This window comes from Megalops cyprinoides, chromosome 12, assembly GCF_013368585.1.
Source record: "Megalops cyprinoides isolate fMegCyp1 chromosome 12, fMegCyp1.pri, whole genome shotgun sequence".
Classification (NCBI taxonomy): domain Eukaryota; kingdom Metazoa; phylum Chordata; class Actinopteri; order Elopiformes; family Megalopidae; genus Megalops; species Megalops cyprinoides.
In genome coordinates, this window is record NC_050594.1 from 37,355,012 (window position 1) to 37,427,100 (window position 72,089).

At 40.4% G+C, this 72,089-nt stretch overlaps 2 protein-coding genes and 1 pseudogene across 2 annotated transcripts; 1 reads left to right on the plus strand and 2 right to left on the minus strand.

The window, feature by feature from the left end:
* Positions 1-7,836: 7,836 nt before the first annotated feature.
* Positions 7,837-9,073, plus strand: LOC118786462 (annotated as a pseudogene).
* Positions 9,074-19,475: 10,402 nt separating this feature from the next.
* On the minus strand, positions 19,476-31,126 carry nenf (neudesin neurotrophic factor). The gene is made up of 4 exons (XM_036542360.1): positions 30,644-31,126; positions 24,728-24,788; positions 24,484-24,587; positions 19,476-20,657 (listed from the first exon to the last, which is right to left on the minus strand). Exons 1-4 carry the CDS (start codon positions 30,788-30,790, stop codon positions 20,481-20,483), a joined length of 489 nt encoding a protein of 162 aa, XP_036398253.1. The 5' UTR covers positions 30,791-31,126; the 3' UTR covers positions 19,476-20,480.
* Positions 31,127-49,259: 18,133 nt separating this feature from the next.
* On the minus strand, positions 49,260-62,919 carry LOC118786463 (solute carrier family 22 member 6). The gene is made up of 10 exons (XM_036541520.1): positions 62,822-62,919; positions 61,922-62,020; positions 61,543-61,697; positions 61,268-61,436; positions 59,818-59,920; positions 59,072-59,202; positions 57,018-57,235; positions 56,036-56,144; positions 53,324-53,563; positions 49,260-49,509 (listed from the first exon to the last, which is right to left on the minus strand). Exons 1-10 carry the CDS (start codon positions 62,917-62,919, stop codon positions 49,260-49,262), a joined length of 1,572 nt encoding a protein of 523 aa, XP_036397413.1.
* Between the last annotated feature and the right edge of the window lie 9,170 nt (positions 62,920-72,089).

Sequence of the window (72,089 nt, forward strand, 5' to 3'; positions counted from 1 at the left end):
GTTTTTGTATTAGTCTGTAGGTTAGAGTCAGTAAAACGGAGATGTGGTCTGATTGTCCGAGGTGGGGGCGGGGTGCGGCCTTGTATGCACTGTGGATGCATATGCGTGTATGCGTAGGAGAGAGTTTGATATTGGGGAGGACACAACTTGCTATGACTTTTATGTCTGTATACGTAATCCCAGTCCTTAAAGGAGCATATATCTTGATTGAAGAATAAAACAATAACAGGATGGCTTGAAATAAGAAGGTATGAGCATGTAAACACAGCTTAAGTGCTTTCAAGAAAAGGGGCACACCTCTGTTACTACTAAGCTCATCTGGACATAGGAGATGCACATCTGGGGCAGAGTTTGCCCAACATGAAGGTGTGTCACCCAACATTAGGATGTGTCTCATTAGGCCTATATGTATAAGAAAAGTTATTTTCTTCGTGAACATGTCACACTTTGATGTAATGAATGGTGCATGCCATCCAATCAGAAGACTGCCAAATATGGACTACACACAGCAGACAGGTTTTTCCTCACTGTATAACCAGGGAAAACAGGTGCAATGTTGATGAAAATCTGTGGCCTTGAACAACAGGAAAGCATGGAAGTACAGTACATACTGTGTGTACGTTTTTTTGTTTAGCATAATTAAAACATTTATTCGTCTTCAGTTTCTAAAACTTAAAATGTTGACTGAATACTGTGGGGAAGTTTTCTTCACAAAGTTGCTCACATAATTCTCCCTCTTGTATTACTAGCTAGCTAGCTGATACTAACTTTACCTCAGCAATAGGCCTATGTCAGTGACGAAACAGCTGGCTAGCTAACAGTAGCTTGTTCATTAACCAGCAGCGAAATAAGTAACGTTACATATGAAAATTTACAACATACTCAAACAGAACACTGTTCAGTAGTAGACTATAAAGAATTTGATACCGAAAATAGCGTGCGGCAGGTAGCCCAGAATACTTCCTACGTCCTTGATTTGCAAAGGCGGTTACCTCATGAACTCAATGCTTTTTAGAACAGTGCTTTTTAAATGACTGTTGTAGCTAGCGGTGTCATCCCAGTTAATCTGCTGTGTCAACAAGTGGGAGCCCTGAGTTATCTTCAAAAATAAAAACCTGTTTAATGGGTTTACTGTGCTTGCGGTCGTCATTTAACATGAATTCAACGTATCCTACATTTATTTAACATACACTAGTTTACACAGTACAGAAACTAGCTAGCTAATAGCCTAGGCTACAATCGCTGTTGCCAGATTATTCAAAAGATGACTAACGTGAAACTGGTTGCTAAATAAATCCACACACACCTATCACTAACATCTATCATACTTAGTCTTTACTCCAAAAAATGATGTAATGTCTTTTTTTTTCTTTTCCTGGGGGGCGGGTCCATGTTTAAGGCTTAGGTTGGGTACAACTTGATTGAGCTTGCGTGTCTTTTTTTTTTTTTTTTTTTAGTAGTGATCCAGTTAGTAAAAGTGGCGCACTCACGTGATCACATGAACGTGATCAGGGAGAATGATATTCCATTTCCAAATTAAACTTTTATTCTAAATTTGCCGGTTGTTGTGATACAACTACAAATAATGTTTTCACTCATTTAGAGAAATTAATTTATTGGGGAACTAGTTGGGGAGACAAAAATAGCCCACACAAAAATAAAGTAAGTATAATAAAAAAAAGTATAGCAGGCTTGGGCTACATCCGCCATTGACTGTGACGATGCAAAAGGAATTAGAGCGCTTCTGTGACATTATTATAGGAATTAAAAATATTATTAAATATTATTTTGCTCATCTACCCGAAATATTATTTTATATGTACATTTTTATCTAGCATATTTTAGGTGCGCACAATGTCTCGCAGTTCTTGTTTATCACAACTGCAATTTTACGTACGCTACGATTTATTTAACTTTTAACGTGAATAAAGTCCTTATTAATAAATACTGACAAATCAACAAAGTAGGCTACAAGACAAAACAGAAATGTGATGCATAAGCCTGTGCATCACATTTGTAGCGTACTATGTCTACATTAACAATAAATAAAAATACAACATCACTGACCAGACCTAAGTATATTAAAATGTTTGGGCTCGGTTGGTTGTAAACTTGTAAAATGAATGTTTTTGCTTCGGATATAAGCGTGGCTCTTTTTTCCTCAGTGCTTTTTTTTAGTTTTAGCAAATGACATGTACTTAGGCTATTATACGCGTTAAAATGTGGGGTTCTTGGGTTCTGTTACCTTCCTAAAGGCGAAGTATACTTTGCGGCTGCATGATTGTTTGAATAGCATGGTGCAGTTTCACGTAATGAATATTACGATTTAATAATTATTCATTTCATTGACATTTGGTTTCACACGTGCTGTTTTGCAGCAGAGCAGGCTAATAATGGACATGATGTTTGGAACAATGTAGAGTATTTTTTAAATTGCAATAAAACTATTTACAGATTCGTGTATGCTGCCCGACCAGATATAGAAATGAACGAATCAGTGAGTCAAAGATTCGAATCATTTTATTGAACTGAACGAAAGGAACCGAATCACAGTTTTAAACACCACTAGTTAACATATTGTAGCCTGTTGTGTGGTGGGCGGAGCGTTTCCCAGCATGCCTTGCTTCTATTCAGTACATAGTTTACCCACCGTGACTGTGTCTGCCTTCCCTTTCTGTGTAGTCCCCTCCTTCCAAACCAATGTTTTCCGTGTATTTGTTTAATAACCGGCCGGCTAGATGGACTTAGTCACTGACAGCGTTGTTTTTTGTACTGCAAGGGCTTAGATTGCTCCAGTATAAATGTGGCTTTTGACTGTTTTAATTCAAGTGTCATTATTCATTTTTACAAATCTAGACAAAAGTTGCATCGATATTTATTGTTCATTTTTACAAATCTATACAAATGTAGAGTCCACAAAGGTGTGCCACTGTTCTTACATTCATGCACTTTTGCAGTTGTGTAGCTGAACTGAAGTGTTTAGCTGCAGTGGATGCTTGCATGCATGCTTTACGGGCAGTATCATTTATTATGCTTTTGTCACTTTGTGTTTTCTAAGATACTGGCTAAATGTGAAATTTAGTACTGTGAATGACATGAATACATGGGTCATATAGTTGTTATGTAGTTGAACTGGACTGGGATCTAACTGCATAGGAGAAGCATTAATAATGGGATACACGCAGGCGCGGCCTGGCCATCGGGAAGTTCGGGAATTTTCCCGGTGGGCCGGTCTTGTGAGGGCCGGTCTTTTTTTCCCAACACTGGTATTATATAACCTATATACAGATATTCAATAGGTCATCTTAGCTGCAGCGACGCGGCTGGTGCAAATCGTAATAGCAGGTAGCAGTTGCCATCACAACTGAAAGTATCTAGCACTCGTTGCCGAAACATGGATAGTAGGGATGTGCATCTCCTTCACTGAGGCCGACGCGATACACATGTGGATGCATTGCCAACGATCCGATACATTAAAGATAGAAGAATACATATGAAGTAACTACTAATGCGATACGATATGATTCACCCCTATTGCGATGCAGTGCGACTCGACACGTTTTTATTCAACATAATGCGATTCAACGCGATACGATGCGATGCGATGCAAAAGAATATGATGCTATGCAATTCAATATGGCACACAGTTTGATTTTATTTCTTTGGTTAGTCGTGCTGCCTGTGTAGCTGCTTTATAGCGGCACGGAATATTGCATGCGACGAAAATTGGCCGCTGACAGCAGTGGAGATGAGAGAGTGCGCTTGAGAAACAGTTTAGAGAGGAGGAATCAATCTAAAGTTAAAATTATTGGTCACACTTCTAAATAATAAAGGCATAGGGCCTCTACTAATAATTATATATAAATAAATCGGATTTTACCAATGCAAAGATGTTAGAAACGATGCATCCCGAGTTCATCCCAAATTGTAGGCTATTCGGTGCACACTTTTTTAATCGGGGCAATCGCATCGTGAATTTTTATGCCGGTGCACCGATGCGAATCGGTGAATCTTACCATCCATAATGGATAGAAAGAGAAAACCCGCGGCCTGCGGTGCACAGAAGGTGCGCCAAAAAAGAAAAAGGCTTCCTGGCCGACGCCGCAAAGTGGGCTAAGAAAGCGGATTTATTTAAGCAGTCTGCAGGTGATGATGAGGACAGTGGCGAAGAGGCAGAAACATCAAAGAGGAGTGAGCACGTTGACCATAGCCAAAAAAAATACTCCTTAACTGGAAATACAGGCACAAACTCTCAATGTCACAATGGCTTAATCTGTCAATAGACTATATCTCAATGGAATGAATCTCAGCTAAAAACAATAAACAATCCAAACAATTCAGTGATACCTGGGAACCCACCCTTGTAAGCCTCACCTTGCAGACAAATTGACCCCTCAGCATTCCTTTCTTTCCCTCCTTCCTAACTTAACTTTTTTTTTCTCCATTACCAGTACTCATTGGCTATTATTATTATTATTATATTATTATTATTATTAATAATATTGGTATTTCTCTTCTTAGTATTGTTGTTACGGTTATCGCTTATTACTTATTACTCACAATCACTACTATTATTATTATTGATGTTGATGATAACGATGATGAAGATTATTATTACTCTTACTGTTATTATTACTATTATTACTATCATCATGTATGATTATGTACTGTTACAACTAGTATTATTGTTATCATTATTATTGCTGTTGTTATTATTATCATTTATCATTATTATCATTAATATTATGGTTGATGACTGAAGATTATGTCAGGGCTCCGCCCCCTTAAGCCGCGGTGTTTTTGTTTTCCCTGTCCTTGTGCTTTTGTTTTCCTTGTGTTCCCTCTCCGCCCCGCTCCCCGCCTGGTCCCCGCCCACCTGATTTCCTCATTGCCTGCACCTGCCTGCCTGCTCACCTGCTTCCCATCTCCTCGTTACCCCAGCCCTATATCTTCCCTGCGTGTCTCTGTCTTGTTGCTAGTTCGTTTCAGTGTGTTTCACCTGTCTCGTCCCCGTGGTTTATTTCTCGAAGAGTTGTTGCTACACTGCCGATCCTGCCTGTTTCCTGACCACGATTCCTGCCTGCCGTTTTGGATCTTATCGCTGCCTCTCACCTGCCTGATTCCTGACCCTGTTCTCCCTGACTCCCGATTTGGGATTTGCCCCCGGATTGCTTCTCTGTGTTTCGAACCCTGCCTGTCCCTGGATTTACGAACTGCCTGTCCCTTTCTATTATCGCCTGGAACCGGAACATCCTGCGGTCCGCGTTTGCGTCCCGATCACCGGCGCTAACAGATTATTAGACCCAGTGATGTTTTGTGTTGTATGTTGTGTTTATGTTTGTATGTTTATCAATAATTTTGTGTTATACTTGTTTATCTGTCAATAAAAAAAAAACAAAACAAAGAGGAGTGAGCAAGGAGCAGGTGCTTTGTCATGCTTACATGATACTATGTGTTGTGAACTAAATGAATTAACTAAAGAACATTTTTGTTTACGCTAAATGTGTTTACAAATGGTCATCAACTTTGACTATAAATGGATAAAATAAACATGTAAATGTGATCATTTTACTTTAGACTACTCATCAATTCTTTTTCACATTATAGCCTATAAGGCATATAACATTTGATAGCCAGCTCAGCAATAAAAATGATTTGTGAAATACTTACTCTACAGTCTAAACAAACAGGTGAACAGGGCTCTGAACAAGAAAGGGAAAGGATGGGGGAGGAGAGATCAGGAACCTGCACAGATCCAATTAGAGGCAAACTATTGAATGTTATTGTGTGACTGTGAAGTACATTAGAGCACAAAACATCATTCATATGATCAGGTTGGTCTTCATACAAGTTATTTATTGTCGCATTACAAGAAATACAATGAATGGCAATAGTGTTCTTTATGTGAATTAGTTTGCTGTAAATATAGTGTGCTTTGTGTGAATATGTAGCGTGAATATAGCGTGCTCCTGTGGAGTCTGCTGGTTCTAATTTAGTTCTGTGTTTAAACACTGTTTACTGTTTTGCAGTATTTTAAATAATTCTGATAATAAAAGCAGGCTATTAAGTCAAATTAGGTGTGAGGTGATCATTACATTAATTCAACTTTTTTGCTTTCTGTACACAAAAACATGGGGAGGAAAACCTTGGAAAATTAGTTTCAAAGTTTTACATATTAGCCTAACACAAACAATAGCCTACAAATTAACAGATTGTGTTTTTTTAATTAATGATTCGTTGATCGACAAACCTGTTGTGTCAGTTCGAATTTGGTGTATCAAATTAGGGCTGCTTGATGTAGCGGAGCTGAAGTGATTAGCTCGTGTGAGTCCTGCGTAAAGCCTTAAGTAGCGGGTAGCAGGTAGCCGAGTGGTTGCAGCGGCTACGTCACTCCCCCTGAGACCTGGTTAAGTAGCGTTGTCGCCGACAGGCTAACGGCAATTTGCCTTTAGCTCAACTGGCAACGACGCTGGCTGTAAGGGGTTGGCAGCGAGCAGTAAGAACCTCGGTTCGAAACTCGCTCGCTCGTCGACCCACGTAACATCACATTAAAAACACAACGCAAGATACCACCCGTTACATTGACAGCAAATTCCCGGGCTGCTTTTTGTTGCCAGTCCACCCCTGGATACATGCTATATACCATGCATATACATGCATATAATGTTTGCCTTCTCACCATTTGTCACCTAATATTAGGCTGCCCCCAACCAAAGATCCTAGTTGACTAGTCGTCGTTAGTTAAAGCCATTAGTCAACTAGTCGTCGCACGTTTATGACATTAATTTAATTATTTAAATATATATTTTTGGGGCATCAGAAATGGTTTGGCTTCCAGGCCTGAGTTGAGAATGTTATAAGTAAGATTGTTAACACTGTGCTACATTACAGAGAAATACAAAATACTAACCCTAACCCTAACCCTAACCCGAATGAGCCTTTAAAATATAAATTTTACAAGCGTATGCATGAAGCAAGCCGCCTGTTAATGACAATGCTAACGGAAAATGCGGTAATGATTCTGAATGTGTCGGAACAACCACCAAGGAGACTGAACATTTTGTTAATTTATTTAAACACAGTATAACATAATACAGCTTATCAACTTGTAACACCAACACAATAACTTGATACATGATAAACATGATAAATACAAAACAGAACATGAAGTTAAACATGCAGTAAGCGAGGTAATATGGCAGATTTACGTAAAAAGTCGCGATCGCGCGAATCGAGCTGAGTTTTGACAATTTGGGGGCGGAAACCAAGGCAGGCACTGACCCTCTTATGATTGGTCACTTTCAACGCAATCACACCCACACGACCTCCTTGAACCTTGATTGTCAGCTTCCATTAACTGAACGACAGGCAGACTGTTTGGGCAGAGGCTTGTTATTACAAACAACTGAGTCCGGACAACAAGACACACTGGGCACGCTTCCGATGGCCTTTCAGCCAGCCATCCCACTGCTCTCGCCCTTCGCTGACACCATTTGTAGCGAAGGGCGAGAGCAGTCACCCCACCCAGCCTCGAACCTGTTTCTACGGGGTACCAACCATACAACTTTGACCACGACGCCAAAGAGCCAGGCTCGGTGGTATGGCAGTCAGAGCGCATACTCAACCGTAGTGATGGCACTCCGTCACAGGCCCTGTTTCAGAAAGCGGGTTTAGTTAAAATTTGGTTTCACAAAGCCAGTTCAGCTTAACTCGGAGTCAGTTACTATGGCAACATACTCTGTGATGCTAACCTGCTCACTGGCAGGGTTTCTTCAACTAACCCTGAATTTCACTTCCTCTCTAGCTGAAGCCTGCAGACTCAAGGAGGTGTCAGACATGGTGTGTCCTTTTCTCGAAGCGCCAGTTGATATAGAAGCACAAATACTTAGCAGAAATCTCTGTCAGGAGAGGGTGATCAGACCCCGCTTGGATGTTTCATCGTTCCCTGATGATTATCTGTTAGAGTGTTACATTTTTTCTGCACAGTCCATCATTTATCTTAACAATCTTCTCAGCCCTCACATCGTTCATATGACACATCGTGGACATGCTCTCAGTTCGGAGCAAATTCTTTGTGTTGCGTTTTTTTGCCGATGGGAGTTTCCTATACAACATCGGTGACGCTGAGCATATTTCTAAAGCAACCGTCTGTCGGGCTGTCAGAAATGTGACTCTTGCACTGAAACGTTTACTATACACCTTTGTGGTGTACCCAAGTCACAGACCCACAAGACTCATCAAAGAATTCCACAGAATTGCGGGTATCAGTCTAAGCAATTAATAATTTATTCAGTATGAAGCTTTGAGACTTGAAGCACTAATCAGTTAATATGATATATTGTAGGGTTTCCAAGTGTGATTGGCCACATAGATGGCACTCATATTCCTATCACAGCTCCTTCAGTAAATGAATGAGATTATGTGAATAGGAAGTCATTCCACAGCATTAATGTGCAGGTAGACCTAAATAGTAGCCTTTTGCATTCCAAATGAAAGATACTTTACAATACAGCTACAGCAGCTAATTACTCTTCTGCACTGTGGAGATCATATGTGATACAGCCCACATCATCAGCAATGTGGAAGCAAAGTGGCCTGCGTCTGTGTATGACTCGCGAATATTTTGTGAGTGTACATTGAGCGCTAGATTTGCCCGTGGTATATACATATAGCCATATCCTATTATAATCAATATTTTGTTTCCTCCTATTGCAACTGATAATTTAAACTGTATCCTCATATTATCATAGGAGAGTTTGATGGTTACCTGCTTGGTGACAGAGGGTACCCCTACCAGCCCTATTTTCTGACCCCTTACCCTGATCCTGGGCCCGACCCGCAGTAGCGTTATAACTTGGCTCACTGCAGGACATGAGCCAGGGTAGAGATGACCACTGGGATTGTCAAGGCCCAGTTCCAGTGCCTTCGTAGGCTCAGGGTCACCCCAGAAAGGGCATGTGACATTATTGTGGCATGTGCGATTCTCCACAACATTGCCACAATTAGAGAACAATGTCCCATTCAACCAGTGAACAATCCTGATATTGATCCTGACCACCCCGTTGACGCATGAGATGGAAGAGCATTGAGAGACACAATATGCTAACATCATTTCTGATTGACCCATCACGTCCCCAGTGTCAAATAAAGACAATATGCCTCCCTTTTTATGAAGTCCTCTTTATTTCCTGCAAGTACAAATATGTAGTACAGTAGTAAATATTTTTTATGTTGTTCAAACAAGTAAAATCATCCACCTGTGGGCACCTCACCCACCTTTAACTGATATTCCAGCAGTTGTATTTCCATTTTTGTCTTTTGCATCTGCAGCCTTATGTGGTCCATTTCTAAATTAGATTTTTCAATTTGTTTCTCTAAGTGCACCCTGTACAGCTGTTTCACAGGGAGCTATAGGAACACAAAAAAATGACATTGAATTTCACAGTGGTTCACTGAGGTACGTTGTGCTGTGGAGGTGGATGGACCCTCTTCCTCATTGAAATTTACAACATCGCTCTGTTAGAGGAAAAGAAGGTCAAGTTTTATTACGGTGCAACACTATCATCAACTGTTAGATGTTATTTTTAAGGTGTAAACCTCAATAGGCCTCTCTGTATCTTCCCTCTCCATGGCAGCTGACAAGGTTTCCTCATCACCCTCCTGTAATGAAAACAAACAATTTTTGTGTTCTACTCTAACCCATTATGAAAAATCTGTGGAGTATTAAAAGTACTTACAACTGCATGGAGGTCTGTTATGGCAGAAGGCTCCACCAGACAGATTACACCATCGGTAACTGGTAGAAGATATAGAAGAGTAGACAGTTAAATTATAACTTTACCCAGAAAAGTGCCCCACCTAATTTGAATTTTGTTTTTACAACAGTGTGCAGGCCACATCACGGGTTTTCAAATATATAACTCTGAGTCACCATAAAATAGATTATTGTCTGAAGGACAACTAAGAATCTGGAAAAGTAACAGCAGTCAATTACAAAGAATTGTACCACTACCAGAAATGTGTGTGCCAAGCTGTGTCTAGTATGGATGGGTGGGCGTCACTGATCCCACACTGGCAAACGGATGAGTATACATGTTTAATTAATATTCATTCATTTGAATGACTAACCTCTTACGTAGGCCCTTGTGTCCTGGAGGGTGGCTGGGTCAGATGAGCTTCCTCCAGGGATGCCTTCAGCAATAGGTCGCCCACTGTTTTGACTGAGCGCCATCTCTTCAGCCTTTGTGAGTGGTGGTGGTGGTGGCGGACCCCCAACCTGTTTTTCGGCCCTCAGCCTTTTTTCTATTGGCTATGATGGAGGTCAAATTTGAACACATCCAGTAAACACAAATTTGGAGACTTGTATGTATAAAGGCATTTAGGTGTTGCTTTCAAATAGACAATATGAAATACTGGCAGTGCTGGGATGGCTGAACAATTTACTTTTTTATGCTTAGAAAATTGCACTAGCTACTTACATATATGGCATAACCACTGAATGATGTTTAATTAGGTAGGGTAGGCTGAACAACATCACAATTGCTTGTAATGAATTTATACCTTACCTGTTTGAACTATATTTTTGTATTTCATCTTCAGTTGCCAAGTACATTTTGTACCTGTTGGGCTGCACCTGCATATATATTAAACATGCGCATACACACACACACACACATATATATAAAATAAAACTGTTGAGTAAGTGGAACATGTGGAATAAAACTTTTCTTTTTTTTCAATTATTACTCACACATTGACTCGGTCAGCAATTTTCTGCCACGACAGCTCACGTTCTTTTGCTGCTGCTACTGTATTGCTTTTTTCCCTTAAATATATGCTCATATTCTGTATACGCATTCATTAGTATTTCTAACTCCAGTGGGGAGAAGTAGGAGAATCGAGCCATTTTTTCTCCCGTTGCCATGCTGATTCATGTTATCTGCGTTCCATTGATGAGGGTTTTTTATCTCCTCGTGCACGTGCTTTACTCAGGGTTAACTTAACTCAGAGTTGATTGAACTAAATGTTATTACCTGTTCTGAAACCGAAAAAAAGTTTGACAGCTCAGGGTTATTCAACCGAGAGTTCAGGTTTGAACTCAGAGTTTGTTAAACCTGCTTTCTGAAACACCCCCCAGGTGTCGCCGCCATTGTTCTGTCCACTGTGTCTTCAACTCCGAACTTGTTGTCAGGATTCAGTTGCTTGAAATTTCTCAGTTGTTTGAAATTGGGCTGAAGACACACCTCTTCAGACTCTACCTGGACTGACACCCTTGCCATTTGACCTTGTAAATCTAAGATTCTTGGCTCATACTTGTAACACTGTCTCTTACTTTGTATTTGTAACACGTTTTGCCTGGGTAGTATAGCAGCACTTTATTGTCCCAGTGACTGTATTTGATGTATGTAACCTCAGATCAGATTAGTTCTGTCTCGCAACACTGACCCGAGTATGGAATAAAGTGAGTGTGCATGTGAGGTCTCGGGGTGGGTTGCTGTTGTGGTAAGTTACAGGATTTTATGTTTTTGTCTGTAAGAATTTAAAATTATAGCGAGTGGTGTTACACTGAAATCTGTGGGCCGTCAAAACGTAAGCCAGTGTAGCTATATTGTTATGATTGTAGAAAAATGTATCTACTATAAACTATAGTAGATATATAAACTATCAGGGATTGTTTAAAATGTACTTCTGTCTGTCATACTTTGGTAGTGCACTGGATATTTGACCAACTTTTGTGTTTAACGATATGCTGTACAATGTTGGGGAGTGTTTAGTAATAGCATGATAGCACACATTTGCTCGACGTAGGCTGTAGATCTTGAGGGTATTTCAGAAAGCGGGTTTAACAAACTCTGAGTTCAAACCTGAACTCTGGGTTGACTAATCCTGAGCTGTCAAACTTAGAGTTTTCAGTTTCAGAATAGGTGACAACATTTAGTACAATCAACTCTGAGTTGAGTTAAGTTAACCCTGAGTAAAGTATGTGCACGAGGAGATTTAAAGCCCTCCTCCGAGTTAAGCTGAACTGGCTTTGTGAAACCGAAAAACCAATTTCCTTCAACTCTGACTCAACTAACTCTGAGTTTTCACTAAACCCGCTTTCTGAAACACCCCCTTTGTCTTGCTTTCAGAGGACGAATATTAGTCAACATGCGCTAACGTTTCACCACTCCTCTCCTCCCCAGTTGAGTATCTCCTTTTCTCCACAGGTGGTCAAACGCCGGTGTATTTCAGTTAGAGCGATTCCGAGTAAGTAGGGTAAAGAAGTGCAAGCACCTACACAGCCTACATGCAAGTCTTTTTCCATTGGTCTTTGAATATGTAGCCTATAGCCTATACATTGATCTAACTTATTTTTGTATTTTTCCAGGAACTAGGATCCGGTCCCTGAAGACATTAGTGTTAATATTTCTCTCTCTCTCTCTATGTATTTATTTATTTATTCATCCATTCATGTATTTATTGGGGTGTATAAGTATTGATGATATCTATAACAACTTGTAGCCTATCTGTCTCAATTGGTTAAGACATATTTATCAATGAATGATAAATTGGTTATCAGCAATAATTTCCTCTTGTTATGGCATAGCCCTATGTTGGTACAGACCTTACAGCTCACGAATAGGCATGTCTTGAAAAATTAGCCATTGCACATGATAACATGAAATGACCTGTTCATTATTGATTTGCATAGTCTACAATATTGTCTATCCATCAAATGGAAAACAAACAAAAAAAGTCAGCAATTGGTTATAAGCCTACGTTTTGCTAACCAGAAACAAGCTGGCTGGTTGGATTGTGACGTAATGCAGATTAGTCGATGTCCAACGTTGAAACGTTTAGCTAGTTACCCCCACGGCCAAAATGACGTTCACCCAAAATCAGTAATCAACGTTATGCCAACGTTTGTCAAGAAGTTATTCCAACGTTGGGCCAACGTATGCTTGTGTAAGGGGTGAATGTGGGTCAGCGAGCGAGTGAGTTTCGCACCTGAGTTCCCAGTGCCAACCCCTTACGACCAGCATCGCTGCCAGTTGAGCTAAACGCAACAACGCTAGTTAACCAGGTTTCAGGGAGTGATGTAGCCGCTGCAACTGCTCGGATACCTGCTACCCGCTACCCCACAGGCTTTACGCAGGGATCACACAAGCTACTCACTTCAGCTTTGCCACTCTTGCTATCTGGGGAGCGTCTGGCTGACCCCTTGCAGCCCTCTACTCGCTCCTTTTGAAACACTTCGGCTGCATCTGAATACTCAGTATGCACTAACTTAGGTTAAGAACGTACTACCCCATCGTTACCGTAGTACGTACTATTGAGTATGCGAGCGAATAGTAAGGACACAATTCGGACGTACTCCGCCGCCATCTTACTTGTCCTTTGACCTGGATGTTTACATGTTTTAAAAATCAGTCTGGTTTACTTAGCTGACTGTCAACCTGAGGTAAAACGAAAAGCTAACGTTACGTAACAAGCCAATTGATTTGTTAGCTTAACCAAGTTGACTACACTGCCACCTTCTTTATCTTTTTTCCCGGGGAATTCTTCTTCGTTTATTCGGGCTCCAGCTGACTTATGGGATAGCGTAGTGTAGTACGTTTGCATACTTAGGATGTAGTATGTACTTCGGACAGTAGTCATCCGGGTACCGTTCGACTACTATTAAATGCCTACTAAATATTCGGACTCCCTACGGATTGTAACGTACTGCTCTTTGCGTACTGTATAGTATGAAAGTATGAGTATTCGGATGCAGCCTTCCTCTCCTTCCTACAGCTACTTCCTACCTGAGTTTTATTGCTAAGACTGAACATGAAAGAAATGCCTCCTCCTTTGCATAATGAGGACGAAATGCATGAAAAAAATGAAAAAGATGAAGAAATGCATGCGGAAATGTAAAAAGAAACGCATAAAGAAACGTATAAAGAAGAAGAAATGTGAAAAGAAATGTATATTCTTTTTCGAGTCATGGATTTATTTATTTCTTTATTTTTGATTTTGGCAGCTTTCGTCCTCCATACTTCTCATCGACTAACGTTTGGTCGACTATTAGGGGGCAGCCCTCCCTAATATGCTGATGTCACTTTGTATCTTACAAGTTTGCTTCTAAAGGCATGCCCTAAGGGACTAACTGCTATTTTCACATGTATTACCCCAAAATTTGTGTTTTTAATTGATCTATAGGTTACCTCAATACATATGATCTCAATGTTCTGTCACCTCAGCACTCAGTTTATTTGCATGAATTCACTCTCAGTTCTTCTATCAGTCATTTTATTATACATCATAATACTGGAAATGAATTAATGAAATGGTACATAATTTAACTATATATATATATATATATATTACATATATTAAATTACATATTTTACCACAAATTTTGTTTCTTTGTGTTGTGTTTGTGTTCTGTAATGTTTCAACAATATTTACAAATAGTATCTCATAACTGCTGTTTGTAGTGACCGCAATGAAATCCACAGTGGTTTGGGAACTCTGAGGAAAGGCAATGGTGTTAGTCATTTCACAGCTATAAAAAACTGTATAAAACAAGAAAAAAGTACTTCATACAGTGGCATGCAAATGTTTGGGCACCCCTGGTCAAAATTTCTGTTACTGTAAATAGCTAAGCGAGTAAAAGATGACCAGATTTCCAAAAGACATAAAGTTACAGATGACACATTTCTTTAATATTTTAAGCAAGATTACTTTTTTACATTCTTTTTCTACATTCTTTTTACATTCTTCCTTGCAAAAGGCTTCTAGTTCTGTGAGATTCTTGGGCTGTCTTGCATGCACTGATCTTTTGAGGTCTATCCACAGATTTTCCATGATTTTTAGGTCGATTTTTGTTGTAGAAGCCATCCTCTTTTCATCTTCAGCTTTTTTTACAGACGGTGTGATGTTTGCTTCCAGAATTTGCTGGTATTTAATTGAATCCATTCTTCCCTCTACCAGTGAAATGTTCCCCATGCCACTGGCTGCAACACGTCCAAAGCATGATCAATCCACCCCCGTGCTTAACAGTTAGAGAGGTGTTCTTTTCATGAAATTCTGCACCCTTTTTCCTCCAACCATACTTTAGCTTACTGCGGCCAAAAAGTTCTATTTTAACTTCATCAGTCCAGGACTTGTTTCCAAAATGCATCAGGCTTGTTTAGATGTTCCTTTGCAAACTTCTGACACTGAATTTTGTGGTGAGGTCACAGGAAAGGTTTTCTTCTGATGACTCTTCCATGAAGGTCATTTTTGTGCAGGTGTCGCTGCACAGTAGAACAGTGCACAACCACTCCGGAGTCTGCTAAATCTTCCTGAAGGTCTTTTGCAGCCAAAAGTGGTTTTGATTTGCCTTTCTATCAATCCTACAAGCAGTTCTCTCTGAAAGTTTTCTCAGTCTTCCAGACCTCAACTTGACCTCCACTGTTCCTGTTAACTGCCATGTCTTAATTACATTACGAACTCAGGAAACGGCTACCTGAAAACGCTTCGCTATCTTCTCATAGCCTTCTCCTGCTTTGTGGGCATCAATTATTTTAATTTTCAGAGTGCTAGGAAGCTGCTTAGAGGAGCCCATGGCTGCTGATTGTTGGGACAAGATTTGAGGAGTCAGAGTATTTATAAAGCTTTGAAATTGACCTGGCCTTTCCTAGCGATGATTGTGAACAAGCCATAGCCCTAACAAGCTAATTAAGGTCTGAGACCTTGGCAAAAAGTTATCTGAGAGCTCAAATCTCTTGGGGTGCCCAAACATTTGCATGGTGCTCCTTTCCTTTTTTCTGCTCTAAAATTGTACATAATACACTAATCTTGCTTAAAATGTTGAAAAGAATGTTTCATCTTTAACTTTATGCCTTTTGGAGATCAGTTCATCTTCTACTCACTTAACTATTCACAGTAACAGAAATTTTGACCAGGGGTACCCAAACCTTTGCATGGCACTGTATATAGGGTAAAGTGGGGGAAAATGCCCCCTTTGTAAAAATAATTTTTTGTTAAAAACTAATTAAATGTAAACTCTGGACAATTTTCAGATTTGGTTTATACTTCATCTCATTGTCACTCAAAACTAGGATAACAATTCTACACACATTTACCTTTTGTTTCACAGCAAAGTTACATATCCCTTAAGGGGGGGGGGGGGCATTTCCCCCACTCTAACCTTTATTTTTGTTTAGGTTTAGGCTTGTTAGGTTGTTTAGGTTTGTTTAGTCATTTGGAATGTAGTTCAGTCAGGGGGTCACAGTATTCTAGAATTCTGTGACAGAAGAGTTAAGAAGGCTCAGATTGTCAGATGTCAGATTGTTATAAAATATTAGAGAGCACAAAAGGATGTAATTTGGATTTGTGAATGCACACTGCCTATCCAGCCACTAACTATAATGGTGAACTAAAATACACTATTTATGAACCATATGACTTTTGTCTGTCAATGAAACTAAGTTTAAAATATAAACAAATAGATAAATATTTGTTTTTTAAATAAATAGAGGAAATTATCCAATTTTAATATTTAATTTTCTGATTTTTTTTATATTTAATCAGGGAAATTAATAAATATGGAGAGCACTGCAAACATGTGTACACTACTGCTAACAAGCCTACAGTGAAGCATGGGAGAAACTCAAGAAAGGCATCAGGGATGCAAATACAAATAGCATATTTAGGATCAATTTGACAATAACAACCCCCGCAGCATGAGGTCATGAGACCTGAACATATCTCACCCACTTTTCAGTCCATTCATAGTCAAAACATCACTGCTGGACAAATAGCCTCCGATGCAGATCTTAAACATGCAATGGAGTGATTTTAAATACATTTGTCCAGTTTCAAAAAATCTGCATTTAAAACCAAGTAGGCCTAATTTACACTGGATCTAAATATGATTATTAGGCTCCAGTTCTGATGTTAGTACAATCAACTTCACATACACTACTGATATAAAAAGGTGGCCACAACCGTGCTAGACAGTCCTGCTAGAGGCAAGCAGTACCATGGTTAACTCAGTGATTATGCTGATGAGCTGGTTGTCGTGTGTGAGATATGTGAACCTCAAAAAGGAGCTGCATGTGGTAGCAGTGCTGTGAACAATTACTAACCACCATCCTGCTTATCAAATCAGCTCAGTCATTACTTTACATTACATACATAGTGAGGTAGGGGCAGATCCTTCAGATGTTGTACAAAAAGAATCTGCATGCCCAACTCACCACTTCGCCCTGAGAGGAGAAGGAAAGCTGATTAACCATTCAATGATCAACCATTACCCAAAGGCTTTTGACAGTAGTAGTGCTACTGGTGAAAAAGCTTGTAGAGTCTAGGCTGAGGGAGAGGTCTTGGAACAGGGAGGGCCTGGAAGGGATGTAAATCATCTCAGTCTTAGCCAGGTTAAGGTTCAGCATCATCCACTGTGAAATATCAGTTGAGACTTGTGTGTCAGATGTCAGAAAAGAGTGGAAAAGTTGAGTGTCATAATTCAATTCAATTCAATTCAATTCAATTCAATTCAATTCAATTCAATTCCATTCCATTCCATTCCATTCCATTCCATTCCATTCCATTCAATTCAATTCAATTCAATTCAATTCAGTTTTATATTTTATATTTATATTGCGCTTTTTACAACATGAGTTGTCACAAAGCAGCTTTACATTGGTATTCCAGGCCTGATACCTCCTCAGAGCAAGCCAAAGGCGACAGTGGCAAGGAAAAACTCCCTGACTAATAGGAAGAAACCTTGAACAGAACCCGGGTCAGAGGGGGAGCCCATCTGCTTCTGCCTGGCACTGGGTGGACAAATTGAGTAGGAAAGAATTTCCTCAGAAATTCTTAACAGTACTTAAGAATGGTGAAACATGAAGGTAGTAAGACACAGCAATATACGTTGTGTAAAATCATAATGAGTCTTGTCAATCTTAAATCTTATATATAAATCTCTGAAGTTATACAGCAGAATATGCATAGCATGTAGTCCTCAAGGGTCCAGTTCTTGGTACATGGAGGGCTCCACAGGAAAGACAGCGAGGAAGTTGAGCTGGAGGTCCTGAAATGGTGCTTGAGTTACAGGCAGTCCAGGCAGTAGCCCGGAGCTAGGTGAGGAAAACAAAATTGAAAAACATTGATAAGTGATGAGAATAAGAATGGCAGGAATGTACAGCAGAGAGGCAGGAGAGGGGGGCAGGGAAAAAGATGCCAGTGTGCAACAAGGAAAAACCCCGGCAGACTTACATTATGGCAGTATACCTAGGGGACGAGAGGCAAGGGACTGGCGTAATTATGAGGATGACCCTAAAGCAGTCAACACCAGATCACGGCACATGTCCGTGCCATGATAAAGCGACAGCAATGACCACTTAGTCCACCAGAGACTCTATGATCTATGCCAGCACCAGGCCATGTCCCTCAACTGAAGGATTTACTGTATAGATATGTTTTGAGCCTAGACTTAAAGGTCAAGAGAGAGTCTGCTCCCAGAACCTCAGTGGGTAAGCTGTTCCACAGGAGAGGGGCTTGATAGGAAAAGGCTCTACCATCACAGAAGTGATATCAAGTCATGGGAGGAGGTGACAGAGCCAAGAGATTGCATGTAAAGAGAGAAATGGAGGGGCTGAGTACAGAGTCTTGAGGGACACCTGTAGGCAGGCTGTGGTGTCTAGACAAACTGTTCCAGTACACCCTGAAAGAGCATCCAGAGAAGTAGGATTGAAACCAAAGAAGAGTGATGTCAGCGATCCCCACTGTAGCCAGGGTAGACAGAAGTAGGGTGTAGTCCACTCTACCGAAGATTGCAGAAAGGTCCAGAAGAATTAAGACTGAGGAATGGGCGGGTGATCTGGCTGGTTGAGGAGTTTCATTAATGCAGAAGAGGGCAGTCACTGTGGAATGACCAGCCCTGAAGTTAGACTGAAAGCAGTCATGAAGCTTGTTCTGCTGCACAGTTGTAAATCTGTGGTTTATAAGTGATTACTAGAACCTCAGAGAGGCAAAAATATTAAAAAAAAAACTTGTCTGGCTCCAAAGAACAAATCTAAAAAAATGTAGATCATTCTAGATTCTGACTTTCAACACTGTTGTGATAAGTAGCACTGATTTATGAGCTCAATCAAAATCTGAGATCCTCCTAATTTACTCTATGTTGCACACAGTCTAAAAAGAAGTGGAGAGGCATCATTCTGCTTTTACACCCCTAGGCGTTGCAACATCCTGCCCAGAAGCTGTGAGAGAGAGGAGCACCCTGCCCAAACACGAGAGGCACCACGCACACAGAATTTTCAAATCAAATTGAAAACACACATTTTTTAGAAGTGCTTCTCGGTGACCTTTTCTTATTTCCTGTTATATACATCACCTTTTTTGTCATCATTGTAGTATGTGCAGCCTCTGGGCTTTGTTTCAGCCAAGTTGTGAAAGAAACAGAGACAAGGGATTGCTCTCAGAACATTTATTCCTTTTTGACACAGGCTAACTGTGGGTTGTGTGAGTTGCTGAAAGTAAGTTGCTAAAATTGTAAAAAGCTAATGCAGCTACTTGGTTAAATGAAAATAGACCTACTTTAATAGACTAAGTTGAACAGGAGTGCCCTTTCACAACACAAGGTGCTGACTGACTGATATATAAAAATGTTACACACATATACATGGTCCAGATTTTGTGCCTCTATGTAAGTTGCTCTGGATAAGATTACAATAATGTAAATGTTATGGAATGCAATGTGCTGACAATAAATTCAGCAGCAGTTCTACACACATTGATAAATGGTGCCTCTGGAAATATTTATTTTTTGCAACATAAAACACTTCTTCACATTATTCTATCCACACTCACAAGCAGAAAACATGAAAAAGGTTTGTGTTTACAAGTCCTTACAGATGACAGGGGTGTTGAGTGGTCTTGTGTTCTCCCAACTTTTATGGCATCCACCTTGCGGGTAGCATCTCACAGCCAAAACGCAGGTGTTTTACAAATGCAGAATGAGAGCAAATACAAAGTAATTACAACAGTGTCAAACCTCAACACAGTAGCATAAGCCATTACAGTATTCAAATTACCACTCCAAGACCATTTTCGCAAAAATAAGTGTAGGAAAACGGATACTGTCAATTTTTTTTTTATTGAGAAGTAACTAACAAGATCATAAGGTACTGTGAGAGTGGATCTAGAGGAATCTGAGATATGCAGTGGATTTCTGACTGACATGCAATCAGGGGTGACCTTGCAGTAGTGTCACAAATAAGAGCTTTAGATGAGTGATTAACATTGAAACTGGTTTGAAAAGCAGAATCATTTCACTCTCAGGCATGCAAGTGCCTACAGACAGGATGACTCTACAGCTGTCTGTAAACAGTGAAGAACCAAATTACAGTCAGAAACTGTGGTCACTCAGCTGGGGATTAAAGCACATTCTAATGCCATCAGGTCCAAAAGTGACTATAATAAATGAATACAATCATACTTTTTTTCCCTACAAGTAAAAGAAACTCTCAGAATTCATCCCTGGTGCTGAAATTAGGCTGGTCCTCAGGCTGAAAGTCCTTTTTGGGCCTCCCATCCTCATTAAGCATGTGTCTTGATGTGTAGCCCACGATTGGGTACTTGGCTTTGTATGTTCCACTGAACACACTCTCAAGTGACTGCAGCTCTGCATCAGTTAGTCCCATCTGCCAGAGAGGGGGGAGGGAGAGGAGCTGTATTAATATGCTATTCCTTGTATGGCATCAAGTTCAAGTGACAGTAAGCATGGAGTTTACATTATATATATTATATAATTGTAGGTTATGTACCTTGCCAAAGAATAGAGCAGCAGTGCCCCAGCAGAGAATCGATCCAGCAACCTTTCAGTTAGTAATTTCTGCTCCTTAACCACTATGCTACACTGCTGCCCCTATATTATTGTGCTGACAGAACAAATTGACAAACATTAGCTACCTGTTAACACCCAATATCAACAATCACTAAGGATTCATAGCAATGGAGTTCACATTGCACAGCTCTGCCTGCTTGCTCAATTGCTTGCTCTTGCTCGATTGCTTGATTGCTCTAGCCCGGACGAGTTCCTGCTGTGTTTGTGGAGTGGTCTCTGTGCTATTACATTCAATAGGATAAAAATAAAAATTGGGGCTATTTACCTAGCTATTAAATAGGGAATTTTCCACTTTTTCCCCTCCATCTAAGCATTGGCCACCAAGCTAGCCTGTTAGCAAACGTAGCTAATTCAGGACATTGTAGCTGACGCGAGGTTTTTTTGTGGTTTTTTGCCCTCTCAGGAGCAAGTCCTTAAATATTTAAGTAGCATACTTTAGCCAGCTAGTCAGGTAGTTTAGCTAGCTAGCCTGTTCGCTTGTTTACTTTTTTGCCGTTCTTCAGCGTCAGCTTTTAGGATATCCTGATTCTGGTTGTGTTAGTGCGTCTGCTTTCACTGAACTGCAAGTGTAGTTTTATTGTATCTATGCTTAGCTGGCATTTCTTGTTCTTGATTTCTGCCTTTGGCTGTTCTGGGCCACCTCGGTGCTTCTAGCACTTTTTAGCTGGTAATTCTGTCTCGGCAGTAAATCTTTATTTAGGAAAAGTGTGTTTAGTTAGGGGAGAAAAATGCGGCCAAAACTGTGCGAGAGTTGCCGGATGATCGGACTTCTGGAGGGAGACCTCCAGCATGAGTTCACCTGCGACCATTGCCGACTCCTTGAGCACTTGGAGAACAAGATTCTTGATCTCGAGGCCCAACTAGCTGGACTCCACAGTAATCTGGAATTGTTAGAGCTCCAGGAGCTGATTAATACCCAGGTGGCCTCATCCTCCAAGAAAAGGGAGTTAGTGATAGTGGGGGACTCAATCATTAGAGGGGTAGATAGCATAGTGTGTTCGCGCAACAAAGTCTCGCATGGTCTGTTGCCTGCCTGGTGCCCAAGTTGGAGACCTCCTGGAGAGTGCGGACAAGCTCCTGGCCAGAGCAGGGGAGGATCCAGTGGTCATGGTCCATGTTGGAGCCAATGACATAGGAAGGCGTAGGTTCGGGGTTCTGCAAGAAAAATTTATGGAGCTAGTGGGGAAGATTAGGAGCAGAACCTCCACGGTAGTCTTCTCTGGAATTCTACTAGTACCATGTGCAAGCAAGGGAAGCAAACCTTTATATGGAGGTTTAACATGTGGCTACAAACCTGGTATAGGAAAGAGGGGTACAGGTTTATGGGCTACTGGGACTCCTTTTGGAACAGGGGTGACCTGTACAAGCGTGACGGGTTACACCTGAACCGGAGGGGTACAGCTGCACTGGGACAGCGTATGCTTAGGGTAGCAGAGGGTTATTTAATCTAGGGCAGTGTTTCTCAACCCTCTCCTGGAGAACCCCCAACACAGCTGATTCAAATGATCAGTTTGTTATTAAGGAGCTTCAGGAGTTCATAACGAGTTGATCATTTGAATCAGCTGTGTTGGAGCAGGGAGAGATCTAAAACATGCAGGGCAAGGGGTCCTCCAGGAGAGGGTTGAAAAACACTGATCTAGGGTTTGTGGGGGAGGGGTTATACAGTGAGAGGGATAGACAGACTGCCAAAATAGAATACACCATGGCTAAATATTTTATTAGTAGTGAGGGAACCATGACTGTAAATCAGTCAGAGCAGCACTGTAATAGAGGTAGTTTTGAGCAGCTAGGGGGTAGAGGGGAAGGACAGGTAATGCACAGGTAGTACCCTGAAATTCCTGGTTAAATGCTAGAGCATAAAAAAATAAAATTTTTAGATCTAGAAACTGTTATGAGTAATAGTAATTATGATGTTGTTGGGATCACAGAGACGTGGCTTGGTGCAGGGAATGGGGATGAGTATAACGTAGAGGGACACAAGCTGCTAAGAAAAGAAGAGGAGGAGGTGTAGCTCTCTATGTAAAGGATAATCTTAATATTCAGGAAATTCCAGGAATGGAGCCCCTTGGTGTTAGTGAAGACATATGGATTAAAATATTGGGGGAAAATGAAAAGGGTCTGAATGTTGGAGTATGTTAAAGGCCACCAGCCTCAGACAGCAGTGTCTACAGTATGCTCTTTGATAATATTAAGCTAGCATGTCAGGAGGGTGAGACAATAGTAATGGGGGACTTCAATTACCCTTCAATTAATTGAAAAGCTGTGTCAGGTCAAGGTAAATGTGAGGAAGAGTTTTTGGATGTTGTAAATGACTGTTTTTTGATACAGTCTGTTACTCAGACTACGAGAGAGAACACAATTCTAAATCTGGTTCTGTGTAATAATCCTGATAGAATCGGCGGTATTGAGGTAGGGGAACCACTCGGAACAAGTGACCATAGTGCATCGACTCAAGACCGTTTTGGGAGGAAAAAACTGCAGGCTTGTAGATTTCTCTACTCAAGCTCAAATCTCTTCTTTACAATACTAATCAAGTTTGTAAGGTGGCAATTGTGTATAACATTTACAAGGGTATACTGTGTAATTAGGCTTTTTTTTGGCCGTTAGCCAAATGAGTCAAAAAACATAAAACAGCCTAATGTGTGTAGTGCTTTCCCTGTGAGAGATGCTTTTGGACTATAAAAAACTCATCGATACACATCTGCGTTTCTCAATTCAACAATGCCTGAACCAAGCTCATGTAAGATACCTAGCTAAACAGCTAACTAGAAATAAAACCAGGTTGGAGAGCTAAATAAAATGACTTGCTTCATCACAGCGCGAACCAGCACACTAAATAATTCCCAGCTGCTTCTCTCTTTGGGAGACAACAAGCTGTAAGCACTTGCTAGATAGATTGCTTATTGTTCCTGTTAGAGGCTTGGTTGAGTTGAAGACACTTCAAGTCAACTTCAAAGCTAACAACACAAAGAAACTGACACAATCCTCTTCTTTTAATGAAATAGATTTGACACAGTAAGATATGCAGGAAAAAAATTGTAGCTAGCAACTTCTTGTTCACTTGCTGACAAGGCTTTGAACAGCGCGTTCCATCAGTGGAGCACTGTCTCTCTCACTGAAGAGCGCGTGAGTTAAGAGTGATGTACAGCAGAGAGATATGCTGGCTACTCCAATCAAAGTGTTTCATGTATTGATTGGCAACAGAACACTCAATAACAAACTCGCTAGATTAAGCAGTTGCAATGAGAATTTCACACATAAGAATCATAAGGTCAAATGAATACTGTTTTTTCTGATGAAGATACGTATTGTCATGTTTTATGGAGGACAGGAGGAGATTATATTTTATTGTCTGGGCAACTGTTAATGTCAAACCCTGCAAATATTGTACTGACAATGGTAACCTTAGTAGGACTATGTATATTTTGTCTCTGTTGTTTGTCTCTATTTTGTCTCTGAAGATGGAGTGCATCTGGAAAGTATGTAGCGGCAAGTTGTTTGTAGGTATAGGAGTTACCTGCAGTGGCTAAGGAGCTGAGCCTGTGACCCAAACACTGAAAGTACTCCCCAATACAAAGAGGTCAAAGGAGGGCATGTTTTTCCTACGTATCTCCCTTACTTACAGTATCATGTGTCAGGTCTTCTGGATCCAGGGACATTTTAGCCACAGCCCTTGTACTGTCTTTCCCCACGAGGACATTATACGGGGCATTCTTTCCATAGAACTCTAAAAAGTAATCCATGCTGTTAAGAATAATATCATATAATGCATACATGCAAGTACAAGTACAAAAATGCATTAACACAAGTAATGGTCAGGAAAAGCCCTTGAGTGGACAGATAACACCAACAAGAGATCCCAATTACCTTTCCCTTTTGTGACATCAAACACCACTCCTTTCACTGCCATGTAAATAGGCTGCCCCTCCTGAAAAACAGTGAGGTTACACTTTAGAACAGTAGTTATTGGGTCACATGATGCAGGTAAACAATTTAGCCTTTACTAAAATCTGCAGGTGCAGGCTGACCAACAATGGATGTACTGTTGGGGAATCTGGAAGATTTAAATAATCATGGTCAGAAGAAAAATATCAGAATAATAACACTGCAGGTGGCCATGGAAGGGACTGTAACAGTTAAGCTCATGGAAGGGAGCATCAGGGGGACTCTCAATTTCCCTTTTCAACAGCCAAGAGGCTTAAGATCCTTTGATCTTAATGTTTTCATTTGGGGGATGATGGGAATTAGGAAAAACATTTATTCATCATTTTAATTCACTTCTCCTCCCACAAATCCCAAGCATGTTGCCTCCATCAAAATCTGTGATGTCAAGCACCACTTGCCCAGATAGCACTCTTGACTTGAGCCAGAAGAAGATGCTTAATGCTTTGTTTTACACGGGCAGTCTGTGGGTGCCTGATGGATCTGCAGGAGTATGTGCTGTGCAAAGAGAAGTAAAAACGGCCAACCTACCTATCCCTTTCCCTGACAGAACTAAGCCAATTTGTTCTGCTATTCTGGGCTCTTCATCATCATCGGTTGATGGGGTGTCGGGATTGAACCTCGGCTGTAAAGCACTGCACTGCATTCAAAGCAAAAGCCTTGGCCACAGAGCTACTCAGGGGCCTTTAAGTTCTATTACCTATACAACAAAAACATCTACACCTATATTCTGCACTCTAGATTTCCTAGCATATTAAAGAAAGTAGCTAAATTCTGGGAATGATTTTAATGGTGTAAATGTAATGGTGTAAATTAGGGGTGGAATGAATAATCAACATAGTCGACTAAAATCGATGACCAAATTAGTTGCCAACAAATTTAATTGTCGATTAGTTGGTGACGTCATTGCGTGTTTTTTGTGCTGACTCGGAATACTCAGACATGTAGCCTAAGCTACGTTGCTTTACTGGAGTGAACAATAGAGATGGCAACACTGTCACGACTGAAGACCTCAAAGGCGTGGCAGCATTTCACTCTTAACCCTTTCGCACATAACTTATTTTTATGCTATGTAGCGTGCGTATTACATGGTTTGTTATGTTTCCATCAGCGTTATTAAGCTTCTCATACTTTCCAGTTAGCATTTGCTATATTTTTTAATGTTAAATCGCTGTTTCCTCAAAGCTAAAATTAGCTAGAATTTTTCTAATCTAGTTTTCTAATTGCACCGGTTTTAGCATGTACGCGCTAAACGGCTAATCACACCAGTGTGACCGTACGCGAGAAAGGGTTAACTCTGCCAAGAAGGTTGTGAACTGCACCATTTGCAAACCTGACCTTGCCTGGCATGGGAGCACATCAGTTATGCTCGAGCATCTGTAGAGGTGGCACGCTGGCTCTCTGGATGATGAAGACTTGTCTCGTTAAGGTAGTTAGCTAGCTAGCATAGCTAATGTTAATGTTAAAAGCCATGTTACTTCACATTATGACCTGTAACGTTGTCTATTTTGAAATACATTTTCTCTTGATCAATAAATTATTAATGACATTGAACATACAGTGTAGCACATAATAACCTATTATTCACAACAATTCTGTTCATATTCCAAATGTGCCCTAACTTTACAATGTTAAACCAGAGCCCATCTGGCATTTAGAAATTCTCTGTTTAAACATCGCATCATTGTCATAGCGACATTTATGATTGGAGATAGTGATGCTGCCGAGTGCACAAGTTTAGAGAACACCAGAGAATTTGATATAAACTTCTACAACTCGTGTCTATGCGTGCAGGCCCAATGCGGGTTGCATTCGAATTAGTTCAAATGAGTTATGGGTTTGTTTGTTCTCGTAATGCTACCATGGATGGCTTTCTTCAAACGAAGCAGACTTGTACTCCCCAGCAAGCAACTGCCCTCACTGAATTAGTCCTAGTAACCATTCATTAAAAGACGTATTTTTGAATGAAGTTCGCATCTTTATTGTCTTTATTGTCAGTTTGCATATGCCTAAAACAACCTCAAGCTAAATTTAAGTCTATAGACAAATAAGAGCTATTGAATAATTGTGCAATTCATAATGCAAATAGTCAATTATTTGTTTCAACAATCGATAGATTACTTGACTATCAAAATAGTTGCAGCCCTAGTGTAGATGTAATGTTTTTGCTGTGTGCAACAGTCAGGGCAATGACCACAAAACATCTACCACAGAGGGCATTGGAGTGGGCTGGGGTTTGCCGAGTTGTGAGTGTAATAAAGTTGTGCCTATGTACAGGTAAATCAGGATTTATCCACTTTACCTTTAAGCCTGTGTTTGCCCTATCACCTTGGGGAAGTTCAATTCCAGCAACAATTTACAATAAACATTGTAACAAGACAGAGAGGAAGACTAGAGGAAGACAAAAGAGAGAAAGACCACACACACAATCATAATGAAGAAAATTTACTGTTTGTGGTCCCCCCAAATGTTCAAATGAAACCTAGGTCCTTGCATAAACTTGTTCAGACTACTCATCTAGCATTAGGACAAACCACAAAATGTTATGGCCTTCATGTGCACAAATATAATGTTAACAATGCAAACTATCTGGATGTCCATTACATGGACACGTATTGACTATGTGGACCAATTGTGTCAGTGTTGTTGATGTAAATTCATGGAGAGCAAAAGTGGCAGCTGACAATGCAACAATCACTTTCACAGCAACGGATAGGGAATAAGGCTCTGCGAAATATGTTACTCATCAAGAACAAATTATCCAGTGTGGATCGGTCGAGTGGGGTTTCCTTCCCTCACCATGCTCAGACCCTGGGATTGGTCAGGTGCTTGGAATTTGCGTAGATGACGTCAGTTTAGATGCACCTATCCTCCAATGAGGGCTTACTGTGTGAGGATTACAGTCATCTTGCTTCAGCGTTCCTGCATGAACGCAGAGATTTTCACAGTGGGACTAGCCAAATCTACATTTTAAAGTATTACAATACTATCTTAGGCCCTGTTCACACCTGGTATTAACATGTGTCTTGGGTGATCTGATCACAAGTGGACAGCGCTAAGTACAGGTGTGAACACACCAAAAGATGCATTTAGGACGCATTGAGATACGTTTTCTCAGACCACATTCGGAGGTGGTCTGGGCCGCATACGGCCACATTCTTTTAGCAGTGTGAACGCAAATGCGTCCTGGGCCACATTGAAGGACCATCTACTCAACTGACGTCCTCTGCTTAAGGTGCTTTCAGATAGGACACAGTCTACGCTGCGCTCACCGTGGAGGTTGGGCGCAGTGCGGGGGGGGGGGGAAGAGAGTGCAAACGCGCAAATCGTGGGCGCCAGTTACTAGGCAACCAAAAAGATTTCCAGGAAGTGGTTAGCAGGTAGTAGCAGAGGCTAGTTTTTCGAGCAGCAGTTTTGGAAGTACCATGTATCCTGTTAAGCCTAGGTTGTTGGAAATTTCTTTCCAAATCACGGCTTTTCTGTTTATGTCCCGGTATGTTTTTCAATACTAGTTTTTAAACTAGTATTGTAGATTTCAGGGTACTTGGACACCACCAAAATCAGCTTCTCCTCCATTTTTCTGCACACCTATCTGCACAGAGCAGTCAGGTTCTCTGCAATTGGACGCGCCGAGTTGACATCACAGAATGCTGCGCCCAAGTTCAACATTTTTTAACCTCGGCGCAATGCACAGGGACGGTAAGCGCGGCCTTGCGCTGTGCTCAGCGGAGAGCTCATACGTTCTTGCGCCATGCAAACACATAGAAATGAATGGGTTCTTTAGCGCAGCGCTGCACCCACCGCGTCCTATCTGAAAGCACCTTTAACCGGAACTACGTACTCATTCGCGCGCCAACGGTGCAATTAGAATACGAGATTGGAAAAATTCTAGCTAATTTTAGCTTTGAGGTAACAGTGAATTCACGTTTAAAAAATATAGCAAATGCTAACTGAAAACTATGTGAAGCTAAATAACGCTAGTGAAAACATAAACCATGTGCGCTACATAGCATGAAAAATAAGTTAAGTATGAAAGGGTTTTAAAGTGCGATAACAGGCAACAACAACTAGAGTTCGCAAGCTACCTCAAATGCTTCCAAGCCCCAAAGGTGTAATGCAATATATTACATACAGACTATTGTGAGAGTCAAGATTTACGATATCATGAATATCATAGGGACTTTCTAAAACACTTAACGTGGCTTAATGTTCCAAAACTGCGATCAATGATCACCAAATTTCTCTCGGACATCTCTTGTCAGAAACACTTCCTCCTGTCAAAAAAATCAAAACCGAAATCCTTGGAGTATGGTCGTTATCTCACGTTTTCCTCTCCATTGATGCCCATTATAAGGAAAAAGCTTAACGTGGCTTAATGTCCCAAAACAGCGATCAATGATCACCAAATTTGTCTGACATCTCACATGTCATAAACACTATCTCCTCTCAAAAAAGCGTCCATACTCATAGGATTTCGGTTTTCATTTTTGAATGTCCCTTCTTCCATAACAAGTGCACTTCATAGATGTATTCACAACACTTCAAAACACTAACCAGCAAACACCCTTTGATATTAAACTACATTATGAAACATTTTCATTGCAGTGAATAACATAAGAAACTTTGGAAGCATAATATGGTTAGCCTATTTTATTCAACCATACTTGAAAGGTGCCAGACAAATACGGTAAAGTTCAAAATGTTCTAATCTAGCGTTGCTGCTTTTTCCAACGACAAACAGAATTTAACAAAAGGCTGCAGCTGAGTTAACTGTATTTAATTTCAGTGATGAACGGAATCTAGCTTGCTAGTCAACTAGGTTTTCATTTACAGATACAACACGCATTATTTCATAGTGACAGTCATAACATTCGTTCAAGCAGACCTTTGAATGATGCATCAACTTACATTTGCAAACGGAAATGATGTACGTGTTTATTTGCATATAGAGTGAAGAAGTGAGATCCGATCACAAGTGGTCACTCGAGATGCATGTGGGGACACATTTTAATGCCAGGTGTTAGACGTATTTAGAGCTGTCCACCTGTGATCGGATCACCCAAGACGCATGTTAATAACAGGTGTGAACAGGGCCTTAATTCTAAAACAGGGTTGCATAAAGAGGAAAAGCATAAATAAATATTGTACTTTTGTTATCTTAATTTGTATTTTTCTTTTGTCACCATTTGTGCACTTTATATTTTGTCTTTTCTTTTTTGTAATTCCCTGATCATCTTTTGCATGTAATATTATTAGCTTGCTTTTATTAATTCAACTTGGATTTGCTTGTGAATATTTTTTTAGTGTGAAGCGTATGAAAGGTGGTACAAATAAAGCTTTGAATATAATAACTTTGTAATAATAGTATAACCTACTATTATTATTATAAATGTGCTATGGGTAGGCAAGTAAATAATTTCACTATAAAAAATAGAGCTATGCCTCAGGCTGAACGTTAAAAATTGGTTTATTTGGGTGTAATGCTGACATGATATTAAAGTAATAGTTTCCGAGTGTGTTTTGATTCTTGTCCCGCGGGAGTAGTCGCATCTTGTTCGTAAAACAGCTAAAAGCATACACACAGGGTATGCTTTTAGCCACACTACAGCCACACGTAACAAAACGCATTCTGCCAGAAAGAAGTTGTGCCGATAAGTAACAGTACTCACCGAAAGAGACGTGATTCCATGTCTCGAAAAAGTCCTCAATAAGTAACAGTACTTACCGAAAAAGACACGATTCCATGTCTAAAATACCAACAGCTGGTGAGCTAGACATACAACATAAACATAAATGAAATGGAAACAGGAACTAACGAAAGATTCTTTCACTTGTACATACCTCCTGTCCATTGTACTTTTCTAACTCTTCCTCAGTGAATAATCGAACTGGTTTGACGACCGATTTATGTTTTAATTTAACATCATCTGCAAAACAATTCAAATCGCAAAAAAAGAGCAGTACCGAACAGATCTGTAGTGCCGGCATTGTGGTCCTTTGATACCTCGTTGGCCCGGCACATAAGTTTTACCGTTTACAGAGCAAGTGCTTTGCAAGTGCTGTGCACCTATGCTAAACGGATATGCTAACAGTAGATTATATATATATATATATAACTGATGTGGGCCTATCTGGCGGCAGCTACTTTACAGCGGTGAAGAAACAGGAAACGCCAACTTCCTGGTCAGACAAGTTTTTCCATAGAGTGACATCAACTCCTAAACTGGAGTATCTTAACATTTCATGTACTGCAACATGATAAAGACCAATTCCAGGGAGCCGCACTCGGAGCGAGTGGAATTGAAGTGCATTCCCGGATAGCAAGCATACGTCGAGTCGAATGACGTCTCTTCTAGCAAAACAGTCAATTGGTCCGGGACTGAGGCGACTCCATTACAGCGTCTCCAGTGGGGAAAGATGTCTGGTCGATAGACTATCATTGAAAAAATGCATGAAAGTAATTCTCGCATGATTATGCTCAAGCCGCCCTGTGAAAGATAATGGGCACGGAACATATTCTTTTGATTTGATGTTTTTTGTGGGGTCTTTGGAAAAATCTTTTTAAAATTATCTGTCACTCGCAATTGTCACTAAAAATGTCTTTCAACCCTTAAACCCCGTATTACTCATGAAGTCGTCATCACATAGGTATGGAACACATATCATAAGAAAGAGCGGAACCGGAGCTTTGTAATGATGCTAGTCACATATTTGTACATACCGAAATAGTCACGTTATGAAGACAGATCAAACTTTTACAAAGTAATATCTTTACTAATTTCTTCACCCATTTTCACAGTCCTGCTTCTCGGTTGAATAAGTCATTAAGTCCTTATATCGCTTCACAACATACCGCATATCAAAATAAACAGCAGAACTAACCCTTTCTGATAATACTTGTTTCTCTGTGCAACAAAGCGTCGCCGAGTAATTCGGTTTCAAAATCACAGCAAATTTCTGCATTGTCTCCAACATAGGGCTGACATTAACGATGTAAGCCTTGGTGATGTGTGTGCAAAACGTGTATAGCCTAGTTCAGTGTTTCTCAACCCTCTCCTGGACAACCCCCTGCCCTGCATGTTTTATATCTCTCCCTGTCCAACACAACTGATTCAAATGATCAGTTTGTTATTAAGCAGCTTCAGGAGTTCATAACGAGTTGATCATTTGAATCAGCTGTGTTGGAGCAGGGAGAGATCTAAAACATGCAGGGCAGGGGATACTACAGGAGAGGGTTGAGAAACACTGGCCTAGTTGATTGCCTTGGCTTGCATCCATGACACGGATCCATAAGTTTTGTATGTTTGTCTGACGTTACCCAAGTTGCCAGATCGTCAATGAAACACAATTTACACACACAATCCACACACTACATACAATTATTTATTTATTTCATATCTACAACCTAGGGCCAGCCCAAGCCTTTATGGGGTCCTAAGCAAAATTTGATTTGGGGGCCCCTCCACCACCTCGGTGCTGCCAATACTATTGATTATTGTTAACATATATTGCATTTTTGTATGATTACCATTGACATAATATAATTATGGCTGTCAAGCGATTAAAAAATTAATCTAATGAATTACTTGCTTTGTGTTTAATTAATCTAAATTAATCACATATATCAATATTTGCCATTAAAAGCATTTAAAAATGGATTTTGGTAGATGACTGCATCAATGATAACAGACAGTTAAAGGTCAACATCTCTTTTATTTCCTGTACATTCAGAGCATTTTTTCACTGTTCATATGCAATAATGGCCGTAACAATCAAAATATTACCTAATGAATTAAAGAAATAAAAAATCAGAAATGTTTCAGCAAGAATAATGATGGAAATAAGTCCATAAGTTTCTCATTTAATTTAATTCAATTCAATTTTATTTGTATAGCGCTTTTTACAACACGAGTTGTCACAAAGCAGCTTTACATTTTTCCCAGGCCTGAGACCCCCTGAGAGCAAGCCTAAGGCAACAGTGGCAAGGAAAAACTCCCTAATTTACAGGAAGAAACCTTGAGCAGAACCCGGGTCAGAGGGGGAGCCCATCTGCTTCTGGCTGGCACTGGGCAGATAGAATTACATAGAATACTTGGAATTGTACAATGTACTTTAAGACATTTGAGTTTTGGTTTGATAGACAGTAGTAAATAACAGAGTAATTATAAAATGTATCCTAGAGAATGTCCGGTTCTTGGCATGCAGTTGGCTTGAGAGGCAGGGCAGCGAAGTAGCAGGACTGGAGATTGGGGTGTGATGCTTGGACTACAGCTCCAGGCAGGAGCCTGGAGCAGGGACAGGAAACAAATAGAGAACAATGATTAGTGGATGGTAAGAATGACATGAATATACAGCAGAGAGGCAGGAGAGGAGGGGCAGAGAAAAAAGGTGCCAGTGTGCAACAAGGAAAAAAACCCCGGCAGACTAACATCATGGCAGCATAACCAGGGGACGGGAGGCAAGGAACTGGCATAGTCATGAGGGCGGCCCTAAGGCAGTCAACACCAGTTCACGGCACAGAGTCCATGTCATGACAGCAATGACCACTTAGTCCACCAGAGACTCTATGATCCACGCCAGCACCAGGCCATGTCCCTCAACTAAAGGATTTACTATATAGATATGTTCTTAGCCTAGACTTAAAGGTGGAGAGAGAGTCTGCTCCCCGAACCTCAGTAGGTAAGCTGTTCCATAGAAGAGGGGCTTGATAGGAAAAGGCTCTACCGCCTATAGTAGTTTTGCCCACTCTTGGAATGATGAGAAGCCCGGCATTTTGGGAACGAAGGGCTCTTTGTGGAAGGTATGGATGAAGAAGTTTCTTAAAATAGGGAGGAGCAAGCCCATTTAAAGCCTTAAATGTGAGTAAGAGTATTTTAAAATCGATCCGGTATTTAATGGGTAACCAGTGGAGAGAGGTTAGAATTGGGGTAATATGCTCAAAACGTTTAGTTCTAGTTAAGATTCAAGCAGCTGCATTTTGTACCAGCTGAAGGGGTTTTAGTGAGACATTTGCACATCCTGATGTGATGCCTATCCTCCGGGTTTGGGCCAGAGGGACCAAGGGCCTTCCTCCACACTTCGGTGCCTTCTGGAAATAAATAAGAGTTCTTACAGAGTCTGATGTAATTAAGCTTTTGGTTTATTGCATATGGTGATCAGTCATATACAGCAAACCGGGTTGGTCCGCGGAGCAACAGGTTACAATGCATTCGCAAGCATATCCCCAAGCATTCTGCCCTCCCCTCATCCTGCATCCATCCTTTATGCCTTTTCTCACTCCTCCTATCTCAGACCCCAACTTCCAACTCCCCCCAGGCTCCTCCTTCAAGATCACCCCATCTTCCATTTGATACACCATTATTTAATTTTTAAACTGTTACATTTACCCCGCCTAGAAAATCCCATAAACACCATAGTCATCAATTGTATATTATTCTTAAACATAACACTTCTGAAATTTCCCATTAATTCCACTCCACGCCCATATGATTTTTAAACATAATTAAATAATACAGTTCATTTTATTTTTAAGCATATATGCCTGGAATATCACCATTATTTCCAGGCCCACATTTAAATAATAAAAAGGGTTAAATAACTCAGTTAGCCAGACAGCGGTGCTGCAGACTGTAAGAAGGCACACAGATTTCTATGTGCCATAAGGTACAAGGTTAGGCCTTAAAACAAAGGGTTAATGTAAGAACTAGGCCCTGTCTGGACACGGCCCAGGAGATGGGCCAGAAGAACTAAACCCTGCAAAGGGGGGCCATTAGCTCAGCACTACTATGATGGGCAACTATGACAAATTGCAGTAAATCCACATACAGTTTGCAAGCATTTGTCAGTAGATGTCAGCTAGGCCAATGCAGGCAATCATATGTTATTTTCTAGCTGTATAACTCATAAAAGAAAATATAAAACTAAAATGGGATGCATATGTTAAAAGGGGCAAAAACAGGCTGACATGCTGTAGGGGCATGTCAAGGGGAGGAGATACAATAAGCGAAGGTGGCATGACTATGAGTCGGAGGAAAAAGATACAATAAGCGTAGACCGTAAACCAATAGGAGAAGAGAAGGGAGAGAAGATACAATAAGCGTAGACTATGAACCAATAGACGTGAAGGGAGAGAAGATACAATAAGCGTAGACCATGAACCAATAGGAGAAGAGAAGGGAGAGAAGATACAATAAGCGTAGACTATGAACCAATAGACGTGAAGGGAGAGAAGATACAATAAGCGTAGACCATGAACCAATAGGAGAAGAGAAGGGAGAGAAGATACAATAAGCGTAGACTACGAACCAATAGACGTGAAGGGAGAGAAGATACAATAAGTGTAGACTATGAACCAATAGGAGAAGAGAAGGGAGAGAAGATACAATAAGCGTAGACTATGAACCAATAGGAGAAGAGAAGGGAGAGAAGATACAATAAGCATAGACTATGAACCAATAGGAGAAGAGAAGGGAGAGAAGATACAATAAGCGTAGACTATGAACCAATAGAAGTGAAGGGAGAGAAGATACAATAAGCGTAGACTTGGAACCAATAGGAGAGGATGGCATGACTATGAAACAACATAGCCCACAAAGGTTCTGGGGTGACGTCCAAGGAGGGGCAATGCTGAAGGCAGTGTTCCTTCTTCAAGGTTGCATATCCTGGCATCAAATGTCCTGCAATAGCTTTCAAATACTTATAACCTAGAATAACCCCTGGCCTTATCCAAACCCATAATCACACAGAATCACAGCATATTAATAACAGTACTTAATGTTTTTCCAATAGCGGCACTTTAATCAATACTATCATTAAATGCTTATTAATTGTAGTGCTTATGTAGTAAATCAACAATATCATGTAATGCTTATTATTGTAGTACTTAATATAATGCCTTTCATTAATAACAGTGCTTTAGTGCATACTAGTGCTTTAGGCCTCACATTCTCCACCACATTTAAAGCAATACTATCATTAAATGCTTATTAATTGTAGTGCTTATGTAGTAAATCAACAATATCATGTAATGCTTATTATTGTAGTGTTTAATATAATGCCTTTCATTAATAACAGTGCTTTAGTGCATACTAGTGCTTTAGGCCTCACATAAGGCCTCACATTCTCCACCACACTGACAAGAGGGCATTACAGTAGTCTAATCTGGATGTTTCAAAGGCATGGATTAACTTTTCAACATCATTAATTGATACAATTTTCGTGAATTTGGCTATATTTCTCAAATGGAAGAAGGCTGTCCTAGAGCTGTTAGTTATGTGAGTTTCAAAAGAGAGTTCAGGATCAATGACGACACCAAGGTCTTTGATAGCTGCACTCAAGGAGAGGGAGACACCATCAAGGTCATTTTATCCTTGACATTGTAATGATTGTCAATGTGTCATATTTTAGATGCCAAAAAACTAAACTAAAATTAGTTAGGCAACATAGACCAACAGTAATGTATGCTGGATATATATAGTATGTAATAGGGATGGTAAGATTCACCGATTCGCATCGGTGCACCAGCAGTTCACGATGCAATTGCCCCGATTAAAAAAGTGTGCACCGGATTTGGGATGAACTCGGGATGCATTGTTTCTAACATCTTTGCATTGGGAAAATCCGATTTATTTACATATAATTATTTGTAGAGGTCCTATGCCTTTATTATATAGAAATGTGACCAATAATTTTATATTTACATTGATTCCTCCTCTCTAAACTGTTTCTCAAGTGCGCTCTCTCATCTGCACTGCTGTCAGTGGCCTATTTTTGTCAAGTCTCTCGGCCAAGTCTCGCCCGAGTTGGAGGTGTGTCTGGGCCAGAGCCATGTAGTGAGAGGCTGTTTTTCAATCCGCGTTCTGGTCTGTTTCAAAGGCAATTCACACGACTGTTTGGCTTAGGGCAGGGGCATCGTAACACTTGTGATGTTAAATAACATTTTAGTACTTGGCACTCAGCTTGCAGCCTCGTAGCTACGACCGAATCACAGCCGTGCTGATATTCAGTATAACAGCACGACCTCGAGTGTGATATTGCTTAAATGCACAGTGATGTATGGGGTCAAGGGGCATCACAGAGTGCAATTAATCTGCGTTAGTTTTTTTTTGACACGTTATTTTTTCTATAATTAATTAATCAAAATTAGCGTGTTATTTTGACAACCCTAAATATAATATATCACAAAAAAACATTTCAAGCTCTCTTGTCAGACATTTCAAGTGCTCTTGGGGGCCCCCTGGTGGCCATAGGGGCCCTAAGCAACCGCTTAGTTCGCTTATGCCTCAGGCCGGCCCTGCCACAACAGGGCAGGTATGGGTAGGGGGAACCCTTGATTGCCACCAGGTGTTTCACGCACTGAAGTTAGGTGTATGGTCAAAATAATTTGCTCAACCAATATTATTGTATTTAGCTCTAAAAAATTGTGAATAACCAGTTAAAGGTGGTTGGAAGCTAAGTTGCAAAGGGAGATCATTTGCTAAATGCAAACAAAATCAATTCAAACGATTACTAAGGATGTCTGAATTAAAACTGCTAGCTATCCCTGTAGCGAGTTGAATGATATATTCCATAATAATACCTTGAACAATTACTCAAACATTCACTAGCTCATATAATTTAGATATTTTAGGGCTTTTTAACTATAGTGTATAGAATATACATCTTACCCTTTTGTGTATGGTCGTGTATGAATGTGATCAAATCAATTTAAAACATCTGCAAATAAAACACACTTTTGTACATTTTCCCCCTGATGAACCTGATGAAGCTGCTCCTCCTAAGAGTAGAAATACACCCAAAAGACGCTTGCACCCTGGTGCACTGACATACCATACCTGAGCCCTTAAAAAGGCCTCTAAGAAATTGGAGCCAAAATGGCATTCAGCAAAATTACATGTGTTTCACTGCCTGGCTGGACAGCCTTGTTCAATACAAGCAATCTCTTGCTTATACAAGATCCTCCTATTATTCAGTTCAATTGAGCAGCACAAAAATAATAATATAATAAAAAAATACTCACCCCCAGAGGTCACCATCTTCGACAAGAGTCTGAACTCACAGGGTGAAGCTCTGCAAGAATCATTCAAACATCCCCTTTTCGTATACAAATACACTTCATGTGCATCCACCTGTACCCCTGAAGTATCCCTTCATCATGTACTCATCAAAGACATTGATGATGTAATCACCCATTTGCACTAAATCAGAAAATTGTTTGTGACAGTGTATATCTCAGAATGCGTTTAATGTGCTTTTACTCATGATAAACCCATGTCTTGAGGCAAGCAATGTAAGTGTGATCTTTATAACTCATTCCAAAACAGGAATAAAATGCAGTGAGCTCAGATTTCTCCATGTATGCAAAGCTGTTGGCTCCAAATCTGAAGCAGTGCTGCTGACAGGGATCCAAATCCTGCAGTTAATCCACACTCAATAACTCATAAATACATTATCTCACAATGTATGAATTTCTGACCACAAGAGTTTTTTCCACAGCTATCTGTCTCACTGTCTCTCTCATCAGCTGCTGTTGTGTGCATGCATTGCCACCCATACTCCCACTAGACATCATTTACTGGCAGTTGCCTGTTCAGTTACAGTGTTAGTTTCTCCTTAACCATTATGAGGTGTATGACAGAGGCCCTATTTTAAACACATTTTCATTACGCTGCCATTTCTGATTGGAATGACGATAATCTCTGGGAAGCACTTGTTGTTCAGGTCAAAATTTCTGAGTGGTGGCTTTCTTTCAGATCAGGTGTTTTGCTTTTGCTTTGAGTCACATCTCGATACTGATCTGGCTTTAGGAGGTCCAAACGTGATCTGACTTATTCTCATGAATATCACAGCTGGAGCTTGACCCGTTGTACAATGGTCAGTGTTGCAGTAAGCAAGCAGGAACTTTGCCAGTTTCTCTTGAAATGAAATCTTTGTATCTGACATACTTTTCATGGACTACTTAAAGGACTAGATACATCCCTCTGTGAGCCCATTTGTGGCAGGATGGTAAGGTGCAGTAGTAATGTGTTTGATGCCATTTTTCCTGGTGAAAGACTGGAATACTTTTGATGTGAACTGACTGCCATTGTCACTAACCAATTGTTCTGGTAAGCCTGTACGTGCAAACAGGTTACAGAGGATCTCCATGGTCTTTGTAGATGTGGCATTTTTCACCATGAAGACCTCTGGCCATTTTGAGTAGGCATCAACCACTACCAGGAACATCTGATCAAGAAATGGTCCTGCGTAATGAATGTGAGCTCTCTGCCAGACAGTGGTTGACCACTCCCACATGTGAAGTGGAGCTGCTTGTGGTTGCTTTTGAGTTTACTGACAACCAGAGCATGACTTAACTATTTCTTTTATTTGGTGATCAATTCCTGGCCATCAAACATAACTTCTTGCCACATTTTTCATCTTCACCACACCAGGTGTCCTTCATGAAGTGAATCCAGAACTCAAGAGCAAATGATCCTGGTGGCCCACATGATGCTTCCCTGACATACTGATAGCTGCTCACGTCGACTGAAGTAGTCAGGTAATTTCACTTTGTCCTTAACAACCCTTCACCATTAGCTCAAAAACCTTGGTCATGGTTGGGTCTTGGCCAGTCTCCTTTCTAATTTGGGCACTGGTGACAGGTAAGTTCTCCGTTTGTGTCAGGTGGAACATCTCAGCTGCATCTGCTAATGTGTCTCCTTCCTTTGGTTCACAGGGCAGGCATGAGAGTCCATTAACATACGCATGTTGTTTGATTCCTTTGAACTCTATTGTGTAGTTATGGGTGCCTAAAAACAATGCCCATCACTGTAAACGTGCCGCTGCCATGGTGGGGATGGACTTATGAGGGTTAAAGACAGCCACTAGAGGTTGGGGATCAGTACTTAAGGTAAAATGTTTTCCATATAAGTATGGTTAAACTTCTTCACACCCAAAAGAAGCTCAGGCCTTCTCTGTCAATTTGTACATAAGTTCTTTTCAGCCGAATTCAGTGACCTTCAAAGCAAAAGTGATCAGCCATGCTGAGCCATCAGGCATTTTGTGAGACAGTACAGCACTGATGCCCTAAGGGGAAGCACCACAAGCCAAACATAGTGGCAAGTCTGGGTTGTACTGTGTCAATACCTTTCCGATGTAATCCACAGTTTTGCCATCTCGAATGCCTGGTCACAGCTTTTGGTCCACTTCCAGGTGCTCTTCACTTGTAATAAGCATTTCAAAGAATGAAGCACAGTTGCTAGATTTGGAAGGAATTTGTGATATGAATAATTGATGAAGGCAGCTGTTTGATATTGCAGGGCTTGGGCACCTTCAAGACTGCATAAATCTTATCCCGGGCTTTATGAAGACCTTCTTTATCAATTTTATGTCCACAGTACTCTATGGAGTCTGTAAAGAACTCACATTTATTCCTATTTGCTCTCAGTCCAAACTCTGCCAGTCTAGTCAAGACTGCTTCAAGATTTTTCAGATGGGAGCTGTCATTGTTGCCTGTGACAATGATAATCTTCAACCTCCCCAAATTCTCCCATGTTACTCCCCTGCTTCAATCCCTCCACTGGCTTCCTGTCGCTGCCAGGATCAGATTCAAGACCCTGACCCTCGCCTTCTCTGCAATCAACAGGACAGCCCCTACCTACCTCCAAGAACCCATCCAGCCCTACACACCAGCCCGACCCCTGCGCTCAGCAGCAACTGGACACCTCGCTCCTTGCATGGTCAAAGCAGGAGGTGCTCGTTCTGCCAGACATCGGCGTTTCACCTACATCGCTCCCCAGTGGTGGAACGAACTCCCTGTCCCACTACGGACAGCTCCTTCATCCCCATTCCTTCAGATGGAAGCAGCCTCTGCCACTGGTAGGTAGATGTGAGGCATATAACTGTAAAGTGCTTTGAGTACTAAAATGAGTAGAAAAGCGCTATATAAATGCAGTCCATTTACCATTTACTTACCATTTGTACAAATCTGATAGTACTGTGTCCTCAAACAGACCTTGCTCTCAGCTAAGAACTGTCTCATTGTGGAACTGTACACATCCTGTCCCTATACTGTCGCTATACTTACTGTATGCACTTTTGTACGTCGCTTTGGATAAAAGCCCTCTGCTAAATAAATAAATGTAAATGTAAATATCGTCCAAATAACACTGAGTCCCTGGAATGCCCTGCAGGACTTGATCTATAGACCTCTGCCACACTGCAGGGGCCGATGCAATGCCAAAAACAAGCCTATTTTATTGGAAAAGGCCCTTGTGGGTGTTTCTTGTCAGATACTTTTTGGACGAGTCTTCCATCTCCATTTGCAAATAAGATTGGGCCAAGTCAATCTTTGAAAAACGCTGTCCATCCGCCAATGACGCAAAGTTATCTTCTATGCATGGCAGTGGGTACTGGTCTGCATGGAGCACAGGATTTATTGTCACTTTAAAATCACCACAAATGCATAGTGCACCATTTGTCTTGACCACAGGCACGACAGGTGTTGCCCAGACTGACCATTCAACTTGTGACATAATTTCTTGCTCCTCTAGGCGTTTCAGCTGTGCCTCCACCTTTGGATGCAAGGCATATGGCACAGGACGAGCTTTGTGAAATTTGGGCTGTACATTCTCTTCGATTACTATGTGTGCCTTCATGTGTTTTAAGATTCCAATTCCCTCTTGAAATAACTGTGCTGAGCCGGTCAATAGAAGACTCAACTTCTCCTGTGTCGATTCACTCCAATTCAGCTGCATTGCTTTTATGGACTGCCAGTTAAGCTGGATACTTCACAGCCATTCTCGTCGAAATAAGGGTACACCACCATTTTGCAATACATACAAATCCAGTACTCGCCTTTTGTCTTCATATTTTACATTCACTTGGAGTTTGCCTACTGGCTGTCTGTTTCAGTTTTATGTTGGGGAATTTTGCTTTGTAGTCTTTCAGCAATATGATTGACAGAGCTGACCCAGTATCTAGCTCCATTTTTAATTTCTTTCCTTCAATTTCTGGAGTAACCCATATCATTTTGCGATCACTTTCTTTCATGGAGTTAAGTTCTGTGTAAGCAAAAGCTTCATCAGATTCTCCTGAATCAGCTTTAATCTCATTCACCCTTTTATTCTTTTTCTTGGGTCTCCACGTTTTCTCATTCTGTTTCATTTTGCACATTTTCTGGATATGTCATTTTCTGTTGCAATGGTTGCATTCCTTATCTTTAAACCAACATTCCGTCGGATCGTGTGACCTTTTTCCACATCTAAAGCATGCAGGTGCTTTCGCTTAACGTTTTTTTTTTTGCGAATTTATTTACAGTGCATTCAACAGTGGATTTCCTCCGCAATTCCCGCGCATCTTTCACTGAGGTTTCCATTGATACTGCTACCTCTACAGCATGAGCCAGTGTCAGCTCTCTTTCTGTAAGGAGTCGCTTCTGTATGCTTTCAGTATTCAGCCCGCACACCAGCCTATCCCTGAGCGCGTCGGGACAAACCCACGCCGAGTTCGCAGTGTTTCGCGAGCCTCCTTAGCTCAGAGAGGCTATTAATTCTTTGTTACGCTGGCTACGCTTATGGAATCTGATTCGTTCAGCTATAACCAGTGGTTTGGGACTGAAGTGGTTTTGTAACAAGTCCTCAATATCTTTAAAGGTTTCCCCTGCTGGTTTCGTTAAACTGTGCAGTAGATTGTCTTTGGTCCCATCGCGCTCAACAGTACAGCTACTTTTCTATCGTCACCGATCCCATTAGCAAGGCAGTAATGTTCAAGTCGTTCTATGTACGTTCCCCATTCTTCCACTGTACTATCAAAAGCAGTCATCTGTTCAACAAGGCTGTACGATATGATATATGGTGTGACAATAGAAGAACATCTATCATTTCATATTATGCTCTATCGTTTATTTCGTTGTGTCGCAAGTCACACTTTACGGCAATATTTTTCCTCATTTGGACGACGCTTCGCGTTCTTCCACACGGCGCGGATGCAGGCAGGACATTTGCATGAAGGCAACACAAACAAACATGGAGGAGAGTGAATGTGACAGAACTATAGCTGAAAAGTGTTTTCTATTTACCTTTTTATATTTTATACATTAATATTTTATATTTTGTTACATGCTTAACCCTTTCGCACGTGACTTATTTTTATGCTATGTAGTGCGTGTTACATTACATGGTTCGTTATGTTTTCATTAGCGTTATTAAGCTTCTCATAGTTTTCAGTTAGCATTTGCTACATTTTTAACGCTAAATTGCTGTTTCCTCAAAGCTAAAATTAGCTAGAATTTTTTCCAGTCTAGTGTTTAATCGCACCGGTTTTAGCATACACACTAAACGGCAAATCACGCCGGTGTGACCGTACGCACGAAAGGGTTACGCCTCGTTTCCATACAGTTTTGTTTGGTGTTCCTAATTCAGTATAATATATGCAATATTCCCTCTAGTGTTCAACGCAAGGAAAAGGAGATGGATCAAAACATAACTCTCACTCGTGTTGGTGTCATCATGGAATGAATGCAACGGTGAAGCAATCTCTATTTATATGTCAAATGAGCGGCAATGTAATGGAGGGAAATCACAGCGTTAGAATGGGAGGGAGATAAAGTTTTCATATCAAAGTGATAAATATGATCTGTATGTCTTAAGATTACTGGTTAAAGCACAGTGTTTATGTTGATGCAAAATGTTGCCTGATTACGCAAATTCTTTCTTCAAAATATGTTTAATGAACTCTCACTTTTATTTAACTTCGATCGCTAGTCAAGCAACTGACTTGAAGGAAATAGCCCGTTAGCTAACTCGTTTTTCCAATTCCATTAACTTCCTGGCACACAATGCATACGGCCTCTCCGAAATCCGCCTTAATAGTTAATTTTTTCAACGCACTCCAAGGCAAATTCTGGACCTTAAAAAACGGAAGGAGAAGTTTCGCAAACACATCGGAGATCACGGAGGTTCCCATAGGAACGAACGGACTTCAGGTTGACTCGCATACCTACACAGAGCTATTGGAAACGAGGCGTAAATTGAAAATTTGCACAAAGGTTCTAAATAAAAGGAAAAAAATAATCAAATGTGAGTAAGTACCTTTTATTTGTCGAGTATATAATTCAAAATGTAATAAGAAATAGGCCTTTGCATGTGGTCATGTTATATAAACTATTTATTCATTGAATTTACAGAAAATGTGCTATATCGTGATATATATCTGTGGTGTTTCATTCCTAGTCGTTAGGTGGAGCTATGTGTGAACAGGAGTTCAGGACAAGAGGTTGTAATTGAACCTAGGTGGGCAGTGAGGAGCAGAAATACTCTGACAGTTACAGCCACACGTGTTTGCTTGCTACCTAGCCTGCTGTAATTTGTTTAATAAAGTTCATAAAGAACGCCAAGACCATGTTATTTACATTGCGACACAACAGTATCGTTATCCAGATATGAAATGACATATATCGGGATATGAGATTTTGGTCATAACGCACAGCCCTAGCTGTACATATTTTCCGTTTTGGTGGGTAGCTTCGCCGTTCTTTGTGATTCCTTTACGTCACTGAGTCTCAATCCTGCTCCTGGGGCCCCCCTGTTCCGCACGTTTTCCATCTTTCCCTGCTCCACCTACCTGACCAAACTTATCAGTGGCACTTTTGATTAGCTGAACACACCTGATTTAATAAAGAGCATGTTAATTATTTCAGTCAGGTGTGTTTGGAGCAAGGATAGGCTGAAGATATGCAGGACAGGGGGGCTCCAAGAGTAGGATTGAAAAACATTGCTTTATATTGTTCACTGTTTGTTTTCACAATGCCTGTCCCCTCCTCCAGTCACAGCTAGTCATGCAGCATAGGCTCACCAGGCGGGAAAGGGCAAACAGGTTGCTAGCTATTCTACGGTTGAGAGCAGTGCAGTGCACTTGTAGTCGTCTGCCGTGTCCATTACACGCCAATTTGTTTACGATGATTTTACTCTCGTCGCCAACTCTGTTGTGTTTGTACACTTACACAACGACGCTGGACAGCCAACAAAGTTCACCAGAGCTTTAATATGTCTCTGCTCATTTAATTCGCCTTTTTCACCTGCGTCGCCATATTGATTTCAAAACAAGGCTTGAGTGGGTAAACAGCTTTGCTACCTGGACCGTGTAGGGTGGCTCAATCTTTCTCATGGATGGAAATGCCCTATCCTTCACACTACAGCTATCCCTCCTGGTGCTCCTGACTAAAAAGCAATGTAATTCACAAAACAAAGCCTACATTAAGACCTATCATTGATAATCTGTCATTCGTAGGTTTCTTTACTTAGCCTAATTAAGACAAGTGGACACTTGACACTACAGATCTACTTTCTACTTAGTTATTTAGCATTATCAGAGCATTTAGGGTTGGGTTTAGCTACCTACTTAGCTTCATTTATATTTCAACCGTGTTTAGCGATTTAAAAAAAGCTAGCTAGCTACCCAGCTGATGACTGTCATGCCAGATGACTGTCAGATGTGAGAACGAGGTAGCTAGCTAGATAACTATCGAAACATGATTATCCTATGAATGGACAACATTTCAATACGAATTAACATCACACTAACACATACAGGCTAAACAAACTGTTAGCCAGCTGTTGGACACTTAATTAGCTAATATTTAATCCGTGTTTAGCGAGCTAAGAGAGCTAGCTAGGCAACGTTACCCAGATGACTGTGAGATGTGAGACCAAGGTAACATTAGCTAGCTAGATAACAGCAGCAACACACGATTTACATATGAATGGGCAATATTTCAACAAGAATGACCATCAAACTAACACATACAGGGTAAACAAACTGTGGGCAAGGTGCGACCTTTTGAACTGATAGCAGGAGGACAACTTTAGATAAAGTAGAATATTAGTTAGCTAGGAAACCAGCTGACATAACTGGCTGTGATTAAACTTTTACATCACGAATGTACTCCTCTATGCAGTTGCTGTATCCCTTTGTTTGTACACTTTTCAGAATCTGATTCTTCTCATCCGCCCAGTGCTCTACCACTGCCGCAGTTACTGAGGGCACAAACAGTATGTTTTGTGTCCATCTTTCACATTGCCCTAGGGGGGGGGACTGTTTGTTTACCCAACCAAGCCTCGAGGTGAAAAAGGTGAATACATCAGTGCATCTCTCCCTGAATCACTGTATCAATGCGCAGCCTACTAACCGAACAATGTAACAGGGGTCCACAACATTAAAAAAAAAATCCCACTAGTCCCTAATACACTTCCATACCACCCCGCTCTGACCCCCCTATTATCTCACCGATGCGTTCAGGGAAAAGACAAACTTTATTTGGAAAGGATGTCTCCTATAATATTTTTTCAAATTTGTGCATGTGAGAAATTTGTGTGTGTTTGTGTTTGTGTGGGAGGGTCTGAGAGATACTAGGTTTTGTAAACCATAACAAGTAATGGACAGTGATTTATCAGAAAACAGCAACCGCTAAGTGACCAGGTGTGCACATGTATTTAGTTAAAGAATCTATGGGAACACTCAAAATGAATCTTCTTGGTCCACACAAAATATGATGAATTTCACCTACCCTTATTATTAATATTTTTGTATTGTTGTATGTGAGTAGTGGTTCGAAGGTTTAAGAGGCATAAGAGACATAAGAGAGCTTTACTGTCATTGACATTGACTGACAATGAAATTACAGAAATTTATTTAGTCTGATACTAGGCAATGTTGTGGCACTGCTAAATCATTTACTGATCACTTCAAAGCCACAAGGGGGCAGTCAAAGAGGGGCATGCAGCTCCCACAGCTGCAGCCGACCCCCATTCTAGAAGATTGTATTGCGATAATAAACTGCAAATGCCCAAGAGCATAGAGTCCAGGGCAGATGCATAAGCAAACTAAACCCCTGCTTAGGGCCCCAGTGGCCACCAGAGGGCCCCCAAGAGCACTTGAAATGTCCCACAAGAGAGCTTGAAATGTTTTTGATTTATTTATTTATTTTTTGTGATATGTCAATGGTAATTATACAAAAACGCAATATTATGTTAATGGTCTGGCTAGCTAATTCTACTGGTTTAATCAATTACCACTGCCTCAGTCAGAGCTGGTGTTACGTTCATGCGCATGTGCATTGTAATGGACGTTAACTGTAGTGGTGTTCAAAATGATTCTTTTGATTTGGTTCCTTTCATTCAGTTCAATAAAATGATTCGAATCTTTGACTTACTGATTTGTTCATTTCCATATCCGGTCAGGCCGCATACACGAATCTGGAAATAGTTTTATTGCATTTTAAAAATTACTCTACATTGTTCCAAACATCATGTCCATTATTAGCCTGCTCTGCGGCAAAACAGCACGTGTGAAACCAAATGTCAATGAAATTAATAATTAAATCGTAATATTCATTACGTGAAACTGCACCATGCCAACAATCATGCAGCCGCAAAGTATACTTCGCCTTTAGGAAGGTCACAGAACCCCACATTTTAACGCGTATAATACCCTATAAGTACAAGTAATTTGCTAAAACTAAATAAAAAACAACTGAGGAAAAAAAGAATGAAAAACTTCATTTTACAAGTTTTGAAGTAACCTAGCCCAAACATTTTAATATACTTGTAGGCCTAGTCAGTGATGTCGTATTTTTATTTGTTGTTAATGTAGACATAGTACGCTACAGATGTGATGCATAGGCTTATGCATCACACTTCTGTTTTGTTTTGTAGCCTACTATGTTGCTTAGTCAGTATTTATTAACAAGGACTTTATTCACGTTAAAAGGAAATGTGATGTCAACATTAAATAAATCATAGCATACGTAAAATTGCAGTTGTGATAAACAAGAACTGTGATACATTGTGCGCACCTAAAATATGCTACTGTTAAAAATGTAAAAAATATATTCCAGGTAGATGAGCAAAGTAATATTTAATAATATTTTTAAATCCTATAATAATGTCACAGAAGTGCTCTGATTCCTTTTGCATCGTCACAGTCAATGACAGATGTAGTCCAAGCCTGCTATACTGAGAACTAGCGATTCTGACAACACATAGTCACCTTCATAGTCAGTGACTCTTTTGAGATGAACTGGGAACTTGTCAGCATAGTCAGTGAATCTTTCGAGTCCAAAGGAACTGTTGTACTGAGAACTTGTCAACAGTTCATAATAGGAGGAGTTTAGAGTCTTTGTCACTTCTGCCGACATGGGCGGTGGGAGGTGCTTCCAGTTTTTTGGCATTTCAGCCATTGGTTAGTTGTCATCATGAATGTACTGATACAATGTTGAGATAGGCTGCTTCGTGGACACACCGCATAGCTAATATCCACTAGAGGGAGAGTTATAGCTGCTATGCCAGCTAATCAAGAGAAAGATCAATTCAAGAAAGACCAAATCTTTTAGAGTAGTGATTCAGTACACTCAGTTCATTCGTTCAAAAAGATTTGTTCATTCACGAACTGCACATCAGTAGTTAACTGCATTTTGACGCAAGCACCCCGTAGCCAGCTATGAGGTCGCCGAGGTCTGGACCTCAGTAATTTTTTCCCTCTTAGGCTGACGTTTTGCATTATGTGTGTGTGAATGAACATGATTTTATTTTGTGAACAAAAGTGTTTTGACATCGTTATAAAAACCCCCGCCCGACACATCTGTTAGGCTAATGTTAGAGCATGCAGAACAGTCAACAAATCTGAGCGAATTCTCTGTAGACCCTATGGTTGTATCGATCCACCAAATAAGACTTATTTCAGCCAATTAGAACTTATTCCTCAGTGATAAGAGACTGTGTGGGACTTTTGGGACAGCAGCACTTCCGAATGACATTGTATCATCAGCTAAACGTTATCGAGCTACCTAGCAAGCTAGCTAATTAGCTAGCGTTAGCTAATGTAATCTAATGTTAGCTAGCTAGTTAGCTAGGCTTGCTAGCTAACGCTTACTGTTATCAAACGCTAAATATAATATTGCATTGTATGGTTTACTAATTGACAAAAATGATTCAAGAAGAGCCTGCCTAAAAGTTTTAGAAAAACTGTGTTTGCTGAGGAAAGAGTAGGAGAGAGAGTGGTAGCATGCAGCGCGTAGCTCTGTTGCCAAGCAACAGTGAGGCAACTGTCACATGTCTCTGAAACAGCTAGCGAGCTTGTAACGTTAACCCAGCTGTAACAACTTCATCAGTAATCACAAGCGTAGCACTGGCTGGTATTCTGCTTCTTGTCAATGTGATTTCAGCACTGGCTAGCCTCATAATTCAACAGCTTTGAAAATTAACGTTACCTGTGCAATGTGGTCCAACAGAGTCACTATATTGTGATGTGTTGGGGCAGTGGCAGAGCCCGACCAGCATGCTTTGCGGACTGATAAATTTGCATGTGTACAAAGTTGCCCACCATGACTGTGTATAGTAGCACGTTTAGTTAGTCCCTTCCCTTTTCCCTAGTGTTTGGTCTTTTGTGTGTTGCTAATAAATGGCTGGTTCGCAACTCTCCGTGTCTAAAGGTCCTTACGGATCTCCAGCCCAAAGACCACCTTAGCTGGGCGGCCATTGAGGGGGCGATTCAGCTGCGAGCACGCGAGGAAGGAGAGGGTCTGGGTGCCTACGCTGCAGACCTGCGGCTGTACGCCCGACGGGGTTACCCCATGTTTGACGCTGCGACCCAGGAAGAGCTCGCCCTCCAGGCCTTTGTGCGGGGGCTCCGGCTGGAACGCCTGCAGGAGCACATCTGCCTGCTTGCACCCAGGACTTTTAACGGCAGCCTTGTTAGAGGCAGAGTGGGTTGAACATGTACTGTGCCCGGAAGCCCCCCCCCCCCCCGTGAGGCACTGCGTGCGACAGGTGGGCTGTGAGGGGAGCGATGGAGAAGAAGAAATGGCTCGCCTGGCCTCCACCGCACCCCCACATCGCACCGGGGGAGGAGGAGAGCGGCTGGGAAATCGGTGGAAGACTGTGATCAAGCATTGACAATAGTCCATAGTAGGCCTATTGGTGGCGCTGAGGTGGTGGGGAGCCCCCGAATCAAATTCTGCTTAGGGCCCCATGAAGGCTTGAGCCAGCCCTGGCATAGAGGCCCTTCTCAGCCCTTCCACTCCTCTGCACTGTTAAGATTACAACTAAATTATAAGCATCTCTCGACTACCAGATTACAGAACTCTTACCACGTTTAAAACAGTGCTCCTTTAACATCTAAGGACTAATAAATGTTCTTGGCAGGGCTCTGATATAACAGGTTGATGCGTGAATGAAGAAACAGCATGATGCTTTGAAGATTAAATGTTCCAACTTTATTGTTTCAGCTTTGTAGTAAAGGAAGTCTTGGAAGCAGAAAATGTCCCCTGTCCTCTTGCAAGCCAAAAGTGAATCTTTTGATCAGAGAAATAAAAGCAGACAATGACTCAATCTTTCTTTGACACAGAAGTAACCATTTAATGTGTCAAGGTTCTCTGCTTTTAGGTAGAAAAAACCTCTAAAGTAAAAGACATTAAAGAAACATGTGTTTGTGTTTTTCTTATAAAAATGTTCAGTTATAAATAGTGTGTGCTTAGATGTTCTTGATATGCTTTATGTTTATGTTTGTAATAGTTTTCTTGAGGAGTTCCTCACTGCATGTCATCAAGCCTGAACTCATGGTTCAAACTATCCAGTTAAGGTATGGCAAAGTATGAATCCAAACAAAACAGGCATTACTGGATTGATGCATCTTGAACAGCAGCACCGGTGTCTGGTGCACAGTTATCTAAATGCATTGACTGCCTGTCAAAGCAAACACAAGAATCACTGATGAATGATAAGATATACCTCCTGAAATCTCAGACAGGTATGTGCTGTAATTGCCTTCAACTTCTTAAAGCTGATTGTTAAAATTGTAATCCATATTGTTAAAATATTTAACACAAATCATTGCATGGGGTCTTTAACAGCTGCACTCTCTATTTCACTCAGGAGAGAAAAAGGAAATGAGGCTTAGGAAGGCCAGGGTTACCCAGGAGTAGATTTGTTATAGTCTTTTTTTGTGCATCACAATATAGAGTTTAACAGTGCTTAATCTTTGGCTAGATTCTACCATATAAAAAAAAACAATATTTTAATAATTAGATATAATTTATACTCCAATGATCCCCTAAATCAGATTAGGTTTCTTCATATATTTGGGTGATACTGAAAAGATTTTTTGAAATGAGTGAAAAAAAAATCTGTGAAAATTTAATTAATTTCCAATATAAATAAAACAAATGTGTCATTGGGTCTTTGTGAAATTTTGGAAGGATGCAAATTTTAGATTGTGTTTTGGTTTTTTCAGACACTGGCATAACACACATTAAGTATTTTATAAGCTGGAGAATTTATGGGTTAAAGATATTTGTACATATCGTCTGATATTTCCCTTTGTGTTTTTTTTTTTTTACTCACATGAGCACACATTTTCAGTGAGATTTGATTCACATTTTAAGCTGTGACTCGACCTTGTACCCAATCAAAATGGTCTGATGATGGCTTTAAAATGAATGCCCACTAATATGTAAAAGCACATTGAAGCAAATTAAAGAGCATTCCAATGTTTTCCAATGTGCACTATCAATAACATTTTAAACAAAATCTGATTAAAATGTCCCAGTATTCACAGGGAATGAGGCAGCTCTGGTTTGGACAGAGTGCTTTGCTCTCTGAGATCTGCAGGTTGTTCTGGCCTTCTCTTCAGAAAAGGAATTTCCTTGTCCTGTGCAGGGTCTGGTGACTGTCTGAAGAAAAAGATCCAGGGGGTTAGTTATTACAGTGTAAATGGAATGCACAGACTCATAGGGCTTAACTGTTTAAACTAATACTGGCCAAGGTCTAAGAGAAGCCTGTTAAACAATATAATATCATCCTGTCAGTCAAAATAATGGATTGCCTCTGTTATGAGTACAGCTCTATGGTTGAGATGTAACCCCTGATCTCTAAATGCTGAGTGGATTATTCACTGTCTCTGAGAACAGGAAACTGGGAAACGGACATTGTTCTTATTTCATGTCAATTTGTAGATTAAAGAACATGTAACACTGTTATGACAGTGAATTGTGACAACAACATAATTCTTAATATGCAAGTAATGTCCTTGAATTGCTTGGTTGCATAAGGGCTAAGTCAACAAGGCCAGGTTTGTACAAGTAGTATCATAACTCCATTTACCCCAATGTGGAAAAACTACAAAACAAAAATAATAATAACAATGAAACACACACAGTAAAATGCTGCATGCTTGAATTACAGGCCCAATCATTTAAATATTCACAAGAAATAAATAATCAAACACCAGCTGTTAATGTACAACTACCAGCTTACAACAGATAAGCGTCACCTGAAGTCCTACCACCAGCTGAGGGTGAGGTGCACACAAAAGCCAATGGCATTCTACAGTCTGCTGTGATGTCAACAAACAAGTGCCTTGTGACACACCAGAATATATCTGGGGAATCCCTGTGAGGTTTCTGCCAAACACACAGCTAATATATTTTATGCTATTTAAGGGATGTAGTCAAGACTGTGTGTCTCAGCAGTCTGCTGCCAATACAGTACAAACTTTTATTTTTAATGAAGCTGTACAGCTCATTCTTTCAGTTTCAGCTATTTTGGCCTCATGTGCACTTTTGTTTTTATAGTACTGAGTATGTTTTTATGTGCTTAATACAATGTTTTACAAAAATGGTATTGTTTACAAACAGCAGGTTGTATTTCACATAACTCAAGTTACTCCTGTTCAGAGCAAGTATTTAAAACTGCTGTTAACACAGCTTTCTTTTAACCCAGGTTAGTTAAAATAAAATTATGTAGCATTTTCACACAGATTGTCAGCAGTGCCATAAAAAGAGAGAAAAAAAAAACCCTAACAATGTAATAAACAGGTTGTGGTTACTTTTCTACCTTTGTAAACCTGTTCTGTCTGCCTACCTGAGGACCACAATGGAAATAAGTCTTGTGACTTTATTGTATTAACCTTGGTTTGTTTTTAGATGTAGTGTGTTCTCCTTGTGGTTATATTGTATTTTTATCAGTTACAAAGTAAATCCAATCAATCAAACAAAAACTTTGGGATTTGTGTGCAAAGGTATGCATGTGAAAATGCAGACATGGTTGAAGATGCACACAAGTAACATATGTATGAATATAATGCAAAATGAAAGCTTGATCTTCAACTAAGCACGGCTTCAGTGATCAGTGCATTGGTTATTGCAAGAAGATTGCAAGAAGTGACTGCTGCATTTGGTTAAAAATTCAACTGATGTGCAATAATGACTGCATCCTACATACACACTATTGGTGTTTTTAAATGAAGTCTAATTTGCAATCATGTGAGTATGGCAAGACTACAATACTTTTGATTACTGTTTTCTGGTTATTAATATAGGCTAATGTGCCCTGACTACTATCTATGCCTGCCACCACCTGCTGCCCATTACACCACACTGCTGCCTCTTACCCCACACTGTTGCCTGTTACACCACTCTGTTGCCTGTTAATCCACCCTGCTGCCTGTTATTCCACCCTGTTGCCCATTACTTGACCCTCCTGAGAGTTTCACCTTGTGCAGCAGCTGAGCAACTGAAGCTGCAGGCCAGGTTGTGTGTCACAGTCCAGGACAGTGTCTGGTAGGGGTTCCCCACTGGTCTCAGGCAGCAACAGGCACAGCCCTGCCCCCAGGATGGGCCCACTGCCATACAGGAGCATTGCTACTAGAGGGATCCCTTGCCTGGGGACCACTACAGCATTCAGAATGCAGCCCACACGGTACCACAGGTTTACCAGCCCCACACACTTCTGCCTGTGGGAACACATACACCACTGGTTGTGACCAGGGACACCTTTAGAATCTGGTTGTGTCTCTAATAGTTTTATAATACTACAGTGCATCAGTGGCCAGTATGACCCAGAATAGGACACAGAATCAATCCAGGTCAGAGGAGGTGGAGGAATTTGCATTTACATTTTGTCTTTTAGCAGACATAAAATACAAAATGTAAGAGTAAAAGGTACATCTAGTAAAGTGGTACAAAAGAGGGTACATAAAGGATACAACTGATCATGTTCTAACAAAAGTCATCCCCTTATGCTGTGATAACTAATGCATATGTGTTTAATCAGTACCTTATTGCAGCATGTACCTAATTTACCTGTGTCATTGTCAAGGGACCACACTAGAAATGAGACCTTTACCAGTTAAGAGCTCTATGAGGAGGATTCATGGATTCAGGATCAACTCTGGCTGATATAGCGCTTATCAGTGGTTTAATGGCTATGGCTAAATGCTGTCTGCTTGAAACTCTAGATGAGATGAGCTGGTTGCCCCAGCGATTTTAAACTTTATTAGTTTACATATTAGTCTACTTGATTTGTTGATATTACCTCCCTGTTGTGTTATTTTTGAACTGCCTTACTTAATTCTTATTTGGAATAGTGAATGGATCACACAAAATCTATTTCATACACAACATTCCCACTATCTTACACTACATCCTCCATTTCCAAATCTACACAATTTCCAGTCTACAGAACACCAGATGTCCCAAAACTACCCCATCACTATCTTCTAGCTATTTCAATGCCTATCCCATAGCTACCCCATAGATTATCTCATAGCTACCCCAGAGAGATTCCAAAGTTATCCTATGAGCTCACAAACAAAGAGATCTCAGAACTGCTGATGTCTCATCACCCAACTCCCTGTTCCTTGGATCTGCTTTCTTCTCCTCTGCTACAGAAGATTGTGCCTGAAATTTTCCCATTTATCAACAAAATTACTTATCAACAACTCCCTGACCACTAACCATATCCCCTCTGTCTTCAAGCAGGATTGTGTCATACCTCTGCTCAAGAAATCAACCCTTTCCTTGCCCAAAACGGCCACTCTCCCTGTCTCCTCTCCCCTTCCTCTCCAAAATGCATACTGTCTTGAATCAATTTTCACACTTTCACATGCAGACTGATCTGTCTGGGTCTGGGTTTAAGACTAGCCATTTCACTGAAATGTCATTTCTTTCTGTTGCAATTGCCCTTTGCCTATACCTATTCCATAGCTATCCCATAGCTACCCAATAGCTATTATACAGCTATCCTGTAGCTATCCCACAACTATGCTATAGCTATCCCATAGCTAGCCCACATCAATCAGTTGTCTCATAGATGTGAAACTTTCTAGTTTTTATTGTTATTATTCTTATTCCTATTGTACATATTTTTACGCTCAAGTTTTTTTATTATTACTGTACATACTTTTCTCCTTTTATCTATTTTTTATCTAATTTATTTTTATCTCTGCTACTTTGCACAGTCTACACAGTTGGACCAGTTGTACATTTCACTTCAAGTTGTATACTGTTATAACTGTGCATGTGACAAAGTTCTTGAATGAATTGAATCAAAGCCAACCCAATCATTCTCTACACAACACTAACTGTCCCACAACTACCCCATACCTGTCCCACCGCTACCCCACAGCTATCCCATTGCTATTCTGATACCTATCCTATGGCTAACCCCCAGTTATCCCATAGATATCTCATAGCTCTTTCATAGCTAACCTATAACTATTCCACAGCATTCAATGTTCCTCCATTATTGGCATTTAGCAGACACTCTTATCCAGAGTGACTTATGTCAATTACAGGTTTTTACAATGTCATCCATTGATACAGCTGGATATTTACTGAGGCAATTGTGGGTTAAGTACCTTGCCCAAGGGTACAGCAGCACTGTCCCCATGGGGAATTGAACTGGCAACCTTTCGGTTACAATTCCTGCTCCTTAACCATTATGCTATACTGCCAGCCCCGTTCCTCCTTTATTTTAACAATAAAAAGTAATACAAATTATTTAAGAAAACTAATAATGTTTAAAGTAAACTAGTAAGAAAGTTCAGTTTATCTGATATCTCTAGAGTTGTAAATGGATACCAGTTAACCTAAATGAAACCAAAGGAATTTCTCACTCCTTCAGAAAGTGATACATTAAAAGGCAATAGACTAGAAAGCTCATGATGAACATGAAAAATGCTATATTGTCAGGTAGTTGACCATTCATATATTAAACCTTTCATGACCTTTCATATATTAAAACTTTCAATATAATGTAGGCTATCCCAAGCCATACCTGAGGATTAGCCTGCCTCTTGTAATGTAGCATCTATCAATCCAAAAAAAAAATTTCATGGTGTGAACAGTGAAATGAAATATTGCTCACCTTAAAGACCAGGATGAAGGCCTATTTTTAGGATGAATCTCTTTAAACAGGACTTTACCTTATGACTGTAGGAAAGAGTTCTATTCCATACAGTAAGGAGACAAACACTGTAGCCTGTATGCAGAGCTTCCCCATCAGAGCCAACGTCATGACAAGCACAGGGACATCTGGCAAAATAGGTAAACGAGACAGGTAAAGACCACATCTTACTTTTTGCTGAGTTCCCACTGTTCTTTTACAGGGCATTCAATCTAAATGCTCTGGTTATTTCCCCCTAAATTTGAATATCACATTTAAGAAACTAATACATATTTGTATATTCTTACATAATATTTTACTAATTTCAGCGACCCATAAACAATAGAAGTGTAGTATAAGTACAAAGGAAGAGAATAAAAAAGAAAACTAAAATCTCTGTAATCCCTGTAATTGTACATGGAAGGTAAAGTTCCTAATTAGGAGGTTTTTGTCTCCAGCATAGGAGACTAATTAGAGAACTCTAATTTGAAAATTGCATTGTGTGCTGACATGATTTTTTGCCTTTGTTTCCTTCCTTGACACTACTACAGTATACTTCTGTATTAAATGTTAAATGGTAAATGCAGGTTGTATGAAAGATGGCTTCTTTCTGTTGGATTTAGTGTAAAGAGAATTTGTAAAGGATATTCTTCAAATTCTGAATGCAGAACAATTAGAATGAATTATCAATCAATCAATGAATTATCAATCAATCAATGATAATTCAACAGCTATAAAAAATATACTCCATATTTTTGTTAAAAGGTGGATTTATTTGATTCATTAAAAAACTGCAGCTTTGTAAGACCAGATGTAGGTTATGCTTCTTGTTACATATTATCCAGTTAGATTTGTTGTGTAATCTACAAAAAATATAACCTGGAGTTAGAATTATTTGGTTTAGACATCAAGGGAAAATCCTTCCACACATGTTTCAGTTTGGCAGGTGTCTTTAGTTTTTAATAATCAAATGTTTCTGTGTTTTCTGGTCAGGGACACAAATCTTCCACCCTGTTCCTCACCGCAGAATTTAGAGATGAGAAGAGAGAGCAGGCAAGCACTGCCACTCAGGAACAGGGACAACATGCTGAAAGGGCGACGCCCACAGTGCCCCAGAAGAAAAGGCACCAGCAGAGAGGGCATCTCCGACAACCCCGAGAGAAACTGTGCTAGGTAGATGTTCACCCCAAAGTTCCCCACGTTAAAGCAAATCCCATAGTAGGTCAGGGCTGAGGCCAACCTGAGCAAGACAAGCAAGGGTCACAATATATCTTACACATATCACATATTAAACTTGAGTAAAACAGCATGTCTAAGGGTAAAGATATAAATGGCTATTTAAATAAACATAATGGAAACATACACTTTCATTTTCAAGTTAAAGTGCCTACTTTTGGGCAATACATTATTTTGTTATTATTATTAGCTTTTTAGTGCAGGATTAAGTAAGATAGGTGCTTATCACAATAATACATAATCCATTCTTAACTGTCTTAAGGAAAATTAATGTACACTATATGGACAAAGGTATTTGGCCACACCTGTTAATTATTGAATTCAGGTGTTTCAATCAGACCCGTTGCCACAGGTGTATAAAATCAAGCACCTAGCCATGCAGTCTCCATTTGCAAACATTTGTGATACAAAATGGGTCGTTCTGAAGAGCTCAGTGACTTCAAGCGTGGTACTGTGATAGGTTGCCACCTTTGCAATAAGACAGTTCGTGAAATTTCATCCCTGCTGGATATTCCACGGTCAACTGTAAGTGATATTATTAGAAAGTGGAAGTGTTTAACAGCAACTCAGCCACGAAGCGGAAGACCACGTAAAATCACAGAGCGGGGTCAACGACTGCTAAGGTGCATGGTGCGTAAAAGTCACCAATGCTCTGCTGATTCCATAGCTGAAGAGTTCCGAACTTCCACTGGCATTAATGTAAGCACAAAAACTGTGCGGTGGGAGCTTCATGGAATGGGTTTCCATGGCTGAGCAGCTGCATGCAAGCCTCACATCACCAAGTCCAATGCCAAGCGTTGGATGGAGTGGTGTAAAGCACACCAACACTGGACTGTGGAGCAGTGGAAACATGTTCTGTGGAGTGACGAATCACGCTTCTCTGTTTGGCAGTCAGATGGGTGAGTCTGGGTTTGGCGGATGCCGGGAGAACGTTACCTGCCTGACTGCATTGTGCCAACTGTGAAGTTTGGTGGAGGAGGGATAATGGTATAGGGCTGTTTCTTTGGGCTAGGTTTGGGCTAGGCCCCTTATCTCCAGGGAAGGGCAATCTTAATGCTTCAGCATACCAAGACATTTTGGACAATGCTATGCTTCCAACTTTGTGGCAACAGTTTGGGGAAGGCCCTTTTCTATTCCAACATGACTGTGCCCCAGTGCACAAAGCAAGGACTATAAAGACATGGTTTGATGAGTTCGGTGTGGAAGAACTTGACTGGCCCATACAGAGCCCTGACCTCAACCCCATCGAGCACCTTTGGGATGAACTGGAACGGAGATTGCGAGCCAGGCCTTCTCGTCCAACATCAGTGCCTGACCTCATAAATGCTCTACAGATGGGCACAAATTCCCACAGAAACACTCCAAAATCTTGTGGAAAGCCTTCCAAGAAGAGTGGAAGCTGTTATACCTGCCAAAGGGGGACCAACTCCATATTAAAGTATATGTATTTGAATACAATGTCATTACAGTCCCTGTTGGTGTAATGGTCAGGCGTCCGAATACTTTTGTCCATAGAGTGTATCTGAATTTGTTACAGTATGCTACCTTTTGCGGTATATGGTAATAGTCTTTGTGGACTAACTTCAGGCCAGTGCCATGTTATCTCTGTAACTGATTGTTTACTCAGAAATGAGAAATGTTAAAAAACCTTAAAGTAGACACAATTATAAAGCCCTTTATCCAGAGTAAAATGACTAGATAAGTGTCGTATCAACAAAGACTGAAACTAAAAACTCATCAACCCAATTAGATAAATATCTAAATTAAAAACTCACCTACCAAATTAAAGATATAAAGATTAACTCTCCTCCTCATGTAAAGAACTAAAAGCAGAACGTACCCAATGTAACTCATAATGCAGAGTCGCAGCATTATGGTGGGGGATTTAATGTGTATGAAATTACAGTAGCTTTCATGGCTGATCTTCTTTTCTTTGGATTTCTGAAGATCATTCCCAACAATGTCTAAGATCTACCAGAAAAAGAGATTCATTTAGAAAGGAGAAAAACTATTAGGGATTGTAATACTTCCACAGAAAGACAATATTGTATAGTACAGTATAGTATTGCTATTCATCAAACGTTGTGTGATATTTTTCAGGAATGGAATACTCATCACAGACAGGTTGCTCATTTTCATCCCTATGCATTACCCATTTTTATAGGACATGTTAAATCATGCCATTCAGAATTTTTCAACACCCATGTTGTAACATATAAACTTTTATATATTATTATCATTATTATTGCTTTTGTTTTTATTGTTGTTAATATTACTCACTTTTTAATCCCTTTTTTAGAATCACCAAATGGATATTATCCTCATCTCACAAGACAAGAGCCACTGTACTCACACAGGAGTGTTGGGACACCAATTGCAACTACCTTTCACAGTACAAGTCCCCTAATGCACTACAGTGACACCAATACCTATTGGAAGATGGGCACAGCTTCACTGACATTTACAGGCACTGATGATTCACAGGGTGCCTGAGTGCAGCAAGCCAAACAAGACAGGAGATTATTTCATAGAATACCTGATCCACAATCTACCTACCTTGATGAGCGTGGGAGATATGTTTCATACCTGATTCAGACTCTCCTTGTCCTCTGGACTCCTGTTTTGGTACTCCTCCAGGGTGTCCCACCTGGCATTAAGGAGCAGCCATCTTGGGGACTCTGGAATGGAACTAGCCCACAAGGACAAGCTAATGAATCAGATTTACTCAGTCTTTTTAATTTTCACTGCCCAATGGTACTTCCTCTTCTTGTTCCAATTTGGTATCATAGAGATTCCGCTCATCACCACACATCCCCTGCTAACCATCTGGGAGCCCACAGGAAAGCACATGCTCTCCATCACACACGTGATGCCACAGAAGCGCTATTTCTTTACACATAACGGTCTCTATGCTGGGGATCGCTATGTGTGTGATGAGATGGGCAAACTCCTGGCTGACCTACCCATCCCTGTCACTGGAGGCACAAAGCCAATTTATTCTGCTACTGTGGGTTCCCAGTCAATGTTGGTTTTTAACACCAGTTGTCTCTTTACTGTCTGAGCCATTCAGGAGCCCACAAAATGGATATTTTTAATATCATAATAAACCCATTTTATCGTCACCTTCAGAGTGTACAGATGGAGGTTAAAAGGGGGCTGACAAACCTGAACTTGGGGTCCCAAAAAGGTGTGGGGAAGTTACCAAATGTTGTTGTGTTCTCCAATTGTTGTGTTAAGTATAAGGAATTCTGAAGTATTGTAAATAATACATGGTTGTTTGGTATGAGTATTGTTTGATGACAGATGGATTCTGTTCAGTGAAGATTTAGATTCTAAAGATTTAGATTCTGTTTACATTTTGTTTGTCTCGGTTGTTACTCTGTTGACCTGCTAACATTCACATTTCATTTTGCTTCATTGGAGCACTAAGCTTCTTATTTTTGTTGGGTCAGATTTTATTTAGGTAGTGGAATATTGAACACTGTGGAAGAAAAACTGCACACTCCAGGAAGGAACAACAAGGCTTTCCATAGAGGCTGGAAGAGAAGTCAGGTACATGTCATCCATGGTGGGCTTTTATAATGGGTAACTTAAAACTGTTGTATTGGCTGTAGAAACATTGAGAACAGCTGATAAAAGCCACTGGGACAATATTGCAAAGGAATATCATCAGGAAAGCAGGTTTGGCTTTTTCTGTCAAATTATCTGAATTGACTTTCACAATGTTTGAGTTTGAAAATCCACCATATATTTTGGCGTTTAATTTCTTTTTCCAAAAATAACAATAAGATTGAGTTGCTTTTCCCAAAGCAAACATTACATATTTATTACATTACACTGTAACCATAAATACGTGTGATTATAAATATGTACACGGGTTGCCATGGATAAAGGGCAAATAATTGTAATGTAATGAAAGAGAAGGGAAGGGAAGACAGGAAGATAGAAAGAAAGAGAGAAGAGAGAAGAAAGAAAGAACAGGTAAGCAAGAAAGAAAGAACATCAAGACTGTTATTGTTAGGTGACTGTTACTTACAAGTAGAGTGGTAGACAGAGGAGTTGAGGTACAGCCACGGCCAAATGGAACTGAATCCAGCCAGAGGTGAGGTAGGCCACAGCAGCCAGGAACATCATTCCCACACTGAAGGAGAAGGAGAGTAGGGCAGGGGGCCACATGCGATACCTGGGCAAACTCCATTCCACCCCTGAGGGAGCAGAGCAGTACACACTAGCGCAGTCTAAGAGGGCACTCAGCATAAGCACCTCTGAAAATGTATCATAGCTACCAGCATATCATGGGCAGGGTCTTACCTAAACTAAAGGAGCAAATGTTGATGCAACAGCAGGTTATGCCAGCAATGCAGCGGGCAGCAAGGTGGAAGATGCCGTATGGTAGAAAGGCAGATGACAGTGCAGTGACTGCCTGCACTATAGTACTGACCACCAGGAGGAGCCTCTTCCCATATCTTCCATATCAAAGAGAAAATCAGGGTTCATTAATAACTTCAGTTATTTTAGAGGAGAATTGTTTGGTCAGCAGTAGGAAAGTGGATTTTCTTTTTGGCAGCAGTTTTGTGATCGTTTCAGTTGTTTCATTGGTTTAATAGATAGCTCACAGTAAAAACAGTGCTTCTATCACTGTAACATTAACTTCTCAAACAACCAGAGTTAACCTTTGGCGTTGGCTCACCTGTCAGAGACAGCACCCCCGAATAAAGTTCCGATCAGTAGTCCAGTCATATACAGCGTTTGTCCGTAAGAGATGACCTCCATTTCCACGCACGTTGAACTCTGTGACAAATCGAATTTCCCATGAAAATATATTTCTTTCATTTGATAACACACAAAGGGAATGTTTCTTACGTGATACTCAGAGGAGACATGCGCATCAACCACAATTACATGGGGGGATGGGCTGACCCCAAAGACTCAACTCCATCTTAAATTTAAAGCCAAGAAGTAGAATGTAAGTTATCGTGGACTGTCGCCCTTTGTTTTTGGGGATATGCTACCTTTACCAGGATTTACATTTAAGAGAAACGTGTCTTAAGCGCATGATGGATCAGTTTAAAATACAGGAACAATGACATTTCTTAAATAGCAGAGATGTACGCGCACCAGTACAACAAACATGCGCCTATTGTCCCAGACCCAAATGCACCATTAAATGCTTTCAAAGCAGGCCAGAATTCTTCAGGAGTAAGCATTATATCATTATATATATATATACATATATGTGTGTGTGTCTAAATATGCCCTGCATTAATTTGGATGGTTTGCTTTAATTTCTGTCCCTTCACAGCAGTGAATTGTCATCCTCACCACGACATAACGAAATCTTCGCTGCAGGTGGTACTTACCCGAAAACTCTTTGGAAAGCCAAGAAAAAACTGAGTAAAATAATATCACACCCAATGCATGAATGTATTTTAATTTGAAAAGCGAACAGCGATTTATACTCACATGGATACGGTCTGTCACATTATTCCAAGTGGAACTACTTCTTTCCGGTAAATGGTGTGAAAAAATAGACTCGGTCGAATCGTGGGTAATGTTGTGATTCCCTCTTTCGTTCGGTTCAATACATGACGTTCTATTAACTATAAACACGTCCACGAAAAACATTAAGGCGGTAAGAAAGAAGATCAGACTCAATTTCCAGTAAACGCTTCTCTGTAGAGGACCCATGGCTTCAAGTCAAACACCAGTGTCTCTCGCCCTTGGCTTGGTTCTAAAATATCGATATTCGCAAAAAAAAAAAAATAATAAAAAATAAATAAATAAAAATAATAAAAAATACCGCTTCAACACCTGACACTGGCTTTATACTTACGGGTAATTGAGAGAAGTTTCAGCCAATGTCAAATGACGGGAAACAAAGACCGCGTAATTATCGTTTACCGACTGTCTCTACTTCTCGGGTAAAATGTGAAGCGGAAAAGGTCCAGCGGAAATTTTTGTTAACAATCAGTCAAGAGGCAGCCATCATTAAAATGATTTTACAAGAAATAACAGTTAATTTCCATGAGATACTTTGATCTTCCAGTTACATTAGGTAGTTTTGAAATAATTTATCAAAGAAATCACCCTGTTTAGGAATATTTCCTATGTAAGGAAAGGCGCAAATGGACACGTTGGTGGATGTATTCGACAAAATGAATGTCAGCCAGTTAAATGCATATCTTGCCGTTCTGCACAGTGGTGAAATACTATATTTTTATTTTTTCGGCAAACGCCTTTATACAGGCATACATTTTGTTCATATTAATCATTTAAACTGTAGGATATTTACAGAAGCAACTGTTTGCAGAAGGTGACCGTTCTTCAGATATTATATGGATGTATGTGACAGATATGGTGAAAACCTACACGTTACTGCTTGCAAAGAAAATAAGATTCAACAGAATAGTCATTAGGCACTGGAGCAGTGGGGTTGACTGGAAGGAAATTCCTGCTTCAGAGCTTATTTGGATTCTCTTTGTGGACAGGATTTATGTCATAAGATATTGTTTGTATTAATTGCGTTTAAATGATATGATACCTTATTTATATAGTTTTAAAATAGAACAGCTGTTTCCTGTTATTTGATCACATTAGCTTCACTGGATGTCATTCATGGAATGGAATGGATGGACATGTTTGTTAGAGCTGACATATGACTACACTCCTAGAGAGCAAAAACTCATAAATAAGGGAAATAATCCTTGCAGGCATAAATGCGTTCATTAATCTGTGTACTGCTCTGAACTAATGCTAAACCACTAAGTAATAGTGGTACGAATATACTAAGTACATTTCAGAACAAAAATTTTAAGTTGTATAGTGATCAACTGAACTTTAAATCTACGGTATACTGCCTTTGTTAAGTAATGTTGCCATCTGCTGGACATATAAGGTACCTAGGATGTTGTGTTGACATGACAGGGAGTGCCTTCATTTCCTAAAGCAGGGGTCGGCAACCCGCGGTTCTTTAGCCCCTCTATAGTGGCTCCCTAGCTTTGTCAAAAAATATGGAAATGAGTAACAATTTTTTTTTACATTTTGCTATCATTGTTGTAGGCCTAAAGTCATCCTTACATTATCCAATTGTAAAAATATGTAGCCTGTACACCGAATTAAAAAAAATGTTTTAACACTTTGTCAACTAAAATGTGCGTCATATGCTACATCACGGCCTGGCGCATCTTTGCCGAACTCAATAGCGGTGCCTTCAGTGGGTATTTTCCTAAACTAGCTATGGATTCAAAATCCAAAAAAAGAAAAGTCTCGGAGGAAAACAGAGAATTTAATAGTGCGTGGACAGATTCGTTTGCTTTCACCACCACTACTGCTGGTTTATCGGAATGTTTGATCTGTAGCGAGAAGTTAGCAAACAACAAAAAAATGTAATGTCGAAAGACATTTCCAGAACAAGCACACTGCAGTTTTGTGTTTTGTTGGAAATAGCATCCCCCAATAAAAATAAGTGTCAACTGTTTTCTTTATTGTAGTAGTTCTATAATTTCATAAATTTACTGACAATGTTTTATGTTTATATTAGGAGGGCTTACATTACGATATGTTTGTAGCCTTCTGTAAGGTGTATTTTTATACAATGCATGTTATGTAAGCTAAGTTATTATTTGTTTGTCATGCTGCTAGCAAGTCATAAGCTTTGCTTTTTGCTTACTATCTTTGTATATGGTACATATACACAAACACAAACGACCGTTGTGGTAAGGTCTTGATCCAGCCCTGCTCAACATCTATCTCCATTGTGACTCGCCCAGACATGCTTCCAACTTGCGCGAGTCTTGGCCGAGAGACGACGAAAATTGGCCGCTGACAGCAGTGGAGATGAGAGAGTGCGTCTGAGAAACAGTTTAGAGAGGAGGAATCATTGCTGGCTGACGCCGCAAAGTGGGCTAAGAAAGCGGATTTATTTAAGCAGTCTGCAGGTGATGATGAGGAAAGTGGCGAAGAGGCAGAAACATCAAAGAGGAGTGAGCAAGGAGCAGGTGCTTTGTCATGCTTACATGCTGTGAACTAAATGAATTAACTAAAGAACATTTTTGTTTGTTTTTTGTTAACCTTAGGGTTTCAATAGAGTCCCGCTGCAGGTTTGACCATTTCCAAGGTTTAACTAGTCAGACTCAGTGCACAAACGTAGAGAAATTTCTCTAAAGTGTTTAAAAATGGTCATCAGCTTCGACTATAAATGGATAAAATAAACATGTAAATTTGATCATTTTCTTTTAGACTACTCATCAGTTCTTTTTCGCATTATAGCCTATAAGGCATATAATATTTGATAGCCAGCTCAGCAATAAAAATGATTTGTTAAATCATTGCAGTATTTTAAATAAGTCAAATTAGGTATGAGGTGATCGTTACATTAATTCAACTTTTTTGCTTTCTGTATACAAAAACATGGGGAGGAAAACCTTGGAAAATTAGTTTCAAAGTTTTACATATTAGCCTAACACAAACAATAGCCTACAAATTAACAGACTGTTTTTTTTAAATTAATGATTCATTGATCGACAAACATGTTGTGTCAGTTCGAATTTGGTGTATCAAATTAGGGCCGCTTGACAGCAAATTCCCGGGCTGCTTTTTGTTGCCAGTCCGCCCCTGCCCCCCACCGCCTCAGCGCCGCCAATAGGCCTACTATTGACTATTGTCAATGTTTGATCATTTGCACACACTGTAACCTAACATTAGTCTGACTGACTGTGCTTGCATGATGGGCTGTAGCCAAGGCAAAACTTTAACTGAGGTCCAGAAGCATAAGTAGAGCGGGTTTATTTTATAGCTATACATTTGTACTTTTTTTTTAAAACTATTTTTTCACAGGAACTTTTGTAATTCTAATAGGCTATTGTGTACCAAAAATGTAGGCTAAACAAACATCCCTTCTTTCTTACCACCAATTCACTTTTAAGGCATTTTGAACCATTCCTGTAAAATCAGTGGGCTAGTCCCTTCTTGTGAGCAAAGATGTTTCTGTTACGGACATGAATGGGTTAAAAAAAAAAACCCACAGCGGCCCACGGTGACCGACGTTAGCTAGCCAATCTAGCTAACCTTGAGTACTGTAAATTAGGTGATATAGCTACATATAGTAACTCTGTTGGACCACATTGCACAGGTAACGTTAATTTTCAAAGCTGTCAACTTATGAGGCTAGCCAGTGCTGTAAGATGAAATCACATTGACAAGAAGCAGAGTACCAGCCAGTACTGTGCTTGTGATTACTGATGAAGTTGTTATAGTTTGGTTAACGTTACAAACTAGCTAGCTGTTTCAGAGACATGTGACAGTTGCCTCACTGTTGCTTGGCAACAGAGCTACACACTGCATGCTACCACTCTCTCTCCCTCTCTTTCCTCAGCAAACACAGTTTTTCTAAACTTTTAAGCAGCCTCTTTCTGAATAATTTTTGTCAATTAGTAAACCATACAATGTACTATTATATTAAGCGTTTGATAATAGTGAGCGTTAGCTAGCAAGCCTAGCTAACTAGCTAGCTAACATTAGATTACATTAGCTAACGCTAGCTAATTACCTAGTTTGCTAGGTAGCTCAATAACGTTTAGCTGATACAAAATGATACAATGTCATTCGGAAGTGCTGCTGTCCCAACGGTAGTGAATGGACCGGTTCAACAGATATGTGAACATGGTAAGTATGTAACGTTAACATTTACCTAGAATGACCATATTTTGGTTTTCAAAAAAGAGGACACTAGTTAGTAGACACTAAAATGTTACTCACTGCTGGTAAGCTCTCGTTGTTCTTATCCCTACGACTATCAGATGTGACTGAAACACGGTTGCTTATCACTGAGGAATAAGTTCTAATTGGCTGAAATAAGTCTTTGGTGGATCGATACGATCATAGGGCCAATTCGCTCAGATTTGTTGACTGTTCTGCCTAGGCTATGCTCTAACATTAGCCTGATAGATGCGTCAGGCAGGGGGTTTTATAACAATGTCAAAACACTTTCGTTCACTAAATAAAATCATGTTCATTCACACACACATATAATGCAAACGTCAGTCTGAGAGGGAAAAAATTACTAGGGTCCAGACCTCGGCAACCTCACAGCTGGCTACTGGGGTGCTTGCATCAAAATGCAGGTAACGTCTGTTACAGTGCGCATGCACATGAACATGACACCAGCTCTGACTGAGGCAGCAGTAACTGATTAAACCAGTTGTATTAGCTAGCCAGCCCATTAACATAATATTGCGTTTTTGTGTGATTACCATTGACATAATATATCACAAAAAATAAATAAATCAAAAACATTTCAAGATCTCTTGGGGGCCCTCTGGTGGCCACGGGGGCCCTAAGCAGGTGCTTAGTTCGCTTATGCGTCAGGCCGACCCTGAATACAACGTTTATATGAAAAGAGGTTCATTAATCATAGACAAAGACATTATCTATTTGGTCCAGACACGCCTAGAGCCAGAATATTTTATTTACTTCCCAAAATTCATAAAACACTACAGAGTTGGACTGTCTCTTATGAGATCCCCCCAGGTAGCCCTATTGTCTCTAATTGCAGCAGCCAGTCTTATAATATTGCACAATGCATTGACTTTTATCTGAACCCTCTCTCCCAGAAGCATGATAGCTATATTAGGGATATGTATGACTTTATTGAAAAGCCTTTGCCCATGGCGGTCCCTTCACAGGCCTGACTGTTTCAAATTGATATTGAGAACTTGTATACTCACGTCAACACTGAAAGGGGAGTAAAAACAGTAAAATCAATTTTCCAGCAGTTTCCAGGCTTTAAAAGGCCAGATGAGGAAATATTGAAACTCTTGGAGATTAGCATAACTAGCAATTACTTTGTGTTTGACTCACAGTACTATCTACAGGTAGAGGGGACAGCAATGGGCAAAACGTTTGCTCCAGCCTACGCAAACATATATATGGCCAAGTGGGATAGGACTGCCCTAGCCAAATGCCCTTACATTGGTATATTACAGATTTTTGAATGATATTTTTGGAATGTGGACATATCTCCCATATGCCCAACCCCAACCGTACCCTGAGGCAAGAACCTAGCCCCAACCAGTATCTAAACCCCAACCCCAACCATAACCCTAGACTTATGCCTAACCCCAACCGTAACCCTAGGTCACAGCCCAGCCCTAACCGGAACCCAAACCCTAATCCCAACCATAACCCTAGGCCTATGCCTAACCCTAACCCCAACCATACCCCTAGGCCAGAGCCTAGCCCTAACCAGAACCCAAACCCTAACCCCAACGATAACCCTAGGCCTATGCCTAACCCTAACCCGATCCGTAACCCTAGGCAACAGCATAGCCCTAACCAGAACCCAAACGCTAACCCCAACCGTAACCCTAGGCCACAGCCTAGCCCCAACCGGAAACTTAATACCAACCCCAACCAGAATCCTAGGCCCAAGCCAAACCCTAACCGTAACCCTAGGCTCAAGTCTGACCCCAATCATAACCCTACACGGGGTGGGATTAAGCAGGGGCCTACAGAAGATCCTAACTCCAACCTTCAGCTCATTCCATTTATCACTACATATTGTATTGTAAAAAATTTACGGGAACTGCTGGTGCAGTCCAAATTCCAGGGGCAAAACAATTGGGTACAAAACAAACACCACCTGCATTTTACAGATTGTTCTTATATTTATAATAGGAAAATGAAAAAAGATTGTCCAATTGTACAAAGACTGTCATTTCATACAAATAATGTGATTTATGCCATAAGGTGTAAAGTGTTTCATGTCTTGTACATTGGTGAAACACAAAACAGCATACAAGATAGATTGAAACAACATCTACGAAACATCAGAAAGAATGCATTATGTACTGCCTTGGTACAGCACTTTCAAATCCACTCCTCCACATACTTATCATAATAATAATAATAATAATAATAAAAAGGAAGTAGAGAATGATAATAAGGACAAGAGTTTGAATTTTTAAGAAATATAATTAGATACACAATCTAGAACAATTATGAAAAGATGTATGGTTAGATTATATATTGCATGATTGAAAGGAAGAAACTGCATGATAGATGATATGGTGATTGTATACAATAGCACTTAAACAACGTTTTGTCTATATGCACTTATAATGGATTTTATAATTGATCTTTTTATATAACTTAAAAAAATAAAGAAAAAATCTCTTGTAAATTCACTTAGAAAATTATTAAATGAACTAAATTTTGACAGTACTTATAAAACAAAGAAGCACTTAAGCAAGATAGGGGACATAGATATGAGAGGGTGTGAAAGTATGTGGGGATGTGTGTGTGTGTGTGTGTGTGTGTGTGTGTGTGTGTGTGTGCGTGTGTGCGTGTGTGTGTGTGTGCAGGGGGGCATGTATAGGTGGATATATATGGATATAAATATAAAACAGTGAATGTATATGCATATATACATGTGTAGATGTGAACCAGAACACACATATGGATGCAAAAATATATATATCCCCTAAACTTTCCCTCTTTTTTATATAAAAAAGAAAGGATAATAGACAGAATGCAGCAAACTGAATCTGCCTGGGTTCCACTTCTCTCCTGGGTTAAGGAAATGGACATAAAGGGATGGGGGACATAAATCTTTACATCTGACAGTAGGCCAGTGCAATTAAAGTCTAGAAACACAATGAAAAAGTATAGAAAAAACCTAACCTAGCCAGAGCCACTACAGAAAAGAATAACTAAACCTCAAAGTCAAGTGTGCACTTAAAACAAACAGGAAGAAAGATGCATACAACAAAGAGAAAAATGTCCCTTATACCTTTAAGAACACAGAACTTAGTCATAAATAACAGAGGAGGGGAAACACAAAACCCTCCCAAGACTTGAGGGGACACATCCAATAGGGGGAGGGAAGGATAGTTGGGGCTGATAAGCTGTCAGGGGAAGCACAGACTGTAAATCCCACAACCTTGTCAGGAAACTGGGCAGGATTAGGATCAGGTGGTTACCTTCTTTGATTAGAATCAGGTGGTTACCTTCTTTGTTTGAAAAGTTTGGATACTCTCCGGTAGCTCATCTTATTCCCTTTTCTTTCCTCTGATGAAGCATCAGTGATGCAAAACGTCAGGAATTTTTTTTCCATAGGGAGAGTAAATAAACAGTAAATATAGGTAAGAAACAAGAAGATTTTAGAGTTCTCTTAAGGAAAAAAAACATAATAAAGTTCAAGGTTTTTAATCTAGCTGGTGGAGGGCCTAGCTCCTGTTGGAAAGGGAACACCACCCAGGGGCCTACTACTTTTTCTTGCTCACTAAAAGTTCCCCAAATACTGGAAAGGCCCAACAGTGGCAACAATAATCCAACTCTTTTAAAATTAACTGTTATAATGCAAAAACATTTTTTATACAGTAAACAGATGGAAGGAATCACAGGAACACCAAACTGGGACCTGAAAAAGAAGAAAAATAAAAGCAATTAACAGATCTTTTTGAGATAAAACACAAGGTGCCTACCTGTGATGATGGAAAACCACTGATAGGAGAAGGAACCAGACTGTAGCGAAGGGCGAGAACAGTCACCCCATCCAGCCTCGAACCCAGGTCTACAGGGTACCAAACATGCGACTTTGACCGCGACGCCTAAGAGCCAGGCTCGTTGGTATGGCAGTCAGAGCACATACTGAACCGTAGTGACGTCACACAGACCAACACCTGCAAAAAAGAACAGAAAGTGGCAAAACGGACACCTCCCAGGAGGAACAGCAGGACTGGGGACTTGTGAAGGTCCAAAATGAGTGAGTTGGGTGAGTTTTCCCTTTTAATCTCCTCCTATTCCAGGCTGTGCATTCCGGTAGTTAGCGCTCTCCTGGCATCCGCTAAACCCAGCTTCGTCCATCAGACTGCCAGATAGTGAAGCATGATTCATCACTCCAGAGAACGCATTTCCACTGCTCCAGAGTCCAATGGCGATGTGCTTTGCACCACTCCAGCTGTTGCTTGGCATTGCGCATAGTGATGTTGGGCTTGTGTGCAGCTGCTCGGCCATGGAAACCCATTTCACGAAGCTCCCGACACACAGTTCTTGTGCTGATGTTGTAGCCAGAGACAGTTTGTAACTCTGTAGTGAGTGATTCAACAGAGGATAGGCGGTTTTTACGTGTGCTTCAGCACTCGGTGGCCCTGCTCTGTAAGTTTGCGTGGTCTACCGCTTTGTGGCTGAGCTGTTGTTGCTCCTAGACGCTTCCACTTGACAATAATAGCAGAGCAGAAATTTCACGAACTGACTTGTAGCAAAGATGACATCCTATGACAATGCCACGTTTAAAGTCACTGAGCTCTCCAGTATGACCAATTCTATTTCCGAGGTTTGTCTATGGAGATTGCATGGCTATATGCTTGATTTTATGCACTTGTAAATCGGTGTGGCTGAAACACCTGAACTCAGTAATTAGGAGGGGTGTCCACATACTTTTGGCTGTATAGTGTATACGTCAGTGAGAAGTACTACAGTGATCAAGGAATTCGAGAAGGAACACAAAGTTTATGAAAACATTTGATTGCCTTGCAAGAGATATGCTTATGCATCAAAAGTTCCATCTGTAAAGAAGTACCTAAACACAAGGAAGACAATGTCATGGATATAGAGGACTAAAATCTGTTGCATTGTCCTCTATGCCCATGGTATAAAACAAACCACACCACTGTGTCTTCATCTTCCAGTCTGATGACATTCCTGTAAGCAAGGGGCGGCAATGTAGCGTAGTAGTTAAGGAGCAGGACCTGTACCCTAAAAGGTTGCCGGTTCAATTCCCCACTGGGGCACTACTGCTGTGCCCTTGGGGAAGGTACTTAACCCACAGTCTCAGTAAATATCCAGCTGTATAAATGGAT

What these genes read in the sequence shown, in the direction of transcription:
- LOC118786463 (XM_036541520.1), bottom strand. Translation starts at nt 62,919, where the DNA reads ATGGGTCCTCTACAGAGAAGCGTTTACTGGAAATTGAGTCTGATCTTC. An exon ending in GTGTTTATAGTTAATAGAAC is followed by an intron (nt 62,021 to 62,821) that starts GTCATGTATTGA and finishes TTTGTCACAGAG; the next exon opens with TTCAACGTGCGTGGAAATGG. An exon ending in TCTCATCTCTAAATTCTGCG is followed by an intron (nt 56,145 to 57,017) that starts GTGAGGAACAGG and finishes CTATTTTGCCAG; the next exon opens with ATGTCCCTGTGCTTGTCATG.
- nenf (XM_036542360.1), bottom strand. Translation starts at nt 30,790, where the DNA reads ATGCCGGCACTACAGATCTGTTCGGTACTGCTCTTTTTTTGCGATTTG. An exon ending in TGATGTCACAAAAGGGAAAG is followed by an intron (nt 24,588 to 24,727) that starts GTAATTGGGATC and finishes ATTACTTTTTAG; the next exon opens with AGTTCTATGGAAAGAATGCC. An exon ending in AAGACCTGACACATGATACT is followed by an intron (nt 20,658 to 24,483) that starts GTAAGTAAGGGA and finishes CCTCTCTGGCAG; the next exon opens with ATGGGACTAACTGATGCAGA.